Source organism: Triticum aestivum, chromosome 6A, assembly GCF_018294505.1.
Source record: "Triticum aestivum cultivar Chinese Spring chromosome 6A, IWGSC CS RefSeq v2.1, whole genome shotgun sequence".
Classification (NCBI taxonomy): Eukaryota; Viridiplantae; Streptophyta; class Magnoliopsida; order Poales; family Poaceae; genus Triticum; species Triticum aestivum.
The window spans coordinates 172182182-172254270 of NC_057809.1; the positions used below are offsets into that span (position 1 = coordinate 172182182).

A 72089-nucleotide genomic window follows, 5' to 3' on the forward strand; every position below is an offset into this window, starting at 1 on the left:
AAGGATATAAAAGTAGCGAGTTCTCTCATCATTAGTGAATAGGGTGGCTATATCATTTAATTTAGTAAGATGTGCCACAACAGTTTCAGATTCATAGCCATAAAAAGGATCAGATTGAACCAAAGTAATTATATCAGGATCAATAGAGAATTCATAATCCTTATCAGTAACAAAGATAGGTGAAGTAGCATAAGCAGGATCATATTTCATTCTAGCATTCAGAGTTTTTTGTTTAAGCTTAGCTAATAATTTCTTAAGATCACTTCTATCCTTGCATGCAAGAAAGTTTCTTTTAGTTTCTTCATCCATAACATAGCCCTTAGGCACAACATGCAATTCATATTTATTAGGAGAGCCTTCATCATCACTTTCATCAATATTATCAGTTTCAATAATTTCATTCTCTCTAGCCCTAGCAAGTTGTTCATCAAGAAATTCACCAAGTGGCACAGTAGTATCAAGCATAGAAGTAGTTTCATCATAAGTATCATGCATAGCAGAAGTGGCATCATCAATAATATGCAACATATCAGAATTAATAGCAGAAGCAGGTTTAGGTGTCACAAGCTTACTCAAAACAGAAGGTGAATCAAGTGCAGAGCTAGATGGCAGTTCCTTACCTCCCCTCGTAGTTGAGGGATAAAATTTTGTTTTCGCGTCTTTCGAGTTCTTCATAGTGACCAGCAGATATAAATCCCAAGTGACTCAAAGAATAGAGCTATGCTCCCTGGCAACGGCGCCAGAAAATAGTCTTGATAACCCACAAGTATAGGGGATCACAACAGTTTTCGAGGGTAGAGTATTCAACCCAAATTTATTGATTCGACGCACGGGAGCCAGATAATATTCTCAAGTATTAGCAGCTGAGTTGTCAATTCAACAACACCTGGAAACTTAATATCTGGAACAAAGTATTTAGTAGCAAAACAATATGATAGTAGTGGTAACGGTGGTAAAAGGTAACGATAGCAAAAGTAATATTTTTGGTGTTTTATAGTAATTGTAACAGTAGGAAAAGTAAATAACGAAGAGAAATATGTGAAAAGCTCGTAGGCATTGGATCGGTGATGGAGAATTATGCAGGATGTGGTTCATCATGTAACAGTCACAACATAGGGTGACACAGAACTAGCTCCAATTCATCAATATAATGTAGGCATGTATTCCGAATATAGTCATACGTGCTTATGGAAAAGAACTTGCATGACATCTTTTGCCCTACCCTCCCATGGAAGCGGGGTCCTAGTGAAAACTAAGGGATATTAAGGCCTCCTTTTAATAGAGTACCGGACCAAAGCATTAACACATGGTGAATACATGAACTCCTCAAACTATGGTCATCACCGGGAGTGGTCCCGATTATTGTCACTTCGGGGTTGCCGGATCATAACACATAGTTGGTGACTATAGACTTGCAAGATAGGATCAAGAACTCACATATATTCATGAAAACATACTAGGTTCAGAGCTGAAATCATGGCACTCGGGCTCTAGTGACAAGCATTAAGCATAGCAAACTCATAGCAACATCAATCTCAAAACATAGTGGATACTAGGGATCAAACCCTAACAAAACTAACTCGATTACATGATAAATCTCATCCAACCCATCACCGTCTAGCAAGCCTACGATGGAATTACTCACGCATGGCGGTGAGCATCATGAAATTGGTGATGGAGGAAGGTTGATGACGACGACGACGGATTCCCCTCTCCGGAGCTCCGAACGGACTCCAGATCAGCCCTCCCGAGAGAGTTTAGGGCTTGGCGGCGGCTCCGTATCATAAAACGCGATGAATCCTTCTCCTTGATTTTTTTCTCCCCGAACACGAATATATGGAGTTGGAGTTGAGGTCGGTGGAGCTCCAGGGGGCCCACGAGGCAGGGGCGCGCCCAGGGGGGCAGGCGCGCCCAGGGGGCTGGCGCGCCTCCCACCCTCGTGGCTAGGGTGTGGCCCCTGGCCTTGATTCTTTGCCAGTATTTTTTATTATTTCCAAAAATAATCTCCGTGGAGTTTCAGGTCATTTCGAGAACTTTTGTTTCTACACACAAATAACACCATGGCAATTCTGCTGAAAACAGCGCCAGTCCGGGTTAGTTCCATTCAAATCATGCAAGTTAGAGTCCAAAACAAGTTCAAAAGTGTTTGGAAAAGTAGATACGATGGAGATGTTTCAATAGGCATCACGTCCGTGACAAGTAGACCGAAACGATTCTGCATCTACTACTATTACTCCACACATCGACCGCTATCTAGCATGCATCTAGAGTATTAAGTTCATAAGAATGGAGTAACACATTAGGCAAGATGGCATGATGTAGAGGGATAAACTCAAGCAATATGATATAAACCCCATCTTTTTATCCTCGATGGCAACAATACAATACGTGCCTTGCTGCCCCTGCTGTCACTGGGAAAGGACACCACAAGATTGAACCCAAAGCCAAGCACTTCTCCCATTGCAAGAAAGATCAATATAGTAGGCCAAACCAAACTGATAATTCGAAGAGACTTGCAAAGATATCAAATCATGCATATAAGAATTCAAAGAAGAATCAAATATTGTTCATAGATAATCTTGATCATAAATCCACAATTCATCGGATCTCGACAAACACACCGCAAAAAGAGTTACATCGAATAGATCTCCAAGAAGATCGAGGAGAACTTTGTATTGAGATCAAAAGAGAGAGAACAAGCCATCTAGCTAATAACTATGGACCCGAAGGTCTGTGGTAAACTACTCACACATCATCGGAGAGGCTATGGTGTTGATGTAGAAGCCCTCCATGATCGAATCCCCCTCCGGAAGATCGCCGGAAAAGGCCGCAAGATGGGATCTCACGGGTATAGAAGGTTGCGGCGGTGGAAAAGGTGTTTCGTGGCTCCCCCCAAAGGTTTCAGGGTATAAGAGTATATATAGGCGAAAGAAGTAGGTCGGTGGAGCTGCGAGGGGACCACGAGGGTGGGGGGCGCGCCCACCTGCCTCGTGGCTTCCTCGCTGCTTTCTTGACGTCCACTCCAGGTCTCCTATATTGCGTTTGTTCCAAAAACGAGCCTCGCGAAGGTTTCATTCCGTTTGGACTCTGTTTGATATTCCATTTCTGCGAAACACTGAAATAGGCAAAAAAACAACAATTTGCACTGGGCTTTCGGTTAATAGGAGTCCCGAAAATAATATAAAGAGGTATAATAAAGCCCAATAAACATCCAAAAAGGTAATATAATAGCATGGAACAATCAAAAATTATAGATACCTTGGAGATGTATCAAGCATCCCCAAGCTTAATTCCTGCTCGTCCTCGAGTAGGTAAATGAGAAAAACAAATTTTTTTATGTGGAATGCTCCCTAACATAATTTTCAATGTAATTCTCTTTATTGTGGCATGAATATTCAGATCCAAAAGATTCAAGATAAAAGTTTAATATTGACATAAAAATAGTAATACTTCAAGCATGCTAACCAAGCAATTATGTCTTATCAAAATTACATAGCCAAAGAAAGCTTATCCCTACAAAATCATATAGTTTGGCCATGCTTCATTTTCGTCACACAAAATGCTCCCATTATGCATAACCCCGATGACAAGCCAAGCAATTGGTTCATACTTTTTAACGCACTTTAGCCTTTTCAACCCTTGCGCAATACATGAGCACAAGCCATGTATATAACACTATAGGTGGAATAGCATATGATGATGGGGGTTATGTGAGAAGACAAAAAAGGAGAAAGTCTCACATTGACGCGGCTAATCAACGGGCTATGGACATGCCCATCAATTGATGTCAATGCGAGGAGTAGGGATTGCCATGCAACGGATGCACTAGAGCTATAAGTGTATGAAAGCTCATCAAAAGAAACTAAGTGGGTGTGCATCCAACTTGCTTGCTCACGAATACTTAGGGCATTTTGAGGAAGCCCATCATTGGAATATACAAGCCAAGTTCTATAATAAAAAATTCCCACTAGTATATGCAAGTGACAAAATAAGAAACTCTCTATCATGAAGACCATGGTGCTATTTTGAAGCACAAGTGTGGAAAAAGGATAGTAACATTGTCCCTTCTCTCTTTTTCTCTCATTTTTTTGTTTGGGCTTCTTTGGCCACTTTTTTATTTGGGCTTCTTTGGCCTCTTTTATTTTTCACTTTCCTCACATGGAACAATGCTCTAATAATGATGATCATCACACTTTTATTTACTCATAACACAATGTTACAACTCGATACTAGAACAAAAATATGATTCTATGTGAATGCCTCTGGCGGTGTACCGGGATATGCGATGAATCAAGAGCGACATGTATGAAAGAATTATGAAAGTGGCTTTGCGACAAATACGATGTCAACGACATGATCATGCAAAGCAATATGACAATGATGGAGTGTGTCATAATAAATGGAACGGTGGAAAGTTGCATGGCAATATATCTCGAAATGGCTATGGAAATGCCATAATAGGTAGGTATGGTGGCTGTTTTGAGGAAGATATAAGGAGGCTTATGTGTGAAAGAGGGTATCGTATCACGGGGTTTGGATGCACCGACGAAGTTTGCACCAACTCTCGAGGTGAGAAAGGGCAATGCACGGTACTGTAGGGGCTAGCAAATTGTGGAAAGGTAAGAGTGTGTATGATCCATGTACTCACGTTGGTCATAAAGAACTCATATACTTATTGCAAAAGTTTATTAGCCCTCGAAGAAAAGTACTACTACGCATGCCCCTAGAGGGATAGATTGGTAGGAAAAGACCATCGCTCGTCCCCAACCGCCACTCATAAGGAAAGCACTCAAAGAACACCCCATGCTTCAAATTTGTCATACAACGTTTACCATACGTGCATGCTACGGGACTTGCCAACTTTAACACAAGTATTTCTCAATTTCACAATTGCCCAACTAGCATGACTCTAACATTACCACCTTTATATCTCAAAACATCTATCAAGTATCATAGTATTCAATGCATTCTATATGAAAGTTTTTATCATACCCATCTTGAATGCCTATCATATTAGGACTAATTTTATAGCCAAAGCAAATTACCATGATGTTCTAATAGACTCTCAAAATAATATAAGTGAAGCATGAGAGATCAATAATTCCTACAAAATAAAACCACCACCGTGCTCTAAAAAAATATAAGTGAAGCACTTGAGCAAAATTATCTAGCTCAAAAGATATAAGTGAAGCACATAGAGTATTCTAATAAATTCCGATTCATGTGTGTCTCTCCCAAAAGGTGTGTACAGCAAGGATGATTGTGGTAAACTAAAAATCAAAGACTCAAATCATACAAGACGCTCCAAGCAAAACACATATCATGTGATGAATAAAAATATAGCCTCAAGTAAATTTACACGATAGACGAAGACGAAAGAGGGGATGCCTTCCGGGGCATCCGCAAGCTTAAGCTTTTGGTTGTCCTTGAATTTTACCTTGGGGTGCCTTGGGAATCCCCAAGCTTAGTCTCTTGTCACTCCTTATTCCAAAATCCATCAAATCTTTACCCAAAAACTTGAAAACTTCACAACACAAAACTCAACAGAAAATCTCATGAGCTCTGTTAGTATAAGAAAACAAATCACCACTTTAAGGTACTGTAATGAACTCATTCTTTATTTATATTGGTGTTAAACCTACTGTATTCCAACTTCTCTATGGTTCATACCCCCCGATACTAGACATAGATTCATCAAAATAAGCAAACAACACCCGAAAAATAGAATCTATAAAAAACAGAACAATCTGTAGTAATCGGTACGTTTTGAATACTTCTGTAACTCCAAAAATTCTACAAAATTAAGAAGACTATGGTAATTTGTATATTAATCTACTTCAGTTGGAATTGGTATTTTATCGCTCTCTGGTAAAAAACAAAAAATATTCTCGTGAGCGCATACTTTCTGTTTTTTCAGCAAGATCAAACAACAATCATCCAGGAAGATCCTAAAGGCTTTACTTGGCACAAACACTAATTAAAGCATAAAAACACAATCATAAAAGAGTATACATGATTTATTTATTACTAAACAGGAACAAAAATCAAGGAACAAAAAGAAAATTGGGTTGCCTCCCAACAAGCGCTATCGTTTAACGCCCCTAGCTAGGCATAAAAACAAGAATAGATCTAGGTATTGCCATGTTTGGTATTCAATCCATAAGTGGCTCTCATATAAGGTAATTTAATTTTCTTCCTAGGAAAGTGTTCCATGCCTTTCCTTAATGGAAATTGGAATCTAATATTTCCTTCTTTCATATCAATAATTGCACCAATCGTTCTAAGGAAAGGTCTACCAAAAATAATAGGACAAGTAGGATTGCAATCTATATCAAGAACAATAAAATCTACGGGCACATAATTCCTATTTGCAACAATAAGAACATCATTAATCCTTCCCATAGCTTAATGGTGGAATCCGCAAGACTACTAGTTTTATGAAGAATAGACCCGCTCATGGTGGGTAAAGCACCAGCGCAAGTAAAGAAATCTTGAATAACTCCTTTTCCAATAATATTACCACTACCGATCCGAAACTTTTTAGTGTGTAAAATAGTAGGTTCTTCATGAGGATAATCAGAAGCATCAACGTTTCCCCCATTGTTACTACTACCATTTTCAATGATAACCTCCCAAGTTTTAGACATGATAGCAACAAACCGCACTAAGAACGAACACACAAGAGGCAAGCGGAAAGAGACGGACGGAAAAGGGCGAATAAAACAGTAAAGGTGAAGTGGGGGAGAGGAAAATGAGATGCAAATGGCAAATAATGTAATGCGAGGGATAAGGGTTTGTGATGGGTACTTGGTATGTCTTGACTTGTGCGTAGATCTCCCCGGCAACGGTGCCATAAATCCTTCTTGCTACCTCTTGAGCATGCATTGGTTTTCCCTTGAAGAGAAAAGGGTGATTGTCGGTGTTCTGGGAATGGGGGTCCCCAGACTTGCCTGCCTGCGGCCCGCGGCATGGCAGAGCCAGCAGGCCGTACGGCCCATCTTCACCAACAAAGCATCTAAGATCCTCGCGAGGGTCCAAGCCTCGCGAGGCGGACGATGCAAGACCTCCTCCCGAGCGGCCTAGTCAGGCAGGCTCGCGAGGGGCGGAGATATCAAGGCGAGGCGAACCTCATGAGGCTCTCGTGATGTGAGCCATGACGATCGACACTAGGCGGGCGCCAGCGCGCGCTACGTCCTTGTTTCCTCTTTGGTGCAAAGGAGGCAAGCGCAGCCACGGAGTACCGAGGCATCAGGCAAAGGTTGCCATTTTGGTGCAACAAGACCAAGACCATGGACTGCAAGACGAAGGTCATCGTGGAGCCCAAGACGGCGTCGCCACCAGAGCCTTTCATAGGCGAAGACCACTTTTGTCAGGATAGCTTGTACTAGCTGCCCCCTTCAAATTAGCCAGCCATTGTTGGCTCCCTTCCCGGTCGATATTTGGGAAGAGGACCAGGGCCTCTATAAATAGGACTAGCCACCACAGTAGAGAGAGAGATCATCAGACCTAGAGAGATCATCAGACCCAGAGAGATCATCAGACCCAAAGAGATCATCAGACCCAGAGGGCTCATCAGACCCCGAGATACACACAAGTCTGAAAGCACAAGAACACCTCAACCTAAGGAGGTTGTTCTTCCCCACCACCACCACACTAGAGTAGGATATTACACCACAATGGTGGCTCGAACCAGTATAAACCCCATGTCTTTCTGTGTTGCGAGTTGTTCATCGAGTTTGTTCGCAAGATCTTAGCGAGCTAGAGCGTAGATCGGTAGGAGGGAAAGACTTCGTGCGCACCCCAGTGTTCGAACCTTAAGGGTTAGCCGGGGCCCCATATCCGACATTTGGCACGCCAGGTAGGGGTGCGCCAGGGCTTCTCTCCACCAACCAGCGCCTCGTGCCGCTGCACTACGCTCCCATGGCAGGTGCCCCGCCACCAACCTCTGTGGTCGACACTAGCAACAGGGAGTCTGGGTACCGAGCCCTGGCCTCCACTCTGCGGCGAGTGCAGTGGCCGGCCAAGTTCAGGCCGGAGATGCCGCCACGTTACGATGGCATGGCAGACTCGGCGTTGTTCCTGCTAACATACGAGGAGGTCATCCTTGAAGCCAGAGGCGACGACAAGATCATGGCAAACGTGTTCCCCCTGGCCCTCGCCGGCAAGCCGCGCGCTTGGCTGCTCAACCTCCCAGGATCCACGGTGATGTCCTAGGGGGAACTCCACGACCTCTTCACTGCGCGCTACGCGGCGCCAGCACACCACGCAGTCGCGTCACTGTTGGGTGGCTCCCAAGCACCTCCTTCAGATCGCCACGTCAAGCCTTTCTTCCGTCAGATTGGGGCAGCCTGCAAGCGTCCCGGGGCTCCGCCGGGTTGGGCTGCGCCAGAGGCCGACCTCACCTTCGACTCGGAAGACCACCCCGAATCCACCGCCGACTCAGGGATGCTCATGATGCTCTGCACGCCCACCATCTGCAACGTGGCCGTCACCAAGACCCTCATCGACGGCGGCGCCGACCTCAACTTGCTCTCTGTGGAAGCCTTCAGCCTTCTTCATGTGCCGCTTGAATGGCTCGGCCTCAGCAAGCCCTTCATAGGAGTGGGTGGTGGAGCTGCTCACCCTCTGGGGCATATCCGCCTCCCTGTCACCTTTGGCACGTGAGACAACTATCGCATCAAGCTGGTGGACTTTGACATCGCCCGCATCGGTCTCCCGTACAATGCCATCCATGGGTACCCGGCTCTCGCTTAGTTCATGGCGGCGACTCACCTGGCCTACAACCTGATGTCTACTACACAACCTTCTTCTTGTAGACGTTGTTGGGCCTCCAAGTGCAGAGGTTTGTAGGACAGTAGCAAATTTCCCTCAAGTGGATGACCTAAGGTTTATCAATCCGTAGGAGGCGTAGGATGAAGATGGTCTCTCTCAAGCAACCCTGCAACCAAATAACAAAGAGTCTCTTGTGTCCCCAACACACCCAATACAATGGTAAATTGTATAGGTGCACTAGTTCGGCGAAGAGATGGTGAAACAAGTGGTATATGGATAGTAGATAAAGGTATTTGTATTCTGAAATAATAAAAACAGCAAGGTAACGAATGATTAAAGTGAGCGTAAACGGTATTGCAATGCTAGGAAATAAGGCCTAGGGTTCATACTTTCACTAGTGCAAGTCCTCTCAACAATACTAACATAATTGGATCATAAAACTATCCCTCAACATGCAACAAAGAGTCACTCCAAAGTCACTAATAGCGGAGAACAAACAAAGAGATTATGGTAGGGTACGAAACCACCTCAAAGTTATTCTTTCCAATCAATCTGTCGGGCTATTCCTATAAGTGTCACAAACAACCCTAGAGTTTGTACTAGAATAACACCATAAGACACAAATCAACCAAAACCCTAATGTCACCTAGATACTCCAATGTCACCTCAAGTATCCGTGGGCATGATTATACGATATGCATCACACAATCTCAGATTCATCTATTCAACCAACACAAAGGACCTCAAAGAGTGCCCCAAAGTTCTACCGGAGAATCATGACGAAAACGTGTGCCAAACCCTATGCATAGGTTCCCAATGTCACGAAACCCGCAAGTTGGTCACCTTAACATACATCACGTGGCACGTGGTATCCCATTGTCACCACAGATATCGACGGCAATACATACATCAAGTGTTCTCAAGTCTTTAAAGACTCAATCCGATAAGATTACTTCAAAGGGGAAACTCGATTCATTACAAGAGAGAAGAGGGGGGAAGAAACATCATAGGATCCAAATATAATATCAAAGCTCACGATACATCAAGATTGTATCATCTCAAGAACACGAGAGAGAGAGATCAAACACATAGCTACTGGTACATACCCTCAGCCCCGAGGGAGAACTACTCCCTCCTCGTCATGGAGAGCGCCGGGATGATGAAGATGGCCACCGGTGAGGGTTCCCCCCTCCGGTAGGGTGTCGGAACAGGGTCTCGATTGACTTTTGGTGGCTACGGAGGCTTCTGGTGGTGGAACTCCCGATCTATCTTGCGTTCTGGAAGTTTTAGGGTATATGGAGTTATATAGGCAGAAGAAGCACCTCAGGGGAGCCATGGGGGCCCCACGAGGCAGGGGACGCGCCCTAGGGGGGTGGGCGCGCCCCCCACCCTCGTGGGCAGCTCCCGTATCTTCTGACGTGGTGTCCGAGCCCATCAGGTGTGTTTCCTTCCAAAAATAACTTCTCCAATTGATTTCGTTCCGTTTCGACCCCGTCTGATATTCCTTTTCTTCAAAACACTGAAATAGGCATAAAACAACAAATCTGGGCTGGGCCTTCGGTTAATAGGTTAGTCCCAAAAGTAATATAAAAGTGGATAATAAAGCCCAATATTTCCCAAAACAGTAGATAATATAGCATGGAGCAATCAAAAATTATAGATACGTTGGAGACGTATCAAGCATCCCCAAGCTTAATTCCTGCTCGTCCTCGAGTGGGTAAATGATAAAAAAGATAACTTTTGATGTGGAATGCTAGTTGGCATAATTTAAATGTAATTCTTCCTACTTGTGATATGAATATTCAGATCTGAAAGATTCAAGACAAAAGTTCATATTGACATAAAAATAATAATACTTCAAGCATACTAACTAAGCAATCATGTCTTCTCAAAATAACATGGCCAAAGAAAGCTATTCCTACAAAATCATATAGTCTGGCTATGCTCCATCTTCACCACACAACACATTTAAATCATGCACAACCCCGATGACAAGCAAAGCAATTGTTTCATACTTTTGATGTTCTCAAACTTTTTCAATCTTCACACAATACATGAGCATGAGCCATGGATATAGCACTATAGGTGGAATAGAGTGGTGGTTGTGGAGAAGACAAAAAGGGAGAAGATAGTCTCACATCGACTAGGCGTATCAATGGGCTATGGAGATGCCCATCAATAGATATCAATGTGAGTGAGTAGGGATTGCCATGAAACGGATGCACTAGAGCTATAAATGTATGAAAGCTCAACAAAAGAAACTAGTGGGTGTGCATCCAACTTGCTTGCTCATGAAGACCTAGGGCATTTTGAGGAAGCCCATCATTGGAATATACAAGCCAAGTTCTATAATGTAAAATTCCCACTAGTATATGAAAGTGACAACATATGAGACTCTCTATATGAAGAACATGGTTCTACTTTGAAGCACAATATATGAGACTCGCTATATCATGGTGCTACTTTGAAGCAAAAGTGTGGAAAAAGGATAGTAGCATTGCCCCTTTTTATTTAATTTTTTTATTTGGCCTTTCCTTTTTTTATTTGGCCTTTATTTTTTATTTGGCCTTTCACTTTTATGGCCTTTCTCTTTTTTTGGGACAATGCTCTATTGAATGATGATCATCACACTTCTATTTATTTACAACTCAATGATTACAACTTGATACTAAAACAAAGTATGACTCTATATGAAAGCCTCCGGCGGTGTACCAGGATGTGCAATTATGCATGAGTGACATGTATGAAAGAATTATGAACGGTGGCTTTGCCACAAATACAATGTCAACTACATGATCATGCTAAGCAATATGACAATGATGAATGTGTCATGATGAACTAGGTGGTGGAAAGTTGCATGGCAATATATCTCGGAATGGCTATGGAAATGCCATAATAGGTAGGTATGGTGGCTGTTTTGAGGATGGTATATGGTAGGTGTATGATACCGGTGAAAGGTGCGCGGTATTAGAGAGGCTAGCAAAGGTGGAAGGGTGAGAGTGCGTATAATCCATGGACTCAACATTAGTCATAAAGAACTCACATACTTATTGCAAAAATCTATTAGTTATCGAAACAAAGTACTACGCGCATGCTCCTAGGGGATAGATTGGTAGGAAAAGACCATCGCTCGTCCCCGACCGCCACTCATAAGGAAGACAATCAATAAATAAATCATGCTCTGACTTCATCACATAACGGTTCACCATACGTGCATGCTACGGGAATCACAAACTTCAACACAAGTATTTCTCAAATTCACAACTACTCAACCAGTATGACTCTAATATTACCATCCTCATATCTCAAAACAATCATCAAGCATCAAACTTCTCATAGTATTCAACACACTCATAAGAGAATTTTGTTATTAATGAATACCTAGCATATTAGGATTTTAAGCAAATTACCATGCTATTTAAGACTCTCAAAATAATATAAGTGAAGCATGATAGTTCATCTATTTCTTCAAAATAAAACTACCACCATGCTCTAAAGGATATTAGTGAAGCACTAGAGCAAATGACAAACTACTTCGAAAGATATAAGTGAAGATCAATGAGTAGTCGAATAATTATGCAACTATGTGAAGAATCTCTAACATTTAATAATTTCAAATCTTGGTACTCTATTCAAACAGCAAGAAAATCAAAATAAAATGACATCTAAGAATAGCAAACATCATGTGAAGAAGCAAAAACTTAGGATCAACCGATACTAACCGATAGTTGTTGAAGAAGAAAGGTGGGATGCCAACCGGGGCATCCCCAAGCTTAGGCGCTTGAGACTTATTGAAATATTATCTTGGCGTGCCTTGGGCATCCCCAAGCTTGAGCTTTTTTGTCTCCTTAATTCCTCTCATATCACGGTCTCCCTAAATCTCAAAAGCTTCATCCACACAAAACTCAACAAGGACTCGTGAGATAAATTAGTATAAACCATTGCCAAACCTTATCATACTCTACTGTATCAAATCACTAGAATTATTATTCAACATTGCATACTAAATGCCTCTGCATATTTAATAGTCTTATCCTCAAATATAATCATTAAAGAAGCAAACATATGCAAACAATGCAAACATAACAGCAATCTGCCTAAACAGGATAGTCTGTAAAGAATGCTGCAACATCCATACTTCCCTAGCTCCAAAAATTATGAATGAAAATTCCCACTGTAGTAAATTTATCAGAGCTTAATATGCAAAAGGTTTCAACATTTTATCACATTCTGACCTTTTGAGGGAATTATTGCAACAGCGGTAAACTTTCTGTTTTCAAACAGCAGCATGTATACTTGTAACATAGGCATAGTAAAGGCTATTAATGCCACTTTATTGAAATAAAGATGCAAAACATTGTTCTAAATAACATAAAGAAAATCCTAACAAAATAAATTGACGCTCCAAGCAAAACACATATCATGTGGTGAATAAAAATATAGCTCCAAGTAAAGTTACCGATGAACGAAGACGAAAGAGGGGATGCCTTCCGGGGCATCCCCAAGCTTAGGCTCTTGGCTATCCTTGAATATTACCTTGGGGTGCCATGGGCATCCCCAAGCTTAGGCTCTTGCCACTCCTTATTCCATAGTCCATCGAATCCTTACCCAAAATTTGAAAACTTCACAACACAAAACTTAACAGAAAACTCGTAAGCTCTGTTAGTATAAGAAAATAAATCACCACTTCAAGGTACTGTAATGAACTCATTCTTTATTTATATTGGTGTGAAACCTACTGTATTCCAACTTCTCTATGGTTTATAAACTATTTTACTAGAAATATATTCATCAAAATAAGCAAACAACACATAGAAAACAGAATCTGTCAAAAATAGAACAGTCTGTCGTAATCTGAATCAAACGTATACTTCTGGAACTCATAAAATTCTCAAATAAATTGCTGGACCTGAGGAATTTATCTATTAATCACCTTAAAAAAGAATTAACTAAATAGCACTCTCCAAACAAAAATGGCAGCAGTACTAATGAGCGCTAAAGTTTCTGTTTTTTATAGCATGATCAACAAGACTTCTCCCAAGTCTCCCCAAAGGTTTTACTTGGCACAACACTAATTAAACACATAAAACCACATCTAAACAGTGGCTAGATGGATTATTTATTATTAAACAGGGACAAAAATCAAGCATCTAAAATAAAATTGGGTTGCCTCCCAACAAGCGCTATCGTTTAGTGCCCCTAGCTAGGCATGATAATGAAAATGATGCTCACATAAAGGATAAGAATTGAAACATAAAGAGAGCATCATGAAGAATATGACTAGAACATTTAAGTATAACCCAATTCCTATGCATAGGGATTTTGTGAGAAAATAACTTGTGGGAACAGGAATCAACTTGCATAGGAAGGTAAAACAAGCATAACTTCAAAATTTTAAGCACATAGAGAGGAAACTTGATATTATTGCAATTTCTACAAGCATATGTTCCTCCCTCATAATAATTTTCAGTAGCATCATGAATGAATTCAACAATATAACCAGCACCTAAAGCATTCTTTTCATGATCTACAAGCATGCAAAATTTACTACTCTCCACATAAGCAAAATTCTTCTCATGAATAATAGTGGGAGCAAACTCAACAAAATAACTATCATGTGATTGAAAATTAAGATCAAGATGACAAGGTTCATTGTTATTATTATACTTTAAAGCATATGTGTCATCACAATAATCATCATAGATAGGAGGCATGCTTTCATCGTAATAAATTTGCTCATCAAAGCTTGGGGGACAAAAAATATCATCTTCATCAAACATAGCTTCCCCAAGCTTATGGCTTTGCATATCATTAGCATCATGGATATTCAAGGAATTCATACTAACAACATTGCAATCATGCTCATAATTCAAAGATTTAGTGCCAAACATTTTAATGCATTCTTCTTCTAGCACTTTGGCACAATTTTCCTTTCCATCATACTCATGAAAGATATTAAAAAGATGAATCGTATGAGGCAAACTTAATTCCATTTCTTGTAATTTTATTTTATAAACTAAACTAGTGATAAAACAAGAAACTAAAAGACTCGATTGCAAGATCTAAAGATATACCTTCAAGCGCTAACCTCCCCGGCAACGGCGCCAGAAAAGAGCTTGATGTCTACTACACAACCTTCTTCTTGTAGACGTTGTTGGGCCTCCAAGTGCAGAGGTTTGTAGGACAGTAGAAAATTTCCCTCAAGTGGATGACCTGAGGTTTATCAATCCGTAGGAGGCGTAGGATGAAGATGGTCTCTCTCAAGCAACCCTGCAACCAAATAACAAAGAGTCTCTTGTGTCCCCAACACACCCAATACAATGGTAAACTATATAGGTGCACTAGTTCGGCGAAGAGATGGTGAAACAAGTGGTATATGGATAGTAGATAAAGGTATTTGTAATCTGAAATAATAAAAACAGCAAGGTAACGAATGATAAAAGTGAGCGTAAACGGTATTGCAATGCTAGGAAACAAGGCCTAGGGTTCATACTTTCACTAGTGCAAGTCCTCTCAACAATACTAACATAATTGGATCATAAAACTATCCCTCAACATGCAACAAAGAGTCACTCCAAAGTCACTAATAGCGGAGAACAAACGAAGATACTATGGCAGGGTACGAAACCACCTCAAAGTTATTCTTTCCAATCAATCCGTCGGGCTATTCCTATAAGTGTCACAAACAGCCCTAGAGTTCGTACTAGAATAACACCTTAAGACACAAATCAACCAAAACCCTAATGTCACCTAGATACTCCAATGTCACCTCAAGTATCCGTGGGCATGATTATACGATATGCATCACACAATCTCAGATTCATCTATTCAACCAACACAAAGGACCTCAAAGAGTGCCCCGAAGTTCTACCGGAGAATCACGACGAAAACGTGTGCCAACCCCTATGCATATGTTCCCAATGTCACGAAACCCGCAAGTTGGTCACCTTAACATACATCAAGTGGCACGTGGTATCCCATTGTCACCACAGATATCCACGGCAAGACATACGTCAAGTGTTCTCAAGTCTTTAAAGACTCAATCCGATAAGATTACTTCAATGGGGAAACTCTATTCATTACAAGAGAGAAGAGGGGGAAGAAACATCATAGGATCCAAATATAATATCAAAGCTCACGATACATCAAGATCGTATCATCTCAAGAACACGAGAGAGAGAGATCAAGACATAGCTATTGGTACATACCCTCAGCCCCGAGGGAGAACTACTCCCTCCTCGTCATGGAGAGCGCCGGGATGATGAAGATGGCCACCGGTGAGGGTTCCCCCCTCCGGCAGGGTGCCGAAACAGGGTCCCGATTGACTTTTGGTGGCTACGGAGGCTTCTGGTGGCGGAACTCCCGATCTATCTTGCGTTCTGGAAGTTTTAGGGTATATGGAGTTATATAGGCAGAAGAAGCACCTCAGGGGAGCCACAGGGGGCCCCACAAGGCAGGGGGCGCGCCCTAGGGGGGTGGGCGCGCCCCCACCCTCATGGGCAGCTCCCGTATCTTCTGACATGGGGTCCAAGCCCATCAGGTGTGTTTCCTTCCAAAAATAACTTCTCTAGTTGATTTCGTTCTGTTTCCACTCCGTTTGATATTTCTTTTCTTCAAAACACTGAAATAGGCATAAAACAACAAATCTGGGCTGGGCCTTCGGTTAATAGGTTAGTCCCAAAAGTAATATAAAAGTGGATAATAAAGCCCAATATTTCCCAAAACAGTAGATAATATAGCATGGAGCAATCAAAAATTATAGATACGTTGGAGACGCATCACAACCTCATGAAGATGCTAGAGAGCAAGGGCGTCCTCACCATCAAGGGGGACACTAAGGAGGCTGTGACGGCGCTCAGGCTCGCCTTCAAGACCGCGGCAGGAGCGCAACCAGCCGACGCCGGTGTGCCCGAGGCCAAGGAGACCGCGTCCACCAAGAAAAAGTAGTTGTTCACCCAAGACAAGGCAAAGACCAAGAAGGTGCCGGTCAACGAGGACGGGTCTTCAGGAGCGACCTTCACCATAGGAACCGGCCTTGACCTGGGACAAGAAGAAGCTTTGGTGAGGTTTTTGCGCGCGAACAAGGGGATATTCACGTTGGAGCCCAATTAACTGGTAGGGGTCCCGAGAGAGGTAATCCAACATCATCTAAGGGTGTGCCCCAACATACGCCCCGTGAAGCAGCGAGCAAGACGACAGTCCACTGAGAAGCAGGCCTTCATCGTCCAAGAGACATGCAAGCTGGAGGCGGCAGGTACCATTCGAGAAGTTCGATACCCCGAATGGCTGGCGAACCCCGTTGTAGTACCGAAGAAAGGTGGGAAGGAACGGATGTGCGTCGACTTCACCAACCTCAACAAAGCCTGCCCCCAAGATCCGTTCCCCCTTCCACGCATCGATCAAATCATCAACTCCACCGCCGAGTGCGATTTGTTGTGTTTCCTAGATGCGTTCTCTGGATACCATCAGATCAAGATGGCGGTGGAGGATGTGGAGAAGACGGCCTTCTTGACACCATGTGGGGTGTACTGCTACACCTGCATGCCTTTCGGCCTTCGCAACGCGGGCGCAACCTTTCAGCGGCTGATGCACATCACCTTGGGGTGGCAGCTCGGCAGGAACACAGAGGCCTACGTTGATGACATAGTGGTTAAATCTCGCGAGGCGAGGACGTTGATTCAAGACTTGGAGGAGACCTTTGGGAGTTTGCGCCGGGTGAACTTGAGGCTTAACCCGGAGAAGTGTGTGTTTGCACTACAAAAAAAAGACACATCCGTGACATTTTGGGCCGAACGGATTTTTTTTGTCATACATATGACACTTCTATGATGATAATTGTGACAAAACCCGGTATCATCATAGATGTGGTGGGCTTCTACTTCTATGACAAAAACTCATGACAGAAAATGGGCTTTTTGTCCTGGGCGGGCCGGAGACGCAGCTGCATGACATTCTTTGGGCCGTCCATGACGGAAAAAACCATGGTAGAAGCGAGGGCGAGGAAAATTTCGGGGAGTTCCCAGTTACGGTGGGAGGTTGGGGGCCAAGCGATGCGCGTTTCTCTCGTAGTACGCGCATGTGTGCGAGGCATTGGCTCTAACTGAACCCGAGCGAGGCGTTGGGCTATAACTGAACCCGAGCAATTGCACTGCAGGCTACGCGTTACTGAACCCGAGCGATCGATCGATGGCGGTTAACTGAACCCGATCGAGTGATTCCTTCGCTACTGCTGCTAACTGAAGCCGATCGATTGGACGAATAGTGAGTGTTGCGGGAGGGGGGAGGGGGTTTGGATGAACAGTGAGCAGTGGCGTTGCCTCTGGATGAATAGGACCGCATGGTGTGGAGGGCTGGATGAACAGTAGACCGTGGAGGGGTGGTTGAACAGGACCCCGTGGTGTGGAGGGCTGGATGAACAGTAGACGGTGGAGGGGTGGTTGAACAGTAGCCGATGGAGTAGCGCGCGGTGGAGGCTGGATGAACAAGAGCCCGTGGAGGCCGGAGGAGGTCGACGGTAGCCCGTGGAGGCTGGAGGAGGTCGACGGTGGAGATGAACAGTATCCCGTGGAGTCCCGTTTTGCGGTACGCCACACCCCTCCCGATGAACACGACCCCCGTTTCGACCGTAGGAGGTCTGTTTCGTCCGTTTTTCGGTACGCCACACCCCTCCCGATCAACAGGACCCCTGTTTCGACCGTAGGAGGTCTGTTTCGTCTGTTTTGTGGTATGCCACACCCCTCCCGATCAACAGGACCCCCGTTTCGACCGTAGGAGGTCCGTTTCCTCCGTTTTGCGGTACGCCACACCCCTCCCGATCAACAGGACCCCCGTTTCGACCGTAGGAGGTCCGTTTCGTCCGTTTTGCGGTACGGCACACTCCTCCTGATCAACAGGACCCCCGTTTCGACCGTAGGAGGTCCATTTCCTCCGTTTTGCGGTACGCCACACCCCTCCCCATGAACATGACACATTCCGTTGCCTCCACATGAACACGACGCATTCCGTTGCCTCCCCATGAACACGACGACGACGATGTTTCTCCGTTCCAACCCAGCCATGTACACGAGCCCTCGTCGTACGTATGTGCGAGTAGGCGTTCGAGACCCTGCCCGTATGTACGTACATGGCCGTATTTTCTTTCTTGCACCCTGGCCGCCGTACACACGTGTACATGCTACGTGCGTGCCTCTACTACGACACGTACGCGCCTCTACTATGACACATGCGCGCCTCTACATCGACCAGTATATATGTACGTACATGTTCGCGACCAGAATGACAACACTATGTACGCTTCGACCAGGTGGGTCCCGGCTGTCAGGCACTTCCTTGCCTACGAAGATGTAGCTGGTGGGTCCCAGCAGTCAGGGGGGCGAATCGTTTTGTTTTTTTTTGCCCGGACGCACTTCCTTGCATGCGAAGATGTAGCTGGTGGGTCCTAGCAGTCAGGGGCGAACCGTTTTTTTGCCAGACGCACTTCCTTGCATGCGAAGGTGTAGCTGGTGGGTCCCAGCAGTTAGGAGGGAAACATTTTTTTCACGAAATACGGTGGCCCGTCAGGTGGGTCCGTGCTGTTAGGTGGAGGAATCATTATTTTCCGCGTAATAAGGAGGCACTTCCTTGCTGCCGCCGTGGACCCAGCTGTCAGCCTCTCCACGTACAGTCTACATCCGATGGAAGTTGTTCCTTGACCATGTTGACCATGCCGCGCCGAGAGCACCAGGGCGGTGGACGATGACGAGGCCTAGGAAGGGGACGACGCAGAGCCGGTGAAGATGCGGCAGTGGATGCCCATGCGGAGAGGAGTATGAGGGTTCACTCGTTTGGCTGCGGTGTGAGGCTGCCGTCGCCGCAGGGCCTGGCCAGCGGTGGGAATAGTAGGGGGCAGTGAGGCCTTCGCGGCAGCACAGCCGGCCACGGGAGGCAGGAGCAGGCGGCACGACCGGCGCTGCTTTGGGCGGCTGGAGCAAGAAGACCAGAGGTTGAAGAAGCACTACGGCCGTTGGATGGACATCGTACGGTCACTGGAGCTAGAATCGTTCATATTGACTAAGTTGACAAAGCCCTCCGTCACCGTCAACTTAGTAGGCCCACAAGTCAGCCTCCCACCAAGGTGGGTCCTAGCTAGCAGGGGGAGTATTCATTTTTTGTGCGTAATAAGGAGGCACTTCCGGTGGGTCCGAGCTGACAGCGGGGGGAACGTTTTTTTCGCGAAATACGGTGGCCCGTCCAGTGGGTCCCAGCAGTCAGGGGGGAAACGTTTTTTTCGCGAAATAAGGTGGCCCGTCCGGTGGGTCCCCGCTGTCAGGTGGAGGAATAATTATTTTGCGCGTAATAAGGAGGCACTTCCTTGCGGCCGCCGTGGACCCAGCTGTCAGCCTCTCCACGTACAGTACTCTTCCGATGGAAGTCGGTCGTTGACCATGTTGACCACGCCGCGCCGAGAGCACCAGGGCGGTGGACGACGGCGAGGCCTAGGAAGGGGACGACGCGGAGCCGGGGAAGACGCAGCAGTGGAAGCCCGCGCGGAGAGGAGTACGAGGGTTCACTGGTTCGGCTGCGGTGTGAGGCTGCCGTCGCCGCAGAATAACAGGGGGTGTGGGTGAGTGGAGGGATGGCCTGGCCAGCGGTGGGAGTAGTATGGGGGCGGTGAGGCCTCCGCGGCAGCACAACCGGCCACGGGAGGCAGGAGCAGGCGGCACGACCGGCGCTGCTTTGGGCGGCTGGACCAAGAAGACCAGAGGTTGAAGAAGCACTACGGCCGTTGGATGGACATCGTACGGTCACTGAAGCTAGAATCGTTTATATTGACTAAGTTGACAAAGCCCTTGGTACGCTCCAACTTAGTAGGCCCACAGGTCAGCCTCCGAAACGGTGCGCCCCAGATGTCAGGGGAGGAATCATTTTTTGGGCGGCCGAAGCTAAGAATATCCGAGATTGAAGAAGAAGCACGACATCCGTTGGATAGATCCAACGCCCTGCTGCTAGAACCGTGTGTTGACTATAATAAGTTGACAAAGCCTTGCATACGCGTCAACTTATTTTTTTAGGGGACGTGTCACTTAGTAGGCCCACAAGTGTGTGGCAGAGAACTTATAGCCCATTTGCGTTTTGTAAGAATGTACAACCCATTTTTGAATTCTAATGGAATTTACAACAGCCCATTTACAGTTTGTTAAAAGTACAGCCCATTTTCTAGCTAGGACAACGATTAATAATTTCAACCAACCGTTGAAGACAGAATTCAATAAAATTTCCCACATTTTGATGGGATCCGAAATATTTTTATCCCGAAATTTCTAGTCAGATTAAATATAAATTTGTATTACGTAAAAATCCAACGAAACATTGCGCGCGCAACAATGAAAATTTAAGATTTTCAAAATCCATAAATAATATTTTATAAACTAATTTCGTGTTTGGTGCATTTTTTATAGTTACTGCCCAGTTTTTATAATTACATCCCATTTATTATTTTTTAAAGCCCATTTTCCTGTTAAGCCTAATGCATCCCTCCTAGGAAAGATTTGCAGCCCAGCGGGGCGGAGAATAACAAGTTGACCTTGCCTGGGTATTCCTCAAAAAGACGTATAGCTGGGCTAGCCATTTTCATCTTGAAAAAATTAGTATCTGGGCTGGATATCTGGCCTGGGCTAGACGGGCCACAGCCCGCCCAGTTAATACCCTGCTCTCCTCTGAACAACAACGAAATCATCGCCAAGAAAAACTCTGCAGTGCTCACGCCTCAAAAACACAAATACTGCTCGAGCTGCTTGGTCCCAGCTGTCGGCCGCACCTTGTGCAATTCTCTCGTTTATATTGACTACATAGGTTGACAATGGTGTGGGACCGTGATGTCAGGAAACCAGGAGAAAGCAAAAAAATATAGTTGTACATAATAAGGAGGCACTTGCGTACGTACGGCTATGGCCCTAGTGGGTCCCTAGTGTCATCCAGTCAAAATAAAGTCATCTCCTGAATCCTCATGTTCGTTGACGATGTTAACAATGCTCGGCGCCACGGCGAGCGCAACAACTCGAAGGACAACGGAGAGGGCCTCGCGGGCCCTACGGATGGTCTGATACAGCGCCCGCTGCTCATTCAGGAAGCCAGGATCATCGGACACCTATGAGCACCTTCGAGAAACTGAGACGGCATGAAACGGTAAGGCCGCGCTTGGGAGCTCTGGTTTATTTCAAACCTGTATTAACATACAAGTGTAATTTACTCGTCATCGGAAACAACGCGTAAAATACAGGCGTAATGAAACCGAGGGCCCGAGGTCTGTAAGTAAAACCGGCGGGTTACGCGTGTAATTTGAGAGACCAGTGTATATTTTACGAGCACTGCTATATGGACGACATTACCAGACGATACATGCACGACGTGCGTATCATGCCATCCATGGGCAAGGCTGAAACAGCAGCTAACGGCTGGATTAGCAATCGTCCGAGTGTCGTTCAGCGTTTTTATCGTGTGTGAAGTACTTCCGATATTTTACTAGTCGAAATCGACCAACCAAGCGCCTTCGCCCGAGACCATCTGCTTTAATTTACAAGCGTCAGTTTTACAAGCGGTTTTGGTTGGAAAACGATGATCCAATCACGGCCTAATATCATGAGTTGGTCGGAAGATCATATGGTTTCACGTCTAACCTACCCGACTTGTCGTATAGGCTATGAATGAAACATCAGACGATGAACTTCTTAAGCACGGAAACAACAGAAGAGGATGATCTTCTTAACAAGCAAATCACTGGCATTAGATCGACATGCAAAACAATACGAAGCATTATTCTCAGGAGGCACGGTGAACAGCTCGTGATGCCGCATGCCACAACATTCCAAGCTCAACTTTGCAATCAAACACAAGGCCTGGCATTACATAGACAATATTCAGAACAAACTCTTAACACAGGAATATCTCAGCAGAGTAACTATTTACTTCTAAACTGAACACAGGAATAGGAAAAAACACTCGACGCTGCTCACAGCAAGGGCGTCCCACTCAAAAATATCAAATGCATGTCTTCTGGCTAACATCAATGAGCAAATTTTGACAAGGTTTTCCAATTCCAATATATTAAACTAACGTCTTCTTGCTAACATCAATGATTAAACTTTGACAAGCTTTTCCCATTCAAAATATGTAATGCCTATGATCGTGGAGTCCTGTCGTAGCTTCTTGTACTTGTTTGGGCACTTTTTGCCCAGGGCACTCCACGTGTTGTTAAATTGCCAATGGTCTCTGCAGACTAGTCATGTCACCGGTGTCTAATAATACTCTGTAAAGCTTCTCGGTCATTCCTTCTGTAATGTAGCGCAAACAGTGACTGCTTCTTTCTGCAAAGTGGAACGACCAACTGGACCCAGTAATGCAGCAGTTTGCCTTGGACACATTGGCTCCTTTTGTGCAGTTCAACTAAAATCGAAGTCGGAATAAAACCGAGCTTTAATTTTGATATCCCTGTAAGCAACAATAGGTATAAGGGAAACAATTACTGAGAAATAACGGTTGATGACTTGTACTCCCAGAAGAAAAGCATCTACTGATCTACTTTATCTTAATGGGAAACAAAGCAGGAGAGTAGCAATTCTCCATCAGTGTGATTCATTCATATTGACTGAGACATTATCTTAACAATGCCTTGTTTCAACATGTATAAAGAACGACAAAGCAGAAAAGTACCATTCCTAAAACAATGCAACTGATTCATTTTAACAGAGACATTATCTTAACAATACCTTGGTTAAACATGTAGAAAGAACTACAAAGCAGGATAGTACCATTCCTAACAAGTGTTGCAGTTTTGAACTAAGATTCAGTAGTTAATTAATTCTGAGAGTGGCATTGCTTAATTTTACCAGCGGCATTAGATTAACGAAAAGCATAAACAGTTCCAGGGGAGAGTGGGCGCAACAACAGTATGTGCTTCCATCTACTTATAAAGGGGGTGATGCAGAGTTTGTTGTAACAAAGCAACAAGCATCATGTCTGGGTTGGTCCCATTTTTGTTCACTACTTAATGGGAAAAGACAGCAATACAATAGCTTCAATTCAACATTTATTTAAAACAGTACCAATACAAGTAGCACAACATCTCAAAGCACACTGCACAATCATGTGGATGAAGGCCTGTACTGACCTTTCATGAGACGGACAAGATAAAATACGAATCTGCCAACACGAATAGGAAATCCAATCTCGTTTTGTGCAGTTGCACTGAAATCAAGCAAAGTGTTTCGCGTAGCGAAGCAAAATGTCGCAATAGCAACAAGTTGAATAGATATCCCTGTTTAAACAGAGGCAAAAAAGGAATCAATTACTGGCTAATAAAGGAGGATGAAACATGCGGCCACAAAAATGGTAATCCCGCCAATCCCTAACAAGTGTTGCAGTTTTGAAATAAGATTCAGTAGTTAATTCTGAGAGTGGCATCAATTACTGGCTTATAAAGGGGGTGATGCTGAATTTGTTGTAACAAAGCAACAAGCATCATGTCTGGGTTGGTCCCATTTTTGTTCACTACTTAATGGGAAAAGACAGCAATACAATAGCTTCAATTCAACATTTATTTAAAACAGTACCAAAACAAGTAGCACAACATCTCAAAGCACACTGCACATCATGTGGTTGAGACCAAGATTTGAAACAACTCGCCACGAAGACTGGAAACAAATCTCGATCTCCTTTTGTGCAGTTCCACCAAAATTAAGCAAAGTCACCGGTGTGACATTCAAGTTGAACTGCACAAAACACTCTTAAAACATAAGTGTTTCGAGTAGCGAAGCAAAATGTCGCAATAGCAACAAGTTGAATCGATACCCCTGTTTTAACAGAGGCAAAAAAGGAAACAATTACTTGCCGATAAAGGAGGATGAAACAAACGGTGACAGAAAGAAGCATCTAACTTATCTTGGATGGAAAACAAAGTAGGACAGTAGCATTTCTAAAACGGCTGCATTGATTCATATTAACATAGACATTCTCTTGAAACAACATTCATTAAAAAAATGTAATTTACTTTTAACAGTGGCATTGCTTCAATTTTCCAGCGACATTCTTAGATTAACAACAGCAAAATAGCTGTATGGGACATGCCAGCACCATGTGCGTCCACACGTATAAATGGGTGATGTAGAGTATGTAGCCAAGCAGCATATATGCGCTGGTCCCATATTTGTTCTCTTTGAACCTTCTTCCTATGTGAGGGCAGCAAATCTAGTCCTGCACAAACTACCCGACCCCCCAATTTCTTTCCCTTTTCAACAAACAGATCGGTTCCTTACAGATGTGTGTACTGGGTTACCCCCTTTTTCCCTTTTCGACCTACAAAGTGGCTGGATAGCCAGTCTATACTACTTTCCGCCCCTCCTTTCCTCATTGAACCACGTCCTCGATTCTTGCTCCAGCCCACCGCACCCTTCTTTCCTCTTTGAACCAAGACCTAGATTCAACTACAGATCGAAAAAGATCCACATGCAGCTAGAGCAACGACGATTTCAAAGAAACTTATACCTTAGCACTACAAGAAATCTGTTAATACATGACGGTTTCGTTCTGTCATGGACTTGCGCAAGTCCGTCATCGAGGGGCATGCATGATAGATTTGAATTCTGTCATGTATATCGCGTCATAATTTAACCACAGCATGCTCCATGACGGACCATCGAAAACCGTCATGGACCATGATGGTTTTTCAACCGTCATCGATGGCTGTTAACTGCCATGCTCATAACGGCGTTAGCTTGTCTACCACGTCATCATCTGACATGGATCTGACGTGGCAGCCCATGTTGTAATCAGCCCATCTAAAATTTTCGCCCACTAAATTTCAACTCTCCAAGAGTGGTGGCCCATATGGTAATCAAGCCAATTTGAATTTAGGTCCATTAATTTCAAGAAAGGCCCACTAATTTCTCAGACTAATTTCTCAGTCCACGACATTAGCCCATCACAGATTTCTCTTGGTCCATGGAAATTTTAAGCCAATAATAATTTAAAAGAAAATATATGCTCAGGTCCTTAAAAACAAAAAATTACATAAACACACCCCAGATACACCTGTACAGGAGCAAAAAAAGAACCCAAAAAAGATTAATTCCACAGGCATGCCTCGGAGAACACTATGCTACTCTACAGCCAGCACCACACCCATCAGGCAACGCACAATGCTCGTCGTACAACCAAGGGACCCCGCATTCCTGGCCGTGGATCTGCTCGTCATATCTTTGTTATTGAAAATGATCCCATAAACCAATATCTGCCACATGATGAAAAATATGTCACACTATAAAATATTATAGTCAGTAGGATAAAATAGAAGTAGAAACTAGAAGTGGCTTACTACAAGTTATCAAGTTCTATATTTTTTCTATGCCATGATGCAAAGTAGTGAAACAAAATCATTCGTAGTAAACTCCACTGTGCTTATTTGACTAGAAAACAACAGGAGCATAATTAAAGTCCACATCTGTTCAAGCAAAAATATAGTTACTTGACAGGAAATAAAAATCCAAGTAACAATAATAGCATATAGCAATATAAACAAAATATACACTTATAGTTCTAAGATGCTGATGATAAAAGTACAATTTTTTAGGTTTTCTCTCAAGTACGTATTACATACACGCATCTGTAAGACAAGTCCATTCTAGCAAGATACACTGTTGCAGCTGAATTTATATCTAACATGCTGGAACTTCCAAATTAACTCCCAAAAGATCAATAGGAAAGCAACATGAAGAACGGTGCATGTTAGAAAAAATAGCTATATCATATTGTGTGGATCCGCATTAGCTTGCCCTAAACCATCAGCAACTAATCAAGCTCACATTCATCCCAACAACTGAATCTGCCTCTAAACTGAACCGAAACATGATATGTATTCAGATTGCAAGTATCATCTAGATTTGGGGTAAAGTGGGGAGAGGCTCACCACGCTAGGAGGTAAGGACGCAACCATCAGTGAGCTCGTCCAGGCGATGTAGGACAGGATGCAGGGGCGAAGGGGGTGCTGGACTTGCTTCTGCACCTCTTCCGGCAAAGAGAACTCATTGGGAATGGCTGCATCGAGGAGGAGGACGTCTTGTACGCCGCTGGATGCGTGGAGAAGGTAGTAGGCATTAGTGGCATAGAAATCAACCCTAATAAATTGTTCAAATTTGACAGCACAAGCAGCCTGACCAGACTATGATTCTAAGAGAGAAGAACACTATCCAAGAAAAAGAGAAACAGAAACCGCATGTGAGAAAGCAGCAGGACCATTCATTCAGGGAACATAAGAGGTAGCAAAAGCAGCAGCAGGTAATCCTTATAACTAGAGGCTAAGCATCCATCGTTGGCTCCAGTCAGCTACTTCATAGTAACTAACACCGGCAAATAAAAAGTAGCACAATTAACTTGTCATATAATCTAAATATTTATAGTTCAAGTCCAGATTTGATGTTATATAGCTAAAGAGCAGCTGCAATAACAAATGTGCAGAATACAAAACGTTAATCGTTCCAACAGGAACTATATTCCAAGGTACTGATGTTATGTAGGCGAACTAAAATTTTAAAGTGCTAATTCTTTGAATGAGAAGCATGTTGACGAACTTACTACAAAGCTGAAACCAGCATGATAGCAGAGGTAAATAATTGCAGGGAACCACAAACTAGTGAGCTACAGGCCCCAGTAGTACCCATACACATGGATGTATTAGTATCGCAGAGAACATTTGCATGCAAGAGATCAGACTATTTTTCTAGAAAAATGCAGGACTGTAGTTAATGGAAGAAGTCATTTCTACAGAAAAATATACATGCTCGGCAGTACTGATGTTGTAGAGATACTGAATCAATAATATAAAAGTTTCACTATTGATGTTGTACAGAGAAAGATTCATGGCCGACTGGTGGCCCAGTAGTTAAGATACTGAATCGATACCATTAAATTATTAGTGCTGATGTTGTACAGATTAATAACAGATTCCACGCACAAATGTATAAAAGGTACAGAGCAATTCCACACTACTTCATCACACTCTAGCCAAACGAGACATCTTTCTGAACTTATCTACACCTTAGCTTCTCTGTACATAGGCTACACAATCAAATTGCCATGTAATATAAACATATAAAGTTCAAGTCAGATTTGTTATTATGTAGCTATGTAGCTAAAGAGCAGCTGCAATAATAAATGTTCAGGATATAAAATGTTAATCCTTCCAACATGCAGTATATTCCAAGGTACTGATGTTACGTGGACACTAAAATTTGAAAATACTAATTCTTCAAACAAGAACTATATGTCAAGGACCGGACTACAAAGCCAAATTCATCATGATAGCAGAGGTAAACATTACAGGGGAAACACAAACTAGTGAGCTACAGGCCCAATGAACTACACATACACGTGGATGTATTATTAACTCACAGAGTACATTTGCACACAAGAGATAAACCTTTTTCTTTTTATAAAAATGAAAGACAATAGTTAATGGAAGGCAAGTCATTTACCCAATGCCAGCAAGTGTTGTGTTACAAAGATTTGAGATTTCTACATACAAAAATGCATGCTCGGCAGTGTGCACCGCACTGTGAAAACTGTATGCTGCTGCTACATTTAACTATGCACAGAACTCAACCCATAAATTATTACTTAAGCACTAATTGTTATTTTTATTTGAGAATATTCTAATATGTTAGCACATTCACGCACCCACATCTAGTCATCCACACTAGCTAAGCAATATCAACAATATCAACAAATCCACACAGCAGAAGCACCAACGCAAGAGATGACTGGTACTTGAGAAGAAGCATGTAGTAGCAACCAATCCATGGAGAGGAAGAGGGAGGGAGTGAGCAGGGGAAGAACAACCTGGGGGCGAGAAGCTCGCGGTGGAGTGGCTAGGCAGCGAGGTCAGGGAAGGAAATCGCCCAACCTCCATCCGGCCACGGTATTGAGTGCCTCACCTGCGACCAACCAAAGCAGTAGGAAAATACATCAGCCATGGAGATCCATCCATCGATTTAGGGGTGGGATTGGGAACCGAGAGGCGGTCCCGTCTGGGGTTAGCGCCATGGACCACGCGGAAAAGGAAGGGGAGGCCAACCTTGGCGCAGAACAACGCGGAGAAGGAGCCGACCTCTGGCGCTGCTCGGCGGATTCGGAAGCAGCCGCCGCAAATCAGGAAGCGCCTCAACATTCTCGTTCTGGGGGACGCCTAGTTTAAGGACAGAAGGTGAGAGCGGGGGACGGGGGAGAGGGTGGGGGCGGTGGCGGTTAGGGAGAGGGGCACCAAGGTTGCCGGTGGTGGCGGCGAACGAGGGAGAGGAAGATGGATAAGATTGAATTGGGGGATGGAGGATGGAGAAGAATACGGGGAGCAGCGGTGGCGGAGGCGGTCAATGACGGTTGGGCCATGTGCCTACCGTGCGATCTGAGGGAGTGGACGGTTGTGATGCGCGATCCGCGAGAAGGGAGGATTGACCAATCAGGATTCAGCATACGCATCACACCGGATACATGCCACATCAGCATGAGCCATCGGTGACGGTCCAACTTAGGTTCATATGGTCTGTCCATGATAGTTTCCATGACAGTCTTTCATTGTCCATCATAATGGGGCATCATTTCAGTGGCCATTCGCATCTTATTGATTCGTGACGATTTCTGTGACGACCCACAGGGACCGCGGTTGTATCTGTGATGGTTTTCAAGAACGTCACCACAAATCCGTCATGGATTAACAGATTTTTTGTAGTGTAGGGTCATCAGGATGTGGCAAGGCGTGCGACGGGAGGCCGGATCTGCCCACACTACGTATAGCAGCGAGGAAGAAGGGGTCAGTGGCCCTCCCACACAGGCGCTGGGTGAAAGAGAATAGCGCAGCCGGCAATGGATTGCCTCCCTCGCCGAAGGCGATAGAGTGAACGCTGCACCTCCTCCCCTTCCCAGTGCGACGGGATACAGACGCCTCCTTCACCAGCTGTGAGGGGGGAGGGAGAGACAAGAGGCCAACGCAGTCTTGTTTAGATCTGGTGAAGAGAGGGTGAGAGACTGTGAATATAGCAAACCCTAGCAAATGAACGCTGAGCCTCCAGCATGTAACATATATGTAGTGTGGCGAGCGTGTGGAGAGTGCAAACCCTAGCGAACAAGCGCTGAGGCTCCTGCTTATATATATATACTACTGTAGTGCGGACTGAGCTCCGGTGCCTTCACTGCACCTGCTTACATACTACTATAGTTTACGTAAAATTCCATTTCCATCTCCATCTCCAATCATATTTGTCCAACTGGCACATTATTTATGTTGTTAATTATATATGCAGCAATATTAACGTACAACATCTCTTGTTTGCGCACGTCCAGACCGCTTCCATGGCCAGTCCTGACCAACCCGAACCCTCTTCATCACCCGCGCGTGCTTCCCTCCCGAAATGGTCAGTGCCGCATTCATGCCCGGCCAGAGCGGACGCGACCTCTCACTGGCGCCGGCATTGAAGTGGTGCGCCGGCCGAGAGAGCGTCGCCCGCGCCGCTTCTGGGTGCACGCGGATGCTCCGCGTTCAAAGGTCGCAATAGCCAGCTACAACATGCATGTAAAAAGTTCTTGGGAGTCTGTGCTACAGCTAGCTATCCTCCCCCAACTCGTCAATCTCTTCCAGTAGTGCTAGTACTCCATGGCGCGATCCATCGACAAGCAGGCGGGAAAGTTATCGTATACTCGGTTTGCGGTGAGTGGCATGCCGAGCGACCATGTGGGGTCGAGCCGTGGAGGAGGGTGCGACACGAACATGATAGACGTGATTTAAACGTTGGGTTTGCTCGATGGCGCGATCCAACGAAACGAAACATTGGTTTCTCTCCGTTTCCATTTTTTCTTCGGAAAAACGTAAACTTTCCACTCCATTTTCATTCCTATTCCAAGGTTGCCCCGTTACAACATTCCATCAAATACAAAGGAAAACTATCACGCATGCTGATGCATCTCAATGATTCACAGATCATAGCCAATATTTACTTCACAACTAAAGAAAAAAGTTGTGAGAGCATGTACGAAAGAAAAACTACTGATGGGGTCACTATGACTTAAACCCTAAACCCTAAACATGATTTAATTGCATGGCTAGGTAGAACCTGTCAAAGGAAAGACGGCTGGCACCCTCGGATCATACATACTTTTGTGCAGTTCCACTAAAATCGACCTGAGCATCCCTGATGGCAAAGATATTGAAGAAGTGTGATTAGAATAATAGTACTGGCACTAGTTCATGAGACATAAACTCATCACAAGTAGAAGCCGGTAGAAGTAGAGAAATATCGACATGGAGATGGAGCTACGGCAGTGGAGCAAGCCAGCTCCAAAAGGAAGATGGACTACCTGGGACATTGGGCTGTAGCTAGAAGGGCGGTTGGGACGCGGCATCGGCCCATACCGCGGTGACCCTCGATTGGGACGCACCGACTGTGGGTTTTCTCCCTCGCCGATGTCGACCGCGTCTACGCAGAACATTGTTCCCTTCCCCCAGCTGCGGGATCAGGCCCGTCGTTCTATGCTAGTGAAGAGAGCAACCTAAGCAAGCAGGCTTGTAGCTTAGGCTCCTGCTAGTGTATATATAGTGGTTTTCTTTTTCTCTCCATATCAACCATTTTATATTGTGTACGTGTCATTCAAGAGTGAAATGATGGTTGCTTCTTCCGACTAACTTATTGTGTGATTTGACTGCTCCTTAGTGGCCCCTACACGTACTCCCCCTACGTGTATGCAATAGTCACACGTACACATGGACGCAAAAACGCACGCGACGCCCTAATGCATGCATGTCCGAGCACACGACGGAACACACACGGTCACGCTCAAGTGCTCAACCTACACGTGTATGCACACACATACTTAGTCAGGGTGAGCTAGTGACCGTATAAACACCGGAATATATATATATATATTGAGCGCAATGAGTGTATTATGAAGTCCACTGACCGTATTTTTACAAATATACAGTGAAAGACAGTGTATTTATCTCATTTGAAATTAAGCCATATTAACCGGAGAGGAGGCAGTATGGACTAGCATTACTTTGCTGTGTCCCGTCAACTTGCCGAACGAGGAGAAGGTTGCAGGACGGGTGAGGGAGTCCTGGATTGGGGGGGTCTCCGGACAGCCGGACTATCTCCATTGGCCGGCCTGTTAGACTATGAAGATACAAGATTGAAGACTTCGTCTCGTGTCCGGATGGGACTTTGCTTGGCGTGGAAGGCAAGCTAGGCAATACGGATATGGATATCTCCTCCTTTATAACCGACCTTGTGTAACCCTAACCCTCTCTGGTGTCTATATAAACCGAAGGGTTTTAGTCCGTAGGACAACAACCATAACATACAATCATACCATAGGCTAGCTTCTAGGGTTTAGCCTCTCTGATCTCGTGGTAGATCTACTCTTGTACTACCCATATCATCAATATTAATCAAGCAGGACGTAGGGTTTTACCTCCATCAAGAGGGCCCGAACCCACATCCCCAAGAGGGAGCGGAAGCGTGCGCTCAGGGACGTATATGCGTTGGAGCCAGTCGCCCCAAAGTTCAACCCTTGGTCCTCCTGTCCGATCACCTTCGATCGCAGGGACCACCCCACTAGTATCCGTCATGGCGGATTCGCCGCACTGGTCCTAGACCCAATCATCGACGGATTTCACCTCACCCGACTCCTTATGGACGGCGGCAGCAGCCTGAACCTGCTTTATCAGGACACAACGCGCAAAATGGGTATAGACCCCTCAAGGATCAAACCCACGAAAACGACCTTTAAGGGTGTCATTCTAGGTGTAGAGGCCCATTGCACAGGCTCAATTACACTGGAAGTGGTCTTCGGATCCCCGGATAATTTCCGAAGCGAAGAGTTAATCTTTGATATAGTCCCGTTCCGCAGTGGTTATCACGCACTACTCGGGCGAACCACATTCGCTAGATTCAATGCGGTACCGCATTATGCATACCTCAAGCTCAAGATGCCAGGACCTCGCGGAGTTATTACAGTCAACGGAAACACAGAGCGCTCTCTCCGAACAGAGGAGCACACCGCGGCCCTCGCAGCACAAGCCCAAAGCAGCCTCTCAAGGCAATCCACCAGTTCGGCGCTTCAAAGCCTGGACACCTTCAAGTGCGCTCGGGGCAATCGGCAAATAGACCGCCTGGAGCGATCTGAGCTCGCGTAGCAATACAGCGGCCACCCCAATCCCAGCCCAACGGGGATATTCATGTCGTGCGTACATAATTACGTATTAAAAATACCATGGGCACAGGTGGGGAGGGGGCACAACTGCGGCACGCGCCAAAACGCGGCCTAAACCGCACTAGGGGCTTCCCGTTTGGTTATTTTTCTTTTTCTTTCAGGACCTTAATCTCTGGAAACACTATCTGGCAGCACTATTGCCGAACACATGATGCAGCAACCAAGGAGGCAGACATCTACGTTATACCACGGAATTCCCAGGTTGATTACAGTAACGAGCAAAATATTCAATTTCATATCATTCCTCAACTTGCCCTTGGAAGGGACATAGTCCTACTCTTTACTTATCGCACTATCTGTATCACTCTGCTTTAACGCAATTTTTCAATAAACAATGCATGACATTACGACTATTATTGCATTCTTGTTATATATATATATGTCTATGTGTTCATTAATGACGCCTTGCAACCGTACACTCTGGTACGATGAATACACCAGGGGCTTACGTACCCCACAATGCGGTGTGAAAAGTCCGAACACTTTCACAAGTGCGGCACCCCGAACTTATAGCATTATATGCATCAGCTCCGAATCATGTCTTTGGTCAAATGTTGGGTTTGCCTGGCTCCTATGTTTTGGTACCTTACGTTCCGCTCTATCGGCTAAGGTAGCGCTAGGAGAACTACTGCGATTGTGCCCGGTTCTGCCGGGCTGAGCAGATCAGTAGAGAAAGCTAAAACTGACTGTCATGATAAGGCGAGAGATTGGTCGCTGTTCGGCGAGGTTTTTCGAGTCCCTAAAGACTTATGCCACTTAGGGCGAGGGGCCGGCCCTATCCGGCTTACAGGCGTGTATCGCGCCCCGAATTCGGCCTTCCAAATACCAGGGGCTCCGCCGAAATTTAAAATTGTAGAATTCTATGGCTAAGTGAGAGTGATAAAGCATTATTAGTCCGGTTGCCTTGTTCATTGTGCTGAGAACCTCCCTCGAAGGACCCACACATGGGAACAAGAGTGCTCAGGTTTATCTCGAACACCCCAGCACTCGTGGCATGGGGGCAGAAGCCGAGGACTAGCCATCTCTGAGATTGGATAAACAGCCAAACAGAAGGTAATATTTTAAATTCCAACAAGCGTTGCATAGCGCATATGAAACAAGTTTTCATACATACAGGATCAAACGAGCAAGTCTCATTCAAATATTACATCTTTCAAACACTCGTCCGTGATGAGACGGGCTCCTGGCAGAACACCCTCGTAGTACATCTCAGGGTGGCGGTGCTCCTTGCCCTCTGGCGGCCCCTCCTTGGTCAGCTTCACAGCGTCTAGCTTGACCCACTGCAATTTCACACGGGCGAAAGCTCGACGTGCACCTTCAATGCAGACAGATTGCTTGACGACCTCCAGCCGCGGGCAGGCATCCACGAGCCGCCTCACCAGGCCGAAGAAGCTGTTCGGAAGGGCGTCGCCAGGCCACAACCGGACTATAAAGCTCTTCATGGCCTGATCGGCCTCCTTATGTAGCTCGACCATCTGCTTCAGCTGGTCGCTCATTGGCACCGGATGTTCGTCCTCAGCATACTGAGACCAGAACAGCTTCTCCGTCGAGCTTCCGTCTTCGGCCTAGTAAAATTGTGCGGCATCGGACACACTGCAGGGCAAATCTATGAATGCTCCTAAAGAGCTCCGGATCCGGGTAAGTAATCGGTAATTTACTTTTACATGCTTGTTGTGCATATGGAAAGCCTTACCCGCCGCTATCTTATTCATCGCGTCGATCTCTTGGAGGGCCTTTTAGGCTTCGGCCTTGGCACTTTTTACACTCTCGAGGGCCGCGGCAAGCTCAGACTCCAGCATCTTGGAGTCAAGCTCCAACGCCTCGTGCTTCGCCACAAGAGCCTGGAGCTCTTACTGCACCTCGCCCACCCGAGCCTTGTGCTTGTCTCGCTCGGTGTGCTCCTTGGCCTTTGTATCTTCGGCCTTGGCGAGCGCTTGCTTCAGGGTCGCCACCTTGGTCGTGGCCCCTGGCAAACATACAATGATCCTGTCATTTTGCAATCGCGTCCTTTTTTCTATATACATATCTATAGACGGGGTATTACTTACCCTTGTTCTCCTCGAGCTGCCTCTTGGCAAGGCCGAGCTCTTTCTTGGACCCCTCGAGGTCCTGCTTCAGTATGGCGACCTCCGTAGTTAGTGCGGCAGACGCCAGTAGCGAAGCCTGCATATGCATATTGACATACTTATATTAGACTCATGTGATATTATTTGATCCTCTATTCGGCTTTTCTTTGTGAACACCGAACAAAGCATCAGGGGCTACTGTCTATGCGGTAATATTTCTACTACATTTTAAAACACTTACCTCAAAGCCTGTTAGAAGGCTGGCACATGCTTCAGTCAATCCGCTCTTGGCAGACTGAACCTTCTGGATCACCGCACTCATAATAGTGCGGTGCTCCTCGTCGATGGAAGCGTTGCGAAGCGCTTCCAGCAGATTGTCCGGTGCCTCTGGATGGACAGAGGTCACCGGCACAGGCGTCTTGCCCCTCTTAGAAGGAGGCCGCCTGCCCGAGCCCGGAACCGTTGGAGGGTCCGACACGGTGTTCGGCTGAGGGCCGAACTCGGAGCTCTCGGGGCCCCCGTCCCCGTGGCTCCCCGAGTCCGGAAGGTCGCCTTGAGGCGCCTCTAGGACTGTCTCCCCTCGATCTGGTGCCTCTTGAGACAACACCTCGGCATCGTCGGCAGGATGAGGGGAGGTGGCGGTCGGGACTGGATCGCTATCCATGTCCGACAAGCCCAATGAGCCGTTCGATGATACATCGATACTGGCTCGTGGCGGCCTGCATAATTGTTCGGCGTTAGGGAAAGCAGTGCGACAAAGGAATCCTAGGAGTTACTCTGGTATCTGAATACTTACGATCTCCCTGGGGGCTTGACCCTGGGCAACCACTCGCATTCGCCTTCGTCGGCGGCGGTGGAACTGTCCGGAAGGAGAGTCCTTCCCTTCTTGGACCCTCCAGCCTCCCCAGTTGGGGCGGCCTTCCTTTTCTTGTCTCCCCCAGTCGGTGGGGGAGCATCTTCTTCTTCTTCTTCTTCCTCGTCTTCGGGGAAAGAGTGCGCCGCAGAGTCATCGGACGGTGAGTCCAACGACGCCTGGTGCCGGGAACTCTTTCGGGTTCCCTTGGCCTTCTTGGTCTTCTCCGGCACCTTATAAGGGGCTGGAGTCAGCATCTTTGCCAGAAGAGCGTCTGCGGGGCCTTCGGGCAAAGGAGCCGGACAGTCGATCTGTCCGGCTATCTTCTGCCAGTTCTGTCAAAGGTACGGGAGTTTAGATCTCGCATAGAGTCAATCTATATAAAAAATGAGTATCTTGTGAAGGTAAAGCAACTTACTGCACTGGCTTGGCGCTTCGCGCTGAATCCGCGATCCTCAGTAATAGGGGGAGGGACCTCAGCACTTTTGAACAGTACCCTCCAGGCGTCTTCATGAGTCGTGTCGAAGAGCCTGTTTAGAGTTCAGTGCTGCGCCGGATTGAACTCCCACTAGTTGAACTCCCGTTGTTGGCACGGGAGTATTCGGCGGATGAGCATAACTTGGACTATGTTGACAAGCTTGAGCTTCTTGTCCACCATGTTTTGAATACATGTTTGGAGTCCGGTCAGCTCTTTCGAACTACCCCAGGACAGGCCCTTCTCTTTCCAGGAGGTGAACCGTGTGGGGATGCCAGATCGGAACTCGGGGGCCGCTGCCCATGCAGGGTCGCGCGGCTCGGTGATATAGAACCACCCCGATTGCCACCCCTTTATGGTTTCCACAAATGAGCCCTCGAGCCATGTTATGTTGGGCATCTTGCCCACCATGGCGCCTCCGCACTCTGCCTGGCGGCCGCCCACCACCTTCGGCTTGACATTGAAGGTCTTCAGCCATAAGACGAAGTGGAGCTTGATGCAGAGGAAGGCCTCGCACACGACGATAAACGCCGAGATGTTGAGGATGAAGGTCGGGGTCAGATCGTGGAAATCCAGGCCGTAATAAAACATGAGCCCCCGGACGAAGGGATGGAGAGGGAATCCTAGTCTGCAGAGGAAATGAGTGAGGAATACTACCCTCTCATGGGGCCTAGGGGTGGGGATGAGCTACCCCTCATCTGGGAGCCGGTGTGTGATGTCGTCGGGCAGGTATCTGGCTCTCCTCAGTTTCTTGATGTCTCCCTCCATGACGGAGGAGACCATCCACTTGCCTCCCGCTCCGGACATGATTGGAGAAGGTCGAGGTGGGAAGTGCGGACTTGGGCACTAGAGCTCGAAAGTGCGAAAATGGATGGGTAAGGGAGGAAGAAGGCGTGGATAGAAAGGTGAATCCTTATCCCTTTATATGCGCAGACGAAGCTAGGCGTCCCCACTTGCCTGGTAAAACTCGCTTATCCCCCAAGCGCCGCAATTGATGGTGCGGTTGGGTTACCCACGCCTGTATTGATGAGAATCCCGTAATAAGGGGACACGATCTCTGCTTTGACAAGATGTGTCGAAAAACTGCCTCGCGTTATGTGCGGGGCTGGTTAAAAGAAACGGTTTGAATAATCACTGGGCCATGACATAACGTCATGCTGCCAAAACAAGCCAGCAAATTAGATCTGCGAAAATATTATTCTCTCTACGGTGGAATGTGGAACTTATTTTGCAGGGTCAGACACTATCCTCGTATTCAAATTCTTCTGTGATGTATTCGGAGAAGGAACCCGCCTTGCAATGCCAAAGACAATACTACGTGCCGGACTCATCGTCATTGAAGCCTGGTTTAGGGGCTATTGAGGGAGTCCTGGATTGGGGGGTCTCCGGACAACCGGACTATCTCCATTGGACGGACTGTTAGACTATGAAGATACAAGATTGAAGACTTCATCTCGTGTCTGGATGGGACTCTACTTGGCGTGGAAGGCAAGCTAGGCAATACGAATATGGATATCTCCTCCTTTGTAACCGACCTTGTGTAGCCCTAACCCTCTTCGGTGTCTATATAAACCGAAGGGTTTTAGTCCGTAGGACAACAACCATAACATACAATCATACCATAGGCTAGCTTCTAGGGTTTAGCCTCTCTGATCTCGTGGTAGATCTACTCTTGTATTACCCATATCATCAATATCAATCAAGCAGGACGTAGGGTTTTACCTCCATCAAGAGGGCCCGAACCTGGGTAAAACATCGTGTCCCCTGCTTCCTGTTACCACCCGGCCTAGACGCACAGTTCAGGACCCCCTACCCGAGATCCGCCGGTTTTGACACCGACAACGAGAGAAGCTTACGCGCGGTGGCTCGCAAGAGAAGGAGAAACTTTTGACTAATGCAAGCTCTCCCTCGCTCAGGCAGTGGACGTGCAACATTTAATTCAGTGTCAGATTGCCAGAAGCATACACTATACTACTAGTGCTATTATTGTTCGACTTCCCAAATAGGCGAACAACCAAGCGCAAAGTTTCTAGTACTACTACTATAGTCTATAAAGGTATGTACTATACTAGTACTAGGAACTGGATGGAGGAGCGTCTGCACTCTTATTATAATTTTAAAATGTGATAAAGCAATCTTCAACACATTTGGTTCTCTTCGAGGGTTCTCGCATGTGATACTGGAAGTTGATTGCATGGAACAGTCGCCACAATTCTCGCTTAATTCTGGCTCATATCCTGTTACAAATAGTAGCGCTCGGTAATATTTCCTCTTTTTTTGTTATTCAGCATGTAAACAGGTCAGCAAACCTTGCGGCGCATCTTTGTGCGAACCATGCTTGCTGCACTTTGTATGTGGCCGAGAGCTGGCTTGATGAAACACCTCGCTTCCTACTTCTTTTTTTGCGGGGTACCTTGCTTCCTAGTGACCAGTGTCTTGGCTGGTCGTCCTAAGAATTCTTATATATGAATAAAGCTCTCTCATTTACCCGCAAAAAAGATTAAGCCATATTAACCGGAAAGGAGGGAGTATGGACTAGCACTACTTTTTGGTGTGTCCCGTCAACTCGCAGAACGAGGAGAAGCTTGTAGGACAAGGTGAAGCTCGCTTATGCCTTTTGACTAATGCAACCTACCCTTGGTGGACATCCATCAGTCCATTCGGTGTCAGATTGTCAGAGGCATACACTGTAGTAACCAACATGCGGAGTACCATCATTGTTCGACTTCATGAAGAGGCGAAGAGCCAAGCGTAGAAGTACGAGTACTACTACTACTAGAACCGCATGGTGGAGCGTTTGTACTCTTATTTTTTTATCTCTGATAAAGTACACGTTTATTCCGGAGAAGGGCGGAAAACGGCAGCCCAACATGTAATGAATGATATCGATCAACCAACCATGCTCGAATATATCTTGGCCTCCGTGCGAGCCCGTCTGTGTGTTCTCGCTCCTTGTCCCTCTCAAGGAATGGCGGGTTGGCTCTTTGCCATCAATTGAGATCGGTTTGCTCACACTCCTGTCCCACATGTCAGTGATATGCCAAGAGGAGGTGCGTTGACCGACTGGCCATATGCATACTTGGTTTTGCACCTTCATACTACTCCTTCCTCCGTCACAGTTTACAGGGCGCGCTTCATTATGATGCATTTCTCTCAATGCATTTCCACCACCAGAGAGACTTTGGACGCATTTGGTTTAATGCTCAATTAATTAGGGCATGGTATCCGCAATCAAGTCCACAATTTTCTCTCCATGTACTGTACTACTACGGAGTGGAGTAAGTGCATGCATGTGTGTACCCGGGGTGGAAGCACTGCATGCATGTGTGTACGCATTATTCCCTCTAGTAATAGATGCCGTGCTATAACTACCAATGCTATTTTTCAGGCCGATCGCTAGTCGCCTTGGTCCCACAGTTTTTTTTCTTTTTTCTGAAGCACGCTGTATAAACAATGACAGGTGGAGTAGTATGAGTGGATTCAAAGAAGAGCATATTGATGGTTGCTTCTTCAGAGCAACTTACAGTGGGAAAGGTGGGGCTTATGATTTGACTGCTCATTACTCACTATTAATGCGGTGCAACGGCCGGGCTGAGTCTCCCATGCGGTCGTGCACTACCCCCTCGGTTCTTAAATATACTTCGGAGTATTTGTCTTTCTAGAGATTTCAACGAGTGACTACTCAAATATTTGTCTTTTTAGAGATTTCAAATGGACTAGCACATACAGATGTATATAGACATATTTTAGAGTGTAGATTCACTCTTTTTGCTCCGCCTATAGTCACTTGTTGAAATCTCTAGAAACTTGAATAGAATATTTAGGAACGGAGGGAGCACACATATGAAGCAAAATGAGTGAATCTACACTCTAAAATATGCCCGTTTGAAATTTGTAAAAGGACAAATATTTAGGAACGAAGGAGTATAATTTTGTGCATGGCACATGGACCCGGATGATGAAGAGGCTTCTGGCAATGCTATCAAGCTTCCATCATTTGTTTACATAATTAACGTACTATACAAATAATTTTCCAGCGACATGAAATTGTACAATGGTGTGAGCTTTCAGCTTTTGTTTCGCGTGTCTTGCCATCGATGCTCTTTTGGAAACAATAAAAAACTAACTTCCTTGCTAATGCATGTCAATTATTAGCAGATCAGATCTAATAATTACATCACAACTGAAGAAAGAGTTGTGAGAAGGTGTTAAATTAAAATTGATCCATGCTTTCATTGGCAGCAACGTCCCCCCAACTCTGTCTAAATCAACAAGGCATGTTGGGAAAAAAGTAGCTGTCTGGAGCATGCAACATTCCGATCATTTTGTGCAGTTCCACTAAAATAGAGCTGAGCGTCCCTGTTCCAAAGATATTAAGTGTGATTACGATAATAGAGGACTGCTGATGAAACAATAAACACACAAATAGAAGCCGGTCACCTTTGCAGTCTCTCTTAAGACTAACTAGTTGGAGAAGATTAGGCTCGGAGTTGGATGAGGAGGATAGAGCAAAACCAATCTCCCTTTGTGCAGTCGCACTGAAATGTATAGACGTTGCCCATGTGACATTTTAGTACAACTGCACAAAACACTCTTAACAAAAAAGTGATTTGTGCAGTTCACCAAAAGGTCGCAATAGCAACGAGGTGAAATGGATAGACCTGTTTGCAAAAAAGAGGTAGAAAGGAAACAATTGCTGGCCTATAACAGTTGATGACACATGCGACGACAAAAAGAAGCATATTTCTTGTCCTAAGGGAAGAAAACAACACGGTTGTGTTTGTCTAAAACAGTGTGAGGACGAGAATGCAATATGGAAAGTACGCCGGACGAGCTATGTTTTGGGCAAAGAACTATGGAAGATCCACATGCAGCGACGTGGGAAGACGGGCAGTGGAGCAAGGCCGGAGGGGACACCTGGAGGTCGTCGGGATGTAACTAGGTGAGCGGCGGCCGGCGGAATCTGCGAGCAGGTGGCGTAGGCCCTGCCGCGCCGGAGCTTGGTAAGAGAGAACGGCGTGTATCGCAGATCGGGACGGTGCTGCCTCGGCGTCGTCGAACAGAGAAACGATGCACGGGATGCGGCCGGATCAGTGACCAACGGTGAGTGAGAGAGAGGCCACCGCCTCCGTTTCCCCCGATGGACGAGATGTGGCCGGATCAGTGACCAACGGTGAGAGAGAGAGAGAGAGGCCACCGTAGCCTTGTGTGAGATACTCTGAAGGGCGACAAACCAGGCAGGCGGCTCCATTGTATATAGTGAGAGGACTACCTTTTTCTCCATAAAAATCATTTTATATTCTGTGTACGTGCCATTGAGCGCTATAACTTTATTTAAAAATAACGCGACAACGCGTCAAGTGGAACTTTGTTTTGTGCACGCGTGGTACACGACCTCCCTAGGTAAACAACCGCTACAGGCTTTCAAATTAGCACGTGGGCTGCCCTTTCGTAAAGAAATGAGCTCCACCGTGTACCCGCGCGGGTGTGGTTGGGCACGAAGCATGAGTACGTGCACGGTGCACCTATTCTCTTCTTGTATACATACACCACCTACGTGGGGTTGTGTGAGAGAGATACAAACCTAGAGAGATATAGTGTGTGGGTTCTTGAGAGTTTTTTCGGGGGGGGGGGGTCAATCAAAAAATGCAACATATGCAATGTGTGTGAAATAGAGTCCTGGATATAACATATATATAGAGGGGGCGATCCATGAGAAGAGAGTGGAGGTATCATCGGCTTGAGGTGTCCATAGAATCGAAGAGAGGGATGATGTGTGTGTGTGTGCGTGCGTGATTGATAAAGAGTGGCATCGAATTTGTGTGTGCCCACGTCAAAGATATAGAGTGGCTGGCCTACTGGAATGTGAGATGGGACATGTGCAGTTTGTCTCTGTGGCATGGATACCTACCTGCAGCGCTCGACTATCGGTGTGTGGTGGGGGAAGAGGGAGGCCCAATTAACTATAGAGGTACAATGGCTGGTATATGTGTGGAGGAGGAGAGAGGCCTACCTCATGTATTAAGGAGATCGATCTGCCTCATGTATTAAGGGAGATCGATCGACATCCATGCATATGTGCAGGAGAGGAATAAGCTTGGGAGAGAGACAGAGTTAGAGTGTTGGAGGGGGTGGTAGTGGAGTTGCTTCTAACAAATGGTGGGATAGGCTTGCTAGACAAACGGAGGGCACGCCCGCAATATCAATAAGAAAGGAGATGGATGCTTGTTGTCTGTGCACGTGCGTGTGAGAGACGGGTCAGGAGGCATGCACGAATCATGAGGGGGGACGATGTGGCTGTGGTAAGCAGACGTAACTACATAGGAAGATCAATCGCCCTTTGTTAGAGAAAGGAGAGACATAACTTGTGAGGTACGCCGATTGATGGGGGCGGGGTAGTTAGAGTCGATCTAGGTATATGTTGGGAGATCGATCGGTATACATGCATGTGTGTGTTAGAAGCAAATGAGGCACGAGGAGAAGGATAGAGAGAGAGAGGGATGCATGTAGGAGGTGGTACGAGAGGCATACTATATCGAGGGGGGAGGAGTGTACGAGTATGAGAACGATGAAAAGAGTGCTGGGAGTGAGGCATGGATGGTGACAAGAGAATAGGGGAAGCTTGTGTTTGTGCTAGGCACACCTGACTAGAGAGGCATATCGATCGATGTGTGCCGTAAAGAAGGAGCTGGGGGGCCTACACACACCATGGGTGAACGACCTAAAGTGAAAAGACGAATTTGCGCGATGGAGCTAGAGAATGCTGAGGGAGGGTGAGAGGGATGCGGGCGTGTGCATGCACAAGAGAAAGTTAGCGCTAGCTACAAAGATAAGAGGGTTGTGTGGGTGTAAAATACGAATAGAGATCATATATACTTCATTATAAAAAGCGAATTCAGATATTTGAAGAATTTATCATAGTGTTTCAAACTGACGCATGTGTGAATATATATAACGGTGATACACATGGTGTGGTTATGAACATGTTATACTACATTTAATATATTTTATCTCTACTCTTATAAAAAAACAGAGTTGTTGATGATGGTGTGCCTGCCATCCTGCATTATAGGCCGTCCAATTTATATCTGGTGGATAGCAAGGAAACTATGATGGTTGACATTGGCAACAATCATGATTGTAGATTCTTATTGAAATAGAGAAACGAATTCAAATTTAGTTCGAATTGCAGCGGTAGTATAGACATTTGGAATGCACAAAAATGTGGTATGAGTAGGTTACATGCATTATACAGCAAGCGAAAAAATTTAATCGGACATAACATGGATTCATACACCCTCCTTCCATCTATATAGGGCGTAATGAGATTTTTAAGACCGCCTTTGACTATTGACAAGATTAATAGTACATGACATGCATAATGTGAAAATTATATCATTGAAAGAACCTTTCACAGATGAATTTAACGGTGTGCTTTGTGTAAGTTGCATGTCATATATCATTGCTCTAATATTTGGTCAAAGTTAGCATCGAAAAACGCATTAGGCCCTATATAGATGGAATGAGGGAGTAGCTTTGAATAGCATTTCTATAGTAAAACGGGGCAAGACTCTCTCTTTGTGTGGTGTGAATAGTTTTATTTTTTTCATTTTCTTTTTGGTTGAGGGAAGTGCGAATTGATTTGGTACGTACAAGTACAATATTACTACACGTTAGGCTTGTCTCTAAAATTCAACCCGCGTCTTGTTATATCCCGAAAATTCAGATATCGTGCTCCCAAAACTGGCGCCTTCACAACCCGCGCCTTGCTATCCCGAAATTAAAACGCGCGCGAAAACTCCCTCCAGCTGTCAAATCCCGACAAGCAAAATCCCCCTTCTAACCCTGAGCCAAAAGGGCCGCTAGTTCAAATCGGTGGGGGGTACTTTTGTAACACACCCTACATTTTGGACAAGCGCGTCCCTAAGTCATGCTTCATCCCCTCCCATCGCCCCCTTTTCGCCATTCGAAATCCCAGGCCGCCATAACCTCTCCGCTCCAGCCGTGAAACCCCACCCTCCTCCGTCCGCCACGTCACCGCTGCCCAGCCGGAATCTCTTCTCCGACGACGTCGTCCACCGCAACAGCTCGACGTCCCTCGTCCACCTCCCCGGATGAGGATCCGTCGTCCATCTCGCCGCCCCGCCGGTTCAGCCGCCCTGTCCTCCACCTCCAAGGAGCTGCTCCGATGATCGCCTCGTCTATCGCGGCTACTCCATCCCCACAGCGCCGCCTTAACCTGCTCCACCGGAACCACATCATCCTCACCGACTCCTCGGACGAAGCCAAGGCCTATTCGGCGCCACCAAAGAGGTTGTACACTCATCGCATCGCACCTTCTCCTTAACTCGACCTCCCGGCGCCGATGGTGCTCCATCCTGCACCCCCATGGAGTGGCTACCTTGAAGCCGGCGCCGCGGACGACATCTCCATGGCGGCTCTCCCCCAGTGTGAGGCCCCTTCGGCGGCAGCGTCCATACCAGCTAGATCTGCTGCTGCTACTCCGACTCTCGCTCGCTCGCGCTGCTGCTGTTGCTGCTCTGGCTCTCGCTCGATCGCTCGCTCGCCTAGCTGCTGCTGCTGCTCTCCCCCTCTCTCGTGCTGCTACTCTGCTCCGATTAAGCCACACTTCAGTCAACTGAATCGACTTTTGGGTCAGTCGATTTTCAGGGGTTGGGGGGCTCGCCGGAGTTAAGGAAGAACCACCCGCAGCGGGGACGGGGGCTCGCTGGAGCGGTACCCCACTATCTATCTTAGGGTTTAGGGTGGGGCGGGGGGCCTAAAGGGCTGGCCGGGGCGGTGGTGGCAAGTTGTTTCGGGGCGGCGAGGTGGCGCTGGGGCCGGCGGTTCGTCCGGTGGGGGCTGGCGGCTCAGGGGAGGTGCAGGTTGAAAATGAACTGCAGGCCCTCCCCAAACTACATGTCAAGTGCCTCTCTGCTACCATTGCGTTCAGTTTCGACAATAGCATTCAAATTCCACAGTAAATTTCAGTTTCGACAGTTAAGTTTAGAGTTAACAATTTTTACCTCATCTGTTGTAGTCAGGTGGTTTTTGGTGATGTTAATTTTACATCCATTTTACATCATCTATTGGAGATGCTATTAGAATCCCACTTGAGATTGACGATGTCTGTCTTGTGCTGCTTTAGCCTTGACGTCTTACGGCTCACCGGAGCTGCTCCAACGACAAAACGATCCATCACAATAGAGTAGTGCCCTGGACGCCGTCTACAGATTCATCAGATCTTCCTCCACACCTCCGACAGCCACCTCTGCCTCAACTGCTTCAGCGACCAACCCAATGATGCTGAGGTTGACACGGCTACGGCAAAGAGGTTGTACACTTGTTGCATCACTTACTACTATACATTCACATCGATCCATTAGGGCTATTTTGGTTCAACGGAAAAACGTCGATCCACTGGTTGTTACCATCACTCTAAATTTCTGCATGCTCTCCTTACATAATCTCACCATATTTTTTCGTATGCATGTCAGATATTGTACACAGTCATGCTGAACATGTAGAGAAAAGGAGAAGAGTTTTGCGCGGCAATACAATGTCATGCAGACATCGCTCCATGGTGGGTTCAATGGCAAACCCTCCCCACCCCTCTCCAGATTGTAATCCAGAGGAAGATATCTATTCTGAGGAGGATTCAGACGCCGCTGACCACTCCTATTTACCCCCCAAGGTGTTTTCTCTACCTTGGCATGATGATGTTAGTCATATCATGCATATGTTGCCTTGCAGTGCCTACTTTTGACATCATATATGTCATCTGCTTAGTTTAGACATGTTCTATAATGCCACCTATTTAGTTTCTATATCATATATGGGAATTATGCAGTCTCATGTCTTTTAGCCAGCCATAATATATGTGAAATGTGCAATGCCATCCTGTTTAACCAGGCATCATATATTTGAATGATATCTTGCCCATCCTTTTCTTCATTACATTTCCATTTGTCGACAATGTTTGTACATTAAACTACTCTTCCTGTGAATCAGCCATTTGGGTGGGAGATGGAAAAATCTGGAGTGAAAACAAGGCCTTCAGAGCAGACAGTGCTACCTGTCGAAGCAGATCTCTTGTTGGGTCCCGATAGCTCTTCAGAGATGGATTCAGAGACAGATGACCAGTCCTATTCCCCCACTGAGGTGTATGCTCTAACTTGGCACAGTTATACTGCTCATATCATGCATACGGTGTCTTGCATTGCATAGTTTAGACATCATATACACAATATTCAACACCATGTTCTTAGTTCAGACATCATATCGAATGCCCTCTGTTTAGCATATAAATCACATATGTGAATTAAATGATGCGATCCTGATTACTTAGATAACATGTAGGTGAATTATGTCATGCGATCCTGTTTAGTTATTCATCATATCTTTGAATTATGTTATGCTATGCTATCCAGTTTAGATAGACATCATATATGTGAAATTATGTCATGCTATCCGTTTTAGTTAAACAATATACATGTCATCTATTTCGTGCCCTCTTTTTTCCACACTATCTATTGCATTTGTCTCTCATACAATATCCGTACATTCAACTATGTTTCCTGTTTATCAACCATTTGAATTGGAGCGGGTGATGCCAGTATCTAGCGGACTAAAAACACGGTCTTCAAATAAAACAGTGCTACCTCTTGGTGGAGATAGCACCCCAGTTGTACATGCACAAGAACCAGCCCTACCACACATAACCCAAACTCTCGCAGATTGTACCCCTACTGCGATAGACAGAGAACCAGCTTCACCCAATCTAACCCCAACCCCAGCCGATAGTAACCCGGTTCCTGTTGACACAACACCATCTCCACCACAGAGCTCCCAAACAAGAGCAGTTAGTAAGGCAGCTCCAGTGCCCAAAGGGCCAGTACTATCACGGCGAACCCCAACTCCACCAGTTAGTACGCCTATTCCTGTGGAGGAAGCACAACCAGCTAGTCGTAGTTTAGCATCTATCGCATTTGATGTTGTTAAATCGTATGTGCATATCTTCCCATCTTGGAAATATTATACTGAAGATGAAGGAAAATGCCAGTTGCAGGTGTTTGTCCAGGAGTTATGTGTAAGTAATGTTATTCATGGAAATTACTTTGCTTCGTCCCATACATCCTACCTCCATGATGGTTATAATACAAGAATTTTTCCCATTTTTCTCTATAGAGAAGGACCGATTTGGAAACTCAGGATGAGGTAACCTGTGCTCATACCTCTGCTATCTTCAAGAATGCTTAGTGGTAGTATCGGAATTACCTAAAGAAAGCGTACTTCACCGGCAAAGAAACTCATCAAATTCCCTTACGTTCTCCTGAGACACATTTACTGGACGATGACTGGGAACGCCTCGTTCTGTACTGGTCCCGAACCAAGAATGTGGTAAGGTCTATGAGCTCATTTTATATTTTTAAGTATTATATTCTTGCGTCTTACTGTACTCTGTTCATGCAGAACAAGTGCCTAAACCTGAAGAACAATTGTTCTAATTTAAGATTCCATTGCTATCATAGTTCAAAAAAGCGCTAGGCGTTAATTGTGCATTTTGCCACCGCCTTGCGCTTTACTGACCAAAGCGCATGCTTATGCGCAGTTATGCACAGATTATACATAGTTATGCGCAATGCGTTTTGCCAACGCCTAGAGCCTAGGCGCACTTAAGCGCTCGCTTAGGCGTGCCTTTTTTTTAACTATGATTGCTTTGCTCTTGTATCACTGTATTTACTCCTACAAACTTATTTTTAAATTAAAGGATCCAATCGAAACTCCAATGGCACAACAGGTATGTTCACGCATGTTTCTTTAATAGGTTTGATCTTATCAATAGCTCTGTTGATTTCAATTTCAATTGTGAATACAGTTGACTTTCATATCATGCACATTACTAGCATCACAACAGAACCAATAGTGTTGTTGTACATGTAGACCCGTGGTACCCATATGAAATCTTGTTGTGCCATGTAGTTTCCCATGCTTTGTATTCTTTCACTGCTGCTTTGTCTTGAACTGATATGATTTGAACCGTGTCTCTATTTTGATTTGGCAAGACAATGCAGTGACCATAGTACATAGATATATGTTTGTTTGATGCTTTTATTATGTACTAGTACTTGGCAATAGAAGACTTGGTAGTTTAATCCTGTCCACCTTACTAATGAACTGGTTCACCGAAATGAGTTTCATATACTAGTACATGCTAAAATTGTTATGTGTCTGCTTGTTTCCTCTTTTAGAATGCTGACAGAATATTGGGGAAGAGTGCCTTATTAAGCAATGGTAAATGAAGTAATGCAGATAAGGTTCAGGATAGTGACACATCCTTGTTGGTCTCCAACAAAGTTGATAAAACAACTAAGGAAGACTATCTTGAAGACAACGAGACAACCCCAAAGTCCTATCTTGGTTTAGTGTTCGAGTTACTGGCCACTACCACTTGCACAAGCTATTCAAACTCATTGTCTAAATCAGTTCGGTTTCTTGAGTCTCAACTACAAGATGAAAGACATCGATCAGCTGTGCTGTGACAAGAAGCGGAAGGACTGCGGAAGTCCCTGGAGCATTCAGATGCATACTTTCTGGTGCAATAGAAAGCGTTGGAGGATTAAGCGCCAAACAGGACAAAGCTAATCAGCTTGCTAAGCTTATTGCCAACATGGTGGATACCCAGGATAATGTTTCTTGAGCTCTTCTGAAGTTGTTTCAGTTATGCTCTTGTTTCGCTACTGCGTTTATTTGCACTGGTGGCTAATTTTGACGGCCAGTGTATGTAATGTGCTGCTTTGTTCCCTATATTTGCACTGGTGGCGAACTTTGATGCCCAGTGGATGTAATATGTGTAATAGCGGTAATAGGCTAGCGTTAATTGCTTGCTTATTTATTTCCTTATTGTCTTGTTTAGTTGTTTGCTTGTAGTCACTGCAGTTCTTTTTCTGTTTTTTTATAGTGGCCACAATAGCCTATTTTTGGTAACTAGGCAAAAATAATCATGGCAACACACAGACTGTTGTAACCATGGGCCTCCTATAGGCCGTATGATCCATGGGCCTTCGTCCGGCCGTAGGATCCATCGGCCTTCTATACGGGCCTTAGGCACTACAAAAAAATACACTTCCGTGATGATACGTGTTTTTCATAGTAGGTCACTTTTTTTGTCATGCATGTACATCCATGAAAAATTTATGACAAAATCAAGATAGTCATACCTGTGCTGTCATAGAAGTGTTCCATGACATTACCAAAATTATCATCACGGAAGTGTCCACTTCCATGATGATAAATCGTGCGTCACAGAAGTGCTTTCGTCAAGGGTGACCGACGTGGCATCCACTATAACAGAACACTGTTAAGCTATCGGGTCGGGTTTTGGATCCGATAACCCGTTAACAGCCCCGACCAATGGGAAATTTCCACGTGTAAAATTCTTATTGGCCGGACGAAACATGTGTCAGCTTGTCAGTGGGTCAGATAGGCGCCTATGATATGTCGACACATGGCACGGCCCAACAGTGGCCCATTCCGGTGAAAAAGGCCGGCCCAGTAAAAATTAGCAGGCCGGCCCATATAAGGCCTACCTGTGTCAGGTCCATTTAAGCCCACGGCCCATACGAGATGTGCCAATTCGGCCCGTTAAAGATTTGACACCATTGCAGCCCATCGACAGTTCGAGCCCGTTAACAGCCCGCTATATACTTGGGCTCAATATCGGCCTGATGAGATTTCGGCCTGTTAACGGCCCATTTAATGGATGGGCCAATTTTCAGGATGTACATCTTTCGGCCTTTTAGCGACCCATTTAAATGTTGGGCTAATTTCCGGCCCGGTGTGTCTTTCAGCCTATTGATGGCCCATAAATCTGATGGGCCATTTGTAGTCGGACATGGGTTTCAGCCTTTTAGTGACCCATTTAAGTGTTGGGCCAATTTCTGGCTCGATGTCACTTTCAGCCTGTTGACGGCCCATAAATCAGTTGGGCCAATTGTAGTCGGACCTGAGTTTTGGCCTTTTAGCGACCCATTTAAGCGTTGGGCCAATTCCCGGCCCTGTGTGCCTTTCGGCCTGTTAATGGACCATAAATGAGCTGGGCCATTTGTAGTCGGACCTTAGTTTTGCCCTCTTAACGGCCCATGCCCTTCATGGTCCAATACCAGCCCGGTTTCTCTTTCGGCCTGCTAAAGGCCCACAACACAGTTGGGCCGTTTACAATACGACCTAACTTTCGGCCTCTTAGCAGCCCATGCTCTTCATGGTCCAATACAAGCCCGCTATCTCTTTCGGCCTGCTAAAGGCCTACAGTATAGTTGGGCCATATGTAGCCCAAACTTAATAACGGCCTGTTAACGGCCCATGAAATAAATTGGGGCCACCCGTTGCCCGCTTTGATGTCGGCCTGTTAACGACCCGGGAGGTAAGAGGGCCGACCATTAACTTTCGGCCTAGTAACGGCCCATTAACTCAATGGGCCCACTAAAGTTCGTTCATGTCTTTAGGCCAAATTAGATAATTTGAGCCCATTACGACGAGCAAAGATACGGCATACAGGGAATAACGTTGCACATCCAGAATATATTACAGGAAATTACATCCACTGGGCAATCAAAGATTGATGCTAGTGCAAATAAATGAACAGAACCTAACCATCTACAACGTCACAATCTGCAACCTCAGCACAGATGACGCCCATAAGCATGTGGGCAAGTTCTTGCTGCTTTGCCACACTGTCTCTGAAAACATTGATCAGTTGTTGTGTCGCACGACTCTGCACCTCTGATTCATCCACCATTTCCATTATTGCGTCAGCCATTAATTGGTTCACAAACATAGATTTATTCCGTTGCATTCGAGACAGAGGATACTGAACAGATTGAGATGGCGATTTTGGCAGGCTTGTATTATTGATAGTGGAGAGTGTCTTAACCACTGCATCATAACGTAAATTAGGACGGGAACCAAACAGATTAATCATGAGTTATTGCCATATTACCTGGCCTAGATTTACTGGAAAGAAATAATGGGGTTGCCTTGCTGTTTTCAGAGTTTGTCTTCTTATCTTCAGCAGCCTGCACAAAATTAACACACTAGCATTGCTATCATTGGCCAAGTCAGATAATAGGAAAGCAACATTGACACAACGAACGTTTGGGCAACTAGCCTACACCAAATTAACACAATACGACATAGCTATCATGAGCCAGGTAAGGTAATACGAAAGCAACATTGACACAATGAATGAATGTGCAACCAGAGAAGCACTACAATTCAGTAATGTGCGTGATATGAGATAACACATTCATGCAGCTCAGTACACAAAACTACCAGGCAGTTTTCCTTACAAAAATCAACATTGGCGCCTTTAACATTTTGCTACAACTAATTTTAGATCAGATAAAGGTTAGATTCACGCCAATTAACAAAATACATGCTGATGTAAAAATATAGTGATATACAACAGGTACTTACATCAGCATTGGAGCACAGAGAATTCCCGCAAGATATTTTCCTCGAATACGATCCCAATGGAGGAAGTCTTGTATCGTTTAACCTTATTTTCTAAAAGAGAGACGGGTAAGAAACATGTAGAAAATATAATCAGAATGCTATAAAATTTCATGATGCAAGGATACGCACACGCTTCTTAGAATGGAGTTGACATTCTTTTGCTGGACTGGAGCGGACTAGTTCTTTGGCCACTGGAATCTGCTTATTATCAGTGGGAGTTGGGTTTCTCTGTGCTGGAGCAGTATCTATGAAAAATGGAGTTGGTTTATTATCTCCTGGCGTTTGGATCTTTTGCAAAGACCTAGTTTGTAACCCTTCAGACTCTGACATAGCCGTCTTCCCCTTGCATGCCTTATATAGAAGAATGGTGATTCAGTTATAAAACATGCTATATCAGAGATGGAATAGGTACTAAAGAATAGAAAGGCATGACATATTGACATGTATTCACTCCATCCGGAAATAAATGGATGGGTCTAGGCGTATTTCAGTTCTAGATACCTCTAGTTTTATCCATTTCTGTGACATTTAATCCGGATGGAGGGAGTATGATGTAAGAGCTAGGGATACAACAGGACAACATAGTAAAAAAAACACTGAAAAAGCCACTGCAGAACCAAAGTATTCAAACCCACTGAAATGAGATAGTACACTCATGCAGCTCAGGATGCAAAACTACCAGGCAGTTTTCCTTGCAAAAATCAACATTGTGGCCTTTAATCATACATTTTGCTACAACTAAATTTAGATCAGATAAAACTTGGATTCACGCCGATTAACAAAATACATGCTGATGTAAAAATATAGTGATATACAACAGGTACTTACATATTGGAGCACAGAGAATTCCTGCAAGAATCTTTCCTCATAAACGATACCGTTGCAGAAAATCTTCTATCTGTTAAGCTTATTTTCTAAAAGAGAGATGGGTAAGAAACATGTAGAAAATATGATCAGCATGCTATAAAATTTCATGATGCAAGGATACGCACACGCTTCTTAGAATTGAGTTGACATATTTTTGCTGGACTGGAGCGGACTAGTTCTTTGGCGACTGGAATCTACTTATTATCAGTAGGAGTTGGGTTTCTCTGTGCTGGAGTAGTATCTATAAAAACTGGAGTTGGTTTATTATCTCCTGGCTTTTGGATCTTTTGCAAAGGCCTTGTTTGTAACCCTTCAGATTCTAACATAGTCGTCTTCCCCTTGCATGCCTTGTATAGAAGAATGGTGCTTTAATTATAAAACATGCAGCAGCAGAGAGATGGAATAGGTACTGAAGAATAGAAAGGCATGACATATTGACATGTATTCCCTCCATCCGGAAAAAATGGATGGGTCTAGGCATATTTCAGTTCTAGATACATCCTTTTTAATCCATTTCGGCAACATGTAATCTGGACGGAGGGAGTATGGTGTAGGAGCTAGGGATACGACATGACAACACAGCAAAAAAACACTAGTTGAATGTAAAACTGTATGCTAGCGGAATGTAAAACAGGAAGGCATGACATATTTACATGCATGATCAGCATGCTAAGCACATGGCATTGCAACAGAGTAGATACACTTCAGGACATTATATGCATGTTGTACCCATATCACAGGCCAAGTTAGAGCAAGGACCTTGTGGGGTGAAGAGGATTCATCATCTTTCTGCAAGTCTTCTGAAGAACTGCATTTACATGTTCCATCATATTGGGTATCATTGACATCAAGTTTATTGGCCTTTACATTGCTTCGTGAGGTTCTTGTGGATATATCAGTGTGTGCAATTATATCTGACATGCATGGAAGACAATTAGTAGTTAGATTTATGTAATGAGTGCATGTAGGAGACGGCATAAATAGTAGGACTGGGGTTAACTAGCAGCAACATGTCTCATAAACTAAAGGGAGAACACAGATGAAAGCTACAGAATATGTATCGTTTGTACTCGAGATTAACTAGATGGCACACAAAAGTATTAAAGAACAACATAGGAAATACTAGAAGTGGTATAATACTATAATCACCAGCCTGTGGGATAGCATTGGCTGATGGATGATAACTATGGAACAGTGTTACCTAAAGAACAAGTATCTTAGCTGAACTATGGAACAACGTTAACTCCTGAACAAGACCCGTAAGAGATCAGCATGAATATACAGTGAAATGTGATGATCTATTTTCCATGCTTAGATGAATAACAAAGCCATAAATGTTGCACACAAGTAAGATGAGGGCACAACCTATCGGGCTGCCATCCATAGGAGTGAGCATCATGTGCTGACTTGTCGATGGCCCTACAGTTGTTGTGGCTGTGCATGTCATGCACGCGCATTCGATGCAGGGAACTGTTGAGTGGGGACTATAGATCCCTTCTTGTGTATGCTTCCCTTGTTGGAGCAGCTGCGGTGAGTCGGAAGACGGTGTGTCTGAAGACGCAGATAACGCATAATGTTAAGAATGACATATCTCTTTGATCTGAAGAAATACACTAAGAGATCAACAGCAAGGTACGAGAGTGGTCACACGTCTATTGACTGAAGACTAAATTGGGGTCACACGATTTTACTTTATTTTGGTACTGTCTGATCTACGCCGGATGGTTGGCCGTCTTGTGCCTCCCGGCTGACACTGTTCGGAATCTTCCCCAAAGAGCCAGCGACCAACGGCAGAGCAGCCTGCCTCCGCCATCCGTGGCCCCGGCCAAAACCCCGCTCCCCGCCCCACTACACTGCTGTGGTTGCGCCACCCCCGGGCTAATCCACAAAGACTCCCCGTCATCTAGATCCGGCGGCGGCAGTACCTTCAACCCACGCAACTCTAAAAGATAGCCATCTAAGCGCTGCTTCCGCGTTGAACTTGCGGCACCGCACCCTTACGTTAGACACCAGCCAACTGGTAGCCTAGGAGCTCCGCCGCCTCGAGGGGTGCTGCTTCCCATTGCAAATTGATTAGCCCAGAATAAAAATTTAGACAACTGATGCCTAAATAAAGTGATTTGAGATGAGGGTGCGACCTACCTGGCGGCATGGTGAAGTAGGCAGGTCCGGCTGCCGAGTCGGTGAGGCCGGCGCGGTTGCGGTGGCGACTGATGGTAGGGAAAGTGCGATGTCGCGACGGTCGATGGCTACGCCGAAGCAGCGCCAGGACTCTGGACAGATCCGAAGTTGGAGCCGCTCCGGCGCCGTGAACAACGGCGGGGGTGAATCGGCTCCGGTACGATTCACGCGGCCGTCGTTGAGGCAGCACCAGCAACACGGAGTAAGAGGCACACGGCCCAGTGCACGACGGCAAATGGACAGCGTCTCTGGCATTAGGGAGGAGGGCGGCTGTGAAATTGGTGCGGTGGGGGGCGCCATGGAGGTGGGGCTGAGGTTTCACGGCTCGGGAGAAGGGAGCTTCCCGGGGAGAAGGTGATTTGGTGCCCACGAGGTATGAATGGGTGCGGGCGGGGGGGAATTGGGAGGGGAGTGGAACCATGTCTTACGGACGCATTTGTCTGAAATGTGAGGGGGAGTTATAGTTCTACCCTTGCCTATAGGCTTCTCAGCTTGGGTCTGTGTACTGAGGGTCGGGGATAGTAGAGTAACTTTGCTTCTCCCCAAATAGTGGGCGGGAGCAATTTCGGGCGAGGAGGGCGTGTTTTGAACTCTAGTGGGCGCGAGCGATTTCGGGCGAGGAGAGCGTGTTTTGAAATAGTGGGCGCGAGCTATTTTGGGCGAGGAGAGCGTGTTTTGCCGACCATGGTTTATGAATTATTTGGCACATGTCATTTCGGCCGAGGAGAAGGCGCGCTTGGATGAAGTTACGAACCTACCCTCGATGTACAACGGGCCAATTGATGCGTGTCCCACATAGGACGGTAATTTCGTGTCTCCCTTTTATTTGCTCGGGCGAATTCCACCAAGCAGAGAGAATGTTTAACAGTTCGTTCAAATTTTTGGAGAACGAGCATCCACTTCTACCTTACCTAGTTGATTCGGATCAAACTTTGAAATATTAGCTTGCCACTTCTTTTTTAGATGGAGAGATGATGCTCAGGAGTAATGTGTTTTTACATGCTCGTTGCTAGCGATTTACTATATGACAAATAGTTGACCCACTCAAAAACGTGAATCAAACCCAAAATGAAATATCTCGATTCAATGAAATAGCTCGTTCAGTAGGTCAAAATAGTGAACTAAATCCAAAATTGAACATCTCAATCGAGTAGCATGTTGTATAGTATTATAGTACTCCATGAACATGTTGAAAGTCAAATTAATGAACTTGTTTGATATACGCATATATCCGTTCATGTGTGGATTGCAGACAACATGTTCTCCAATTTAAATATTAGAATGCAAGTTTATATCGAAACATGGTTTATATCAGTCTTTGATGCATAAAACGCGACCTCTCCCTCTCCCGGACTCCTGTTCTCTCTCTCTCTTGCCGACAATCTTCAATTCTATCGCACGCATCTGACACAAAAACAGTGTTGGTCCCTCTCCCTTTCTCTCCATCTCTCTCTCTCTTTGTGTGTGTGTGGGGGGGGGGGTCTTTCTAGTTCACATGCATATATACACCATCTATAGGTCTCTCTCGCACACTATGTATGATACTCTAGCTAGTCCAAGCTAGATATCTTGGGTGCACTCATCGTACGCACACAGATTCCTTGGCTCTTTGCCTGTAACTCTCTCACGCACCACTATGTCGTCGCGGAGCTCTTCCCCCTCTCTCAAACTCTCCATCCACCTGGGTCACACATACACATGCATATCTCACTCGCACTCGATAGGCCCATCTAAAACTCTATCTCTCCACCTCGTTCTCTCCCCATCTCACACGCACACACACACAATCTCATGCCCAGCTAGCCAAGTATGATGGTCTCTCACTCAATTGTAGGCACACGCAGTCCCCCCTATATGTATATGACTAGCTAATCTTAGTCTCCATCACAAACATGTGCATGGTCTATCTCGATTTCTCTCGGGGCATCTTTCTATCGCGCACGCACTCCCTCGATCTCCCACCCATATAGTCCCCTCACGATCTCGACGGGATCTCTCTATCACAAACACACCCTCTCTCCCTCCCCATGCGTCCATGCCATCCATGTGTCCCTCTCGACCTTTGTTCCTTGTTGGCCACACCTCTATTGGACATGTGCTACAGGGGCGTCTCTCTCCGTTGCAAACAATCACACACTAGTTATCTTCGTGTATCTCCTCGCCTCGCTTTTCCATCTCGGAGATGCATGCGTGATATGTTCGCATAAGAAACGAAAAAACACTCTCTCTTTCTAATTTATCGTTTGTTGTCACTTTCTCTTTCACACGCATACTCTTTTTGCACACTTACTCATTCTCCTTCACACGCACTTGATCTGTCTCGACTAAGGCACTCTCCTCGGTCCATAGCATACAGATTTATTGAAAAGTCAAACATCACAAAGTTTGACCATGTACGTGGAGAAAAAGAATTACATCTAGTACGACAAACATATACCATTAGATTCACCATGAGATGTAGTTTTGTATGATGTATCTTTGGTATTGTAGATATAAATAAAATTTGCGTAAACCTGATCAAAGTTTCCAAAGTTTGACTTCTAAAAAATTTACATGCACTGCATTATCGAGTGGATGGAATATCTCTTTCCCCCTCTCAGCTATCTGACGCACCACTCAGCCTTATCGGGGCTCCTCAATCTCTCTCAAACTTTATTGGCCAGTTTGGTTTGTGACCTGACCCTCATGCCTTGATGGCAGGTACTGCCTGGTGTGGACGTGAGATGTAAAATATTTCTGCCTGACCAGGCTTGTGTGGTGCTGAAGCGTTTGGTTCATGCCTGGGCCAGGCAAAGCATCAACGTCCCATCAATCAATCCATGCATCAATTATTTAATGCTAATATCCATCCATGTTGCTGTTAGCCTCGTGGCCACACGACCAGGTACGGCCAGGCGTTCGAAATTGGTCGCCTGGGCCAGGCTACTTGCAGTGTCTGGAGTTCAGCCAGGCTAATTAAAGTGCAAGGGAACCCAGGCCAGGCGGGCTTTCTTTTTCACACGGTAGCAACCAAACAAGCGTGCATGAAATCCAGCCACAACCCCAGGCCAGGCAAAAGATGCTCAGGACGCAAGCCAACTGGCCTTATATCTCCCTGGTTCACACATACACATGTCTCGCTCGCGCTATACATATAGACCCATCCAACACTCTCCGCCCTTGTTCTCTCTCCATGTGACACGCACCCCCCTAAGTACCATAATCCCTCAATCCATCATAGGCGCAAGCACTCCCCCCCTCGATCCTAAGTATGATTATCTCTTACTAGCCATCAGGAACACATGTATTGTCTCCTTCCATCCATACGTCTATCTCGATATCTCTCGGGGCATCTTCTATCGCGCACACACCTTGTCACTCGATCTCCCACCCATGTAGTCCCATCACGATCTCCAGGGGATCTCTCTATGACAAACATACACTCTCTCCTCCCCATGTCTGCATTTTCTCCGTACGTCTCTCTCAACCTCTCTCCCTTGTTTGTCAGACCCCTCTTGGCCACGTGCTAGGGGTCTTGCTCTCTCGGTTCCAAACAACCACACACTATCTCCTCACCTAGCCTCGTTGTCGAAGATGCATGTGTGATATATTTGCATAAGACACGTACGCTTTTTCTCTACTTTTATCGTGTGTTGTCCATGTCTCTTTCACACACGCACACACACTTTTTTCACTCTCCCTCTCTCTCTCTTGTTAGGGACTCTGTCACGTCCATAAGCATATGGATGTTTTGAAAAGTCAAACCTCGAAAAAGTTTGACCAGGTATATGTGGAGAAAAACATTTACATCTGGAACGATCATTAGATTCATCACAACATGTACTTACTTCATACTATCATTTATCTTTGGTATTTGTAGATATAAGTAATTTATTTATAAACTTGGTCAAAGTTTCAAAAGTTTGACTTAAAAAATGTTGGAACTACATTATCAAACGGAGGGAGTAGCTCTTTCTCTCTCTCTCTGCTATCTCTCACGGGCCTCCGCTCTCACTCGAACTCTCTATACCGACGGATTATACGCTCACTGTGTCAGCGTATAGCTCCATATATTGTTTAGTTGACCGGTCAACCAATCCACATGTTGCCTTGTCAGCTCGTGTTCTGTATCTTCGTGTGCTGGCCCATGTGGCAGTGGGTGAAAATAAGTAAACTAGAGGCCCATCTGACATGCGGTGAAGTAAACAAAGTTGAAACCACTCGGGGTAGCACCCCGCACGCTAGTAAATTGAGGGCGCATTGAGGACAACCTTCTTGCGCGGGAAGGACGCACTCGCGCACAATTCACCACTGCGCGGCGGCATGCACAGAAGGATGCACTCGCGCACACCCAGCACACAACACACACCAGCACACGTGTACACCGGCGTCGCCGCCGGTTGAGATGGACGGCGAGACGGCCAACAAGCGGAGGCGGCTCGAGCCAAAACCGCATCCGGCGAGCCTGGACTTCATCAGCAGCCTCCCCGACGACACGCTGCTCGTCATCATCGGCCTCCTCCCCACCAAATTTGTCGTGCGGACCACCCTGCTCTCCTGGCGGTGGCGCCCCCTCTGGCACTGCGTCCCCCTCAACCTCACCGTCGACAGCTGCCTGTGCGACGGGGATTGCAAACGCATGGCCGCAGTCTCCAAGATCCTTTCATCGCACCCTGGGCCAGCCAAACACCTTGACATCCGCATGTTCAGTACCAACTGCAAGGTCCAACCCAAGTTCGACAAGTGGTTCTTATCCCCCGCCCTAGATCAGCTCGAGGAGCTCAGCTTTGAAGCTGGACGATGTCACTCTCTGCCGTCGTCCGCGCTCCGCCTCACGCCAACACTGCACCGCGCCAGCTTCAGCTCCTACTATCTTCCCCAGATTAATGCCGCGCCCGCTCTTCTTCTCCCTCAACTCAAGCAGATCGACCTCTTCGACGTTGTCATCTCGAAGAAGGCTATGGAGCACCTGCTCCACAGCTGTACTGCGCTTGAGTACCTTCGACTTGAGAAGATCCACGGGTTCATTAGCCTCCACATCACCTTGACGAATCTCTGATGGATTTATGTGTCTTGCTGGCCCAGCAACAAGACATCAATTGGGAAGAGATCACTCCATCTGTTCCATGTTATGGTCATTGAGAATGCGCCTTTCCTTGAGAGATTGCATGTATCGGATCTAGAAGGTCCAACAAAAATCAGGGTCATTGACGCGCCGAAATTGACAGTGTTGGTGTACTCGTCTGCCAAATTCTCCGAACTCTTTATTGGATCCATAATCGTTCAGGTACATCACTCATCTTCTTCTCCGTCTTCTTGAAATTCACATTTTTTAATTTCTTCTTGATGTATTTACGACCGTCTTCCAGAAAATGATTCCCACAAGCTTGACCCAGTCCATGCGCACAGTGAAGATCTTAGCACTAAAATCTATCGGCCCCAATCTGGATCAAGTTGTTGGATTCCTTACATGCTTTCCGTGCACGGAGAAGCTACTCATCGAGGTGAAACTTCTTTCCTATAAGTAAACGGTAATCATAACATAGCTCAATTTTTTCGTAATTTTCCCAAATTACGATGACAAGTGTAGTGTTCAAAACTGCATCTACGCACTGCACCGAAAGAAATGTTTTTAGTATTTTTTTCTCACGTGATCACCTGCATCGTTTTTATGCTGTACTACTATAGTAGCCTAGGCTAGTCATAGTGGAAAGTAACTTATGGTTACCCTAAGAGCAAGTACTACCTCCGTCCTGGTTTACTCTTCCAATTTTGTAGTATCAAAATTTGACCATAGATTTAACTAACAAAATGTTAATGCATGTCACTAAGAACTACATCGTTGGATTCATATTTGAACATAATTTCAAATGGTGTAATTTTTAGTGACATGCATTGGCATTTTCTTAGGTAAATCTATGGTCAAAATTTTATACTAAATACGAGGTAGTATTACAAAAGTGGGCTATGTAGGCCAAAACATGTGCCAAATTCACTTGTGATGCATTTGGCATCGATGCCCCTCCATTGCTCACCTGGTGTCCCAATCTGGATCACCTACTTTGCTCCGGTGCCAAATTAACTCACGCAATGAAAAACACTGCGTGGGAGAGAGAGAGGACTGAGGCAATAAAAAACACTTGTTTGGGAGAGTGAGAGGCTGGTGTAGTTGGTTTGATTGATTTGTTTATACATGTGGGTCTGTGTGCACAGCGGTGCCAACTCTCTCACATCGCGAGAGCGGTGCCAAAATCTTTTGATTTGACATCGATGCGTATTATGTGGCATACTTTTGCGAAATATGGCATCGGCCGCATAGTGGAAGGCAACAAATGCCCAAGCTCTTCACGTGCTCCTAGTTAAATGAGAGGAAACAGAGAGAGAGAGAGAGTGAAAAAATATCACTAGCCAGCCAACCCTATCATATGAGCGAATGATACTGGTACCTCTTGATGACATAGCAATCTTATGCAGCCAGCTGCTCTAATATGTTCTCTTCTTTTGCAGATAAAAAAGACCCGAAAGTGAAAAATGTGCTGCACTATAACAATCTCATCGAATGCCTTGATCTCCATCTTACAGAAATTGATTTGATCGACTACCGAGGCAGCACATCTGAGATTAAATTGGCCAGGTTCTTTGTTCTGAAGGCAAGTGTGCTCAAGGTAATGAGGTTTGGCGTTCTCTGGCGCAACAATGAATGGCGTTCTGATCACCGCAAGCGTCTAAGCCTAAATGACAAAGTCTCCGCAGAAGCTGAATTTGTTTTTGAAACATCAAGTGGCCAGAGACTCGAAAACTTATTTGCCCATTAGTGACTTGTCAGGGCGGTGGATTTTAGTTTGTACGATAATGCTGCATCCACCTAAAGTAACGAAAGTTCTTACGTAAACTTCCTAGTAATTCCCTCTTCGTAGGTGCAGCATTACTCCTAACATTTGTAATATCAGTTTGAAACTTGTAATATTGCCGTGTCCTATTCCTGCGTTTTCAAAATCCTGCGAATCAAACAGGTCCTGAGTTGGTGATGATGTTGTGCCTCCCATCTTTCACCAATAGCCGTCGGATCTAGATCTGACGCATACAAACCAAGCTTCTCCATTTTTGCAAAAAGATGCCCGCACTTGTTCCCTATTTACAAACAACTCCTTGTCTCTCACAATCAGCCTCATCTCCTCCCCACCACATCTAGGAGTAGAAGGCCGTGGAAAAATCTGGCGCGATGGCCGCTGCCGGAGCCGTCCACCCCCAATCTTGGTGTTCCGTGCAATGCACGGGCATCTACGCACGGGAAATTATGTCGAACAGGGCTAGTTGTAAGCAGGCTAGCTCTACAGCCATGATGATAGTGACTGCAGACGGTGAGGCTGACTATGGTATGCCGAACACGGCGCCTATACTCAGGTGTCATCTCCGGCGCAGGGTCTTGTCACTTCACTGTGAGGAGCAGCACGTAATAATTTGACCAACGGGTAGTACAGTGCTAGTACTCCTACTACTACATTGGTAGTACTACTACTAGTACTAGTAGCACCACCGTCTGGATTTAGGAGTACTTCCACGTCCATCTGGATTTTAGTATTGACTAGCAATATCTAGTAATGCATGTCACCAAAAATGTACTACTCCCTCTGTAAATAAATACATGGTGTTTTATTCCTATCGGCGAGAGAACTTAATGTTTTTTGCTAACTAGAGTACTGTAATAGGATTACATGCAATGAACTAAACACTGCATGTCATGTTTGGTACTAGTCTCAAGTCATTGAAAGCATGCACGGCCCACATCTCTCATTGGTTGATATGTCACGAAATAAGAAACAAGGAGGGAGTTAATGCACCGTGCCTAAGTATTTTGGGATTATTTGGTTTTCGTAAGGTGACTTACACAACATTTTTGTTTACATGCATTAACATTTTATTAGTTAAATCAAAGGTCAAAACTTGGCGCAAAATGCAAAGGGGACCAATAAACCAGTAAACATCAAACTTCTCTCGTTTGGCCCCAACTAGAGGTCCGGTGAGATGACTATACTGCACCGGCACGGAGGGGGACGCAGCTTCATTGACTTACGGCAACTGCCTTTGGGTGAATGACACGTGGCCCCAGGGGGTGGCTGGCCCACCTATCATACAGCCAAAGGCAGGTGCAGTAGAGGGCCGAGGAGTAGTACGAAATCCTACGCACCTACGCACGCTAACCAAGGGCTGAGTGATCACTCGAATCGCAAGATCAGTTGACTAGAAGCTACGCTAGACCCATGGAGGCGATGAGCGCGAGCATCAGCCGGCTGTGCCAGATGGTCCACGACGCCGGCCTGCGGCCCGGCAGGTAGTATTGCTTGAGGCCGCCAGGGCGAGGGGCCGCTTGGACGACAGCTTCGCATCCTTGTTCGACGAGGTCCTCGTCGGTTTCCTCGACAAGTTCACCGTCGTCAAGAAGCTTGCGGACGACTTTGACGTAAGCCTCCAGCCGACGCGCCCAGGCTCTGCGATGCCCGCCACCCTCAACGGCCACTATGGTAACAACCTCTTCGACGCACTGGTGGCCCTGCGACTGCCCGCCGTCGCGCCGGAGAATGTCCACCTCGAGGTCGCGCTCGCCGCGCAGCGCCTGGCGCAGCAAGACACCATCGACATAATCACCCACGTCTACGCGCAAATCGTCCACAAGGACTAGTACATGCAAGAGGAGGACGATAGGACGCTGGCCTTCTTGGAGCGCAGGGCAACCTTGGACGGCACTGTTCAGAAGCACGTTGAGCTCGCCGCCAACGCCGCTGCTCCTCACACGTCGGTTGGTGACCCGGCGCACTAGGGCGTGAGGATGTCGTTGAACGTTGATGGATCCGTATGTATTTTTATCCTTCCGTCAAATCCATGTAGTAGTATATGATACTACAGTAATTATCTTACCTTTCGCATCAACTTCATAATTTTCGTACGTACTCCATGCATGAACGGCGCCAGAAGCAAACTTCTCATTACTCTAGGCAAAATCGTTATTTTCTATCTATCGGTCGCGCCATGGAGCAGAACCAAATTTTACAAGTTACGAGTTCAAAAGGAAAAGCCTGCCGTGTTCGCGTCGCACCCCCACACGGTTGGTCCGGCACGCCGCTCAAGCGGGAATGCGTGCGGTGTTGCATTTTCACTTACAAGTGGGACCGCAGTTGAGCAAACCGACTATCGGCAAACCCCCACCCCGCCCACGCGCGATGGCTGAGAAAAGAGGACAGGAGGGAGAAGAGATGGCTGTAGCACGGACTCCAAGAAAATTGGTGTCGGATGGGACTCGTGTGGGTGGCGTGTGCCGTACTGCTAGACGTGAATGCTAGTTATGGCCCATGCCACCCCACTATATCGAGCCTATATCGAGGTACGTAGAACAAATTTCCTGCAGTCCGTGCTCAGCCCTCCTCTATCTCTCTTCTCAGCCAGCCAGCGGACGCGCGGAGCCCATCGTCTGTTTGCTCACATGCGGCCCCACATGTCAGTGAAAACGCAAGAGGACCCACTGAACCTGCACATCTTTCACCTCGACGTGCTGGTGATGAAAAACAAATCCAATAAAGATCTTCGGTGGCCGCTTTTGGAGTAAGATTCTATTTACAGTTTAACCCAAGATGCACATCTCGTGGCTTCAACTACCACTCTATTTTCTTTCATGACACGACCTGGATGCTGGATGTCCCACGTGTCGGCAAAAGGAGGAAGAACCCGACCAAATCTTCGGTTCTGCTCTCGGATTAGACTAGTTGTGCTAACTTAAAATTTTTATTGTGTACTCCCTCCGTTCCAAAATACTTGACTTCCATTTGTCCAAAAATGGATGTACCTATATACTAAGACATGTCTAGATACATATATATTTTGACAAATAGAAGGCATGTAGTATTGTGCAACGGAGGGAGTAGAATGGATGCAAGTTTTTGTATTGGGAAGAAGAGTACATCCATATATTGATAGAGCGCAATTTAGTAGATGTTCTATCACTTTTAGCTAGTATAGAATAGAGGCTAGACATGAGACTAGATGCGAGGAAGCAACGTCTACTTCTTTACACTCGAAGAAGAAAGAAGCACGCAAGATCGAGCCTCCGCAGATCAACAATGAATGCATCGAGAAGGCACTAATCCAACTTACTACAGGAGTAGTCAAAATTATCGTTGGAGTTCGTGCAAAACGGAGGTCCGTTTGGGGTCGTGCGTTGGAGTTGGCCTTACAAGTGGGACCGCAGTTAAGGAAACCGACTATCGGCAAACCCCCACCTCGCCCGCCGCGCGATGGCTGAAGTTAGAGAAACGACGAGGTTGAAGAGATTGCTCTCGCACGGACTCCAAGAAATAATATGGTGTCAGATGGATGTCGTGGTGGTGGCGTGTGCCGTACTCCTGGACGTGAATGCTTGTTCTGGCCCATGCCACCCTACTACTCCTACTACTTACTCCTACTATATAGTATACTAGTATCGAGGATTCGAGGTGCTGGTTACGTACAACGAACACATTAACATATGGCTACAGTAAAAACACCCGCCCGACGCGCGAAGCATGTGAAGCTAGTACAAATAGTGTACTACTATTGTTGATTGGCCTCATCCGATAACCTGTTGCAATGCACGTACAATTATGTATTCGGAAAATATTTTTTTGCCTCGTCGCACCACTCACTCAGAGAAGCGACTCGAAAGCCATTCATAAATTTAGTAAGTTTATCACAGGCATATCATTTTATTACATAGAACAACAGATCATCAACCCACATCGACAACGAGGATACATTATAAATACTAAAGTTTTCACCACACAACAAATAACAAGCAATGAAATGAACTTCAACTCAACCATTCCTCGGCGTTGGAAACGCTTGCTTTGAACCACAAGTGATTCTCTGGGACGGGCCATGCATTGTCGATCTGGAGACCAACGCAGGACTGATCATCCAGGCTGAAGCGGCCTACTATATCAGTACCAGGGTAGGGAACCACGCAAATGTCCGAGGTATAGACACAGTTGCTTCTCATAAATGTGTCAACAGCGGTTGGATCGCCTTTCACCATCATCGGATAGTTTCGTCCAAGGAAGAGCGAGTTTTCTCCAAGACTATCAATTCTGTGCCAGGGAGAAGGAGTTGGCGCTAGCACACTAGTATCCATCCCGAATACCATGCAACGGGTGTTGGAATAGGTCCGGAGAGTGCGACCATGGGAGACTACACCTGCTTCCTTAGCAGTAACATCATCAGTGGGCTGTATACACACAAGAAGAGGTGATCCATCGGAATTAGTTGCCAGGCGCCACAGAGTATATCGGCGCTGCTCGTCCTCATGCTCGTGATCATCACCATCGTCATCTCCCCCTTGGTTATAAAAATCTTCAAGTATAGGTGGTGGGATGTCCACAGGACCTTGGAAACACAAGAAGAAGGTTAATTAGTAAAGGGAAAGTTGCTAACCCGCATGCATGTGGATGAAACAATTATAATTACGGTGGAAGACAAACGTACCGAAAAAACGAGGATCCCATGCAAAAACAGTGCCACGAGAGGTGGCAGCAAACACAAGATCCTTGTATTCAATTGCATCACAGTACACATCCGTGTATAGAAACTGATTTTTGAGTAATATCCATCCAGTCGAACCACGAAGGACGGCAACTAGCTTGTCGAAGATAGCAACAACATCATAGTTTTTGTAATTCCAAGAGCGGTTGGGAACTCGACAAATTGCTATCTTCAGTACACGACAGTCACCATGATCGTATTTGAACGTACGTAGATCATCTGTGTGCTCAACCTCAGGGCACTCGAAGATTTTTGGAAGTGGAATCTGCTGACGAGTGTAGACATTCACAAGTTCCCACTCGCAATTGTACCCAATATAAACAACCCAATCTCCATTTGCGCCAGCCTAGGACTTACCCTTAAGCGATGGCATCTTGACATCACACGTATCATTATCAAGCGGCATCAACTTGCACAAGGCGAGGTCTCCGTCGTCCGCTCACCAACAAGCAGGGTCGCGGCGAAGAAGATAGGGGAGATCAAACCGCTCCTTGACCCTTGGGTTCCTTGCAATGATGTTATTAGTTGAGTCAAGAATGGGCTGTAACGAACCTGCCATGCTAGCTGAGGTGATGACGTCGCACCGTTCAATGAGTTCCTCCACCATGTCATCTTTCAAATCAGGGCAAGAATAACGAGGTCGTTTCCGGCCCGTTCCCTCCATGGAGAAGACGATCGAACAATGGCAGAAGAAAGGGTGAAGGGCTGAAGGAAAATGGAGGAGGGAGAGGAAGAGCGTGCGACAGCAGTTCCAAATCGAGAGGGAAAGGCGAAGAGTCGATGGACGGTTGCAAGTTTGCCACGGTTCACGAAGAGGTGCCCCAGCCTACACGTCCATTTGGAAATACTCCTACTACTTGCCGTCATCTCACTGATATGTTGGAACGGGACCACATGTCAACGAAACATGGTGTGTAATTTCTCGTGCAAAATGCGATCTGGCCGTGTTGGCCCAAGGTGCCGCATTAGTTATCGACCTTTATTTTTTTAATGGTGTGCCGATCAGTTTTGAAGCACGACTAACTGGTACTGTACGCAGAGAAAATATAAACTACTCTACCACTACCCCACCTCCAGTACTAGTAGTATAAAAAAGATATATATAGGCTGGAGCTTCAGCGCTTTCTTGCTAAGGGCTGCCCACTTGCTTCTCACACTACCACCCTCTCTCTAGATCTAAAAAAGACGGCCCCTCTCTCCCTCCTCACCGGTGGTCACAGATCCGCCGAGGAAGAAAAGGACGTGCAACGTTGACGCGCTCGTCATCGGCAAGCGAGGTCACGCACTGACGACAAGGCCGTCCTCTTAGACCTAGCGCCCGTGCGGGATGGCCTCCGTCCCCAAGCTCGCTGTCATAGTGTGTGCGGAGGACGACGACCACGAGCGAAGCCACTTCCCGCCAACCCTCAGGTATGCTACCTCTTTTCGAGCCATAACCTTGTTCTATTGCCCCATCTGCTACGTCGTTGCATGTGGATCTTTTTCCACTCCACCATCTTCCCAATTTGCTATCCTCTACTCTGCTGGCCACGCAGACGAGAACCATAATTTGCACTATTAAAGGAAACCCTACTTCATGCAGACTAATCCATGTCTGGGTTGAATAAGGAAAGGAAGGGAGACTGTACTATCCAAGACAGTAGGCATCGAACCCGCATCTAGGTTGAAAAGGGGAAAATCAGTAGCTAAGGAACGAGTCTCGTGTCTCTTGGTTGAAGAAGGGTAGAAAGGCATGACAACGCAATAGAGAATGACCAGGTCGATCGGTTTGTTGTCCTCGCATAGGAAAAAGGTGGCTAAAGAGAACAAAAATGGGACCGTAATCCACATATGCTGCCTGGATATTTGTTGCTCTGGGCAACCATACCTCCCTCACCACTCTGCGTCCGTGGAGGTACATCGTACTGGTGCCTCCCATGCTCTTATTGCCACTTTTTTGCTGTTAGTATATCACAAGCAGTCAAGTCAAGCAATGCTACTGCTAAAGTGATGCCACATTTAACTAATGCCGCTCTCAGTCTAATGCCACCCATAAATTTAAGCAATGCCATTTAATGTCACTGGATTATTTCAGGGTTAGCTATTTATTGTGGATGTATTAAAGATTTTTTAGCTATAAGGCATTCTAATGCTGTTGCACAGCCAGTATACCAACGATGAAACTTGTTACTCCCGTCAGATTTTTGCACTGTTAATGCTTATAGATTACACACCTCACTTTCATGAGATAAGTTTTTTTTTGTACAGTGTCACCAAAATGCCAAGGCGCTGATGTCATTTTATTTTGGTTAAACTGCACAGACAATTATGAAGACAAGAGGAAAGGTCAAGAGTGGGCACCTCCTCCTCCGGCTGTTCTCTTGAGGAGGTCTGTATGTTTGTCTCTAATGCCTGCCGACTACATACCTGACAATGTTAAGTCATTTCCTTTTGTATAGTGTCACTGAATTGTCAAGGCGTGATGGCATTTTATTTTAGTAGAACTGCACAAAATTTTCTTAAAAGAAGAGGAAAGGTCAGGAATGGCTCACTTTTCAGGAAAAAAACTATGTATGCCTTCCTCACATCAGCCGCTGTTGCTTTATTTATTCCTTCAAACAGGTGGTTAGAAACAGTCTTGCTACCTTTTCCCATTAAGAAATTGGAATGCTTATATTTGTGAGTCTATGCTTCAACTAGTGCCACTATTAGAGTAATCACACTTTCAATATCTATGCAAACAGGGATGCTCGATTTTAGTGGAACTGCACAAAAAGTCCAACTGGTTCAACATTAGGAGCATGTTTTTTCCCAACCTTTATATCCAATTGGTGACACTATGAGCTGTTCATTACGAAGGTACATGGTTTGCTACTATCTTGCTACTCTTTTTGTACTGTCATTAGATAGTAATACTAGTGGTTTGCATGTGAATTTATTGGCAGGGTGGACCTACATTGGAGGTGCAGGACAGGATTCAATGATTGGATGCTCAATTTCGGTTGTATCGATTTCACCTCTTCCATCACTGTGAACATGGATATCCTTGGTCTGATGAAGAATAGACACTATACTTTTGCTCTGAACCAGCAAATCAATTCAATATGAAATTGTCCAGGGCAAAACATAACTGTATCAGATTGTCCAGTGCAGAACATGACATATGCTAAGCAGAAGAGACATGTTTAAACCGAAAATACAAGGTGTGGTATAAGTTTACTAGCTTCTTGATATTTGTGCAGACATACATTTATGCCTGTTGCTATTTGGCAAACCAACAAAGTGCCTGCAATTTTGGTTGAACTGCACAAGAGAATAGTATAGTCACTGCATGCAGTGCCATTTGAAAATAGACACAGAAAGATTGGATGGTCACTTCATGGACTGCAGAAAAGTAGTACTGTACTATTTATTGGCCAACACTAGGTGCTTCATTGCTTTGGTCTGATTATACAACGGGCATCATTTTGCCTAAGTTAAAGTTTGTATTCCGAAAATAGTCTCGCCATGTGATCGAGAGAAGACCAAATCATATTGCAGTGGATGTTCCTCCATCATGTCTGGTTCATTCTCATGGTTCCAGCTGTTGGTGAAACCACTTACGTTTGCAAGAGGAATTGTAGACTTCACAAACAAATTTGTATTTCAGTCTGTATTGAATGTTGGCCAAGAGAAGCATCCATGTTAGTAGGAAGAACATATGTTTTCTCTAGATCTTTGCTTTTGGAGCTACATATTTGTATATGATCTGTGAGTCATTGAGATGCATTAACATGTTGATCTTATGTATGGGAATCGTACTAGTTAGTTTTAGTTGTGACACAAGATCCGAAGTGGCTGATCTTTGCTTTTGTAGCTACATATTTGTATATGATCTGTGAATCATTGAGATGCATTAACAGTTACTTATTTCTGTTCGCTCAGTGTTTACAAGTTACTGATCGATCACTAGCTAGCCTACAAATGCGCTCCTGGCAGTTTTATTTGCGACGCAAGATGCGAAGTGGCAGTTTTTTGAATAAAAATGCCTACCTATGAAGAAACTGACAAACTACACTATCGATCCTACACGGATAAAAATGCCTACCTCTGAAGAAACTGACAAGCTACACTATCGATCCTACACGGATAAATAGCGGATCACGCACGTACTACCTCCTTTCCGGTTTGCAGGGCTCAATTCAAGAAACGACCTACTCGATCCTACACGAATAAATAGCGGATCACGCATGTACTAGTACCTCCTTTCCGGTTTGCAGGGCTTAATTCAAACCTCTCACCAACCAAGGTACTCCCTCCGTCCAGGTTTATTAGTCCCGTGAGCAAAGCAGCAAGACCAAGGCATGGCAATAATTAACGGCATGTAGAAGTTTAAGCCCAATAAATTCTAGCGATTTAAGTGGCTGCATGCGTGCCCTCGGCATGCAGAAGTTTAAGCCTAATTAATTCCAACAATTTAAGTGGCTGCATGCTGCTTCGCATACTGCCTACAAGCGATTCTGAGTGTCTGCATGCAGCCGGCCATAATTAAGGCAACTAATTGATGCGAAAAAAGATACGCTTTAAATCTGTGGAATCATTATTGACAAGGAGGGAGATGATTCGAGTGTACTCGTTTGACCGCCATGCCGGCGTGCGACCCAGACGGGACAGGACGACACAGTCATAATTTCAGTTTCTCTAGTTTTCCATGGGAAGCTGGTGTGCTAAGCCATTATGCATTGAATTCCAATGACCGTCGCGCTACCTTCCGCCTATAAGTACTGTTTCCCGGCCTTCTTAGCTGCCACCGTGACCCAACTCACCATATCCTCATAAGCCCCCACCGGCCCGACGTCGCTCGCCACGTCCGCCATGCCCCCGCCCGTCCGCGGTAGGCGATGCCGGAGGCGGTCACTGCCGGAACTAGTGTTCGGGTTTTCACCGGAAGGCATACAGAGGGTGGAGGCATTCTATCTGTCTTTAGATGGCAATGCGGAGATCGAGGAGTTGTTGGAGCGCGACCGCATGGTAGAGGAGCAGCGTCTCGCTGATTTGCGCCGCTAGTGGGACATGGAGCAGCAGCGCGCCGATGCTCTGAGTCACGAGCAGAGCGCCCACAACTGGGCCGACTACGTGGAGGCCGGCGCCCGACAAATAGCCCTGGAGGCTGTCGGGCACGCACGCGTTCGCGACGTCGATTTTTACTACCAGCTCGTCAAGTGGGTTTCCCGCTTGGAAGCCAAAGCTTCGGTGGACCACGCCCGCATGGAAAGGGCCAACGTGCGCGAGCAATGCGCCCTATTGCACCTCTGGCAAGTCCGAGGCAAGGCGGAGGATGCCGGTGCCGGTGTTTAGCATGGACAGCAGATGGCGACCGGCATCATCTAGTTAGCTAAGAGTAAGTTAGTACTTGTATGCTACTAGAGTGTTAGTGGGAGTAGATAGTTCACTTGGCTATGATGGTTGTCAACGTGGAAGTTCAGTACTCTATATGTGGATCAGACCTGTTACTTTGCTCTGAATGTTGAACTTTCCGTTTGAACGTATGGAATGGGCTGTTATTTTTTAAATG

General features: G+C 45.7%; 1 long non-coding RNA gene across 1 annotated transcript; it reads right to left on the minus strand.

Moving 5' to 3' along the window:
* Positions 1-25733: 25733 nt before the first annotated feature.
* On the minus strand, positions 25734-29133 carry LOC123132656 (uncharacterized). The gene is made up of 4 exons (XR_006464950.1): positions 28874-29133; positions 28639-28733; positions 26711-26870; positions 25734-26035 (listed from the first exon to the last, which is right to left on the minus strand). It is a non-coding gene; the product is annotated as an uncharacterized lncRNA (long non-coding RNA).
* Between the last annotated feature and the right edge of the window lie 42956 nt (positions 29134-72089).